Genomic DNA, 72,089 nt, shown 5'->3' with positions numbered 1-72,089 from the left:
TATGAACTAGGTGAACCAATGACTCCAGGAAAATCAAAATTCCTTGCTCCACCATAATCAGCTCTCTTTTACATCAAGAAATTTTGTATTTCAACATCCACAACTATATCCTGAATTATACTTACCCTCTGTAGACCAAACAATTTATTGGAAAAATCATTGCAAATGTATCAAGAAAACATTTTAATGATTAAAAACAAAAATGGCAAGAACAACTCTTCACAAACATGTACACACAATCCACCAATATATACTTCATGGTTTATAGAGTGCTCTATGCTTAAAACCTACCTGTGTAATATAAAAGGTGGTTTAAGTAAGTGCCATGTTTTTCCAAAGACACAGAGCCTTTTTTCAAATCAATTTGCCTTTTTACTCTTTCATCCAACTCTAACCCCCATTCTTCAATATGTGTCTATGTTTCTAGTTATTGAAAGCTTGTGTTTTCTAATATGTAAGACTTTATCTAGCAGAGATCTTCATTAGTAGAAGTCAGTCAATAAATACTTATAGAATGAATAGATGTGGGGCTCCATAAAAGAATGACCCCATTAGCAGGGCGATCTTTTTTTTTTTTAAAAGATTTTGTTTATTTATTTTTATGGAGAAGGGAAGAGAGGAGAGAAACATCAATGTGTGGTTGCTTCTCGCACATCCCTACTGGGGACCTGGCCTGTACCCCAGGCCTATGCTCTGACTGGGAATCAAACTGGAGACCCTTTGGTTCACAAGCCTGCACTCAATCCACTGAGCCACTCCAGCCAGGACTAGCAGTGCCATCATAAATCATTGGAAAGTATGTTGTATGACCTGCACATGAGGAACAAACTGGTGCATATAAAGTTTAATGTATCCATTTAATAGTGTTTTATCTTTTAAGGAAGATTTTATATTAATTAAAAACTGTCATGCACTATCAGCTATATGAATTTTTACTGTCAGTCATCCAATTTTTAAATAAATCATAAAACATTAAAATAAAAATACTATGGAATAAAAGTAACTAAAATAGAAATAATTATTTAATATAGAATACTCCTTTTTTAAAAAAACGTATTTACAAAAATATTGTATTAACCTGAGGCAACACTAAATATTATATTACATGTACTCAATGATACCTGCAATACAGATTTAGAATATATAACTGCACTGTGTATTATAAGAAATGCCATACAACATTAATGCTGTTTACTGTTTTAACTACTGGATTATTAATATGAAACATGTTGCCTCAAACATAACAAAGTCACTTGAAAATACATTACCATTTTCTTATTTTAATTCACACTTAAATTTTATAAAACCTCATGAAGCAAATAAGAGGATGTATCTCACAAAACAATCTTATGCTATGATCATTGTAGATCAAATAAGTAACAGATGATTTTTTGCTTTTTGCTATATGCATAATATAGATGACATGTATATATATACATATACATAAGTATATACATATGCATAATATAAAGTATTTTAAATGACATCAATTACTTTATATTGTTCATGTTCTTGATATTGATAAAATGTAAGTGAAGCAAATATGCATAAATTATATAAATATGAAGTGATAATCCTTGTCATGAAATATCCTACACTAAAATTTGAATAAAAAGAGAAGAGGGATAGCTTTGAAGATTTTAAAAGTCAGCAGAGTATTTGATTAGCAATGATGATCTCATGATTTATTTTATACCTCAAATATAAATAATTTTGGTAATTTATTGAGTATTGGATGTTGACTGATAGAGGCTTCCAGTTTATATGTCAGTAGTAACTGATGTTATTATATTTTAATATACACTAGATTAAAAGTAGGTAGTTGAAATATTATAAAGGTAGAAATTAAAATATAAACAAGTAAATTAAAAATGAGAGAACATCAACTGAGAGAACTAACTCAGCACAGCAAATAATTCACAGAATTTTGCAAATCCAGACAACTGGATCAACTGTGTGTTGATTATTTTTCTGAACACTGATAATAAACCAGCAAAAAACTGAAACACAATCCAGCTTTCAAAAATAAGTCAGTATCAATGAAAACATAACCAAGCTAGAGTTATGTTTCTTTCTTTTACAGTATAAGCTAGAAAATAGAAGACTATTTTTAAAAGATTATATCAGAAGTTATTTTATCTAATAATAGGCTATCCATAGTAGAAAAAACTCCCATATACCAGCCATTATTCTTGAGTCAGCAAGACTAAAACTTGCTGGATGATGAAAATTTCAAAGATATAAAGCATATTTAAGGGAAAAACTTAAGTCATTGATAACTTCCATTTAAATAATATCCGATTGGTATAATAATATAGTCAAATTTTATTATATATTTTTACCAGGCACTGTTCTATATCTTTAACATATTGTTTATATAACTAGAATTATATAAACAAAATATGATTACTAATTTTCAGATGAGGTTAACAGATTAAGAAATGAAATATTTTCTTATGACACAGGACACATAGTTCATACTGAAAGGAATCTAGTTTTTAAACCATTCTCTTTGCCTTTACAGACTGAAATTTTACCACCATCAAATAAGACCTGCCAACATTCAAATCTATGCACTATTATAAAACACACTGAGTAAAAACAAGAATGATCAATGAATCTAAGAGTGTTTTTATTAATAATTTAATAATGACAAAATGTAACATTTTAATATATAAGAGAATAATTATTTTTTATATATCAAAAAGGATTTATATAATAAGGGAAACCAAAGAAAACTAACTATAACCTGACATCAGAATTGTTAAACAAAATTATAATTTTTTTCAAATTAAATTTAGAGTTATTTAACTAAAAATGATGTACAAAGCAAATAATTGCCATTAAAATAAATTATTCATCACAATTAGACCAAATAAATCGAATCATTTCAGTAATAACAATAGCACATTATGTCATTCATTTTTCTCAGAATTTTGCAAACATTAAACCACTAGAGATCCACAATAAATTCATAAGTTGATTTTTTTGATACACTGACTTTGCAGGTTATTCATCTGAGGCCAAAAAAGTTACATATTGTGCTTATCTCCAGAGAAAAATAAGCATAAATCAATCTCCTTCTTTAGTGAGCACTCCTAATTCATTAGTGCATCTCAATTAGGAGAGAGTCTAGCAATGTTTTAAGCAACTGCATGCAAATAAGTATCTGTATGGCTTCACATGAAGAAGCCTCATTGCATCAAGCAAAAGCACTAACTGTAAAAAATTATTAATAATTAGAGTACAGTAAAATTGAAAACTTTCTGATATTAAAAAATATGATTTCTCACCTTGTTTAAAAGAAAGAAAACATAAAAATGAGGAAACTGACTGGTTCATTCCACTGTGTATTCCAGGAGGGCTTTTCCTAAGTGAAGTAATACACAGAAGCTAAATCCAGGACTGCCAAATATATATATATATATATATATTTCCCCCCCTTTGGCACTGACACAATGGTGGTAATAAGAAAAGTAGCTATTACCCTTCTATTGGGTCTGCCTTTGTATCTCAACCTAGTTTTTATAAATAAGATTAATACAATTTGAAATTCCTTTTTTTTAGCGAGATTTTATTTATTTATTTGAGAGGGAAAGGGAGGAAGAGAAGGAGAGAAACATAATGTGTGGTTGCCTCTCACATGCCCCCTACTGGGGACCTGACCTACAACCCAGGCATGTGCCCTGACTGGGAATCAAACCAGCTACCTTTTGGTTAGCAGACTGGCACTCAATCCACTGGACCATGCCAGCCAGGGCTGAAATTCCTTCTTAATCCAAATAAACTTCAATGGTTTGAAAATTCCCAAAACTTTAAGGATGTTTAATTCAAGGGGAAAATTGCTACATATGACTGAACACCAAAGGTGTCAATTTTTCTGCACAGAAAGGAAGAAATACAGATGGACAAAATATTTATAGATTTGCCATTGACAAAACTCAAAAGTTTTTCCTTAGCTTCAAGATTATTTCTGTTCTGCTTTCTATATAAAAAAAATGGAGCCCATCTTGACAAATGGACATTCTCCATTTCTTGCAAATGGAAATGCTGATTACAATATCCAAAAGATATACATTGGGAGATAGAATATCACATTGAAAATATTCCTTGATGATCTTTCATATTCATCTGGAGTGATGACAAAGTCTTGAAACTGCAAGGCTATGATGACTGCATGATGCTGGGAATGCAATACATGCCAATGAATTGCCCACTTAAAGTGGTTCATGGTACGTAATGTGAATTGCACCTCAGTTCAAAACAACCCAAGGAGGCTAAAAAAGAAGTCATCATTTCATTCCCCTTACTATTTCAATGTCAAACTAACAGAAAATCTGAATATGTATGGTTTCATTTAAATAAACATGGTTTATAAAATCTCATTTTTTTTATCAGAGAAAAGCACAATTATTATCGGAGTTCTAGAAGGCAATCCAGTCATTGTGTCCAACCCAGTATCTTTAATAAGATGCATTATTCTTTCCAAGATCTAGTCTATGAGGTCAAAACAAAAAAAGAAAATATCTCTAATGAAAATTGCATTTTTATTTCTGCGTCTCAGACACTTTAATCACTCAGTGTGCATTGTTACTGGACTTAAAAATCATTTGTGGGCAAAATAGCCCTAATTATCTTCACATTAAGCTCTGAACTGGCAGGCAAATATTCTCAAAAGGGTTCTAAATTAGCACTAATTTAAATCACCTCTACTATAAAAGGCTTTCTTTAGCAGATCTGAAAAGTTTATATAAGATTTTCTACTGGACTATTTAAATGACAATCTCCTATCTCAATAGGGTAATGTTCAACCAACAGACAGGAACAAATGGCAAATTAAGGAGCTTGCAAATGCATATTTATACATGAATTTTTATATACACACATGCTTGGACAGACCAAATGAAAGTTCAAAGCTATCTAATCAGGATGGAGATTCCAAACATGATGAAAAAATAAATAAATCAACATGCACATTTTATTGTTCCAAAGTAACTAGAAATTTCTTCAATAGCTCTCTGATTGTACTCCAAGTATCTGAAACATTTTTCTATTATATAGTAAAATCACCTATACAGACAATTAATTATTTAATTACCAGAAACCTTAAACAAACTTTATATTAATGGCATTCATAACTTTAAAAATAGCATTTTATGAAGAAACTGAAAAATAACTGTTATGTATATAGACAGCCATTTTGCATCAACGAACTCATATTATTAGAGTTCAAAAACATTAAACTAGCACTAAAATGATTAACAATTCAACAGTAAAAACAAATGCATCTGGACATTTAATTGATAAGGTTCTCTTTACATATAAACTAATAACAAAGAAGTTAGATGGTGTCATTAATACCACTCCAGCTTTTGGATTGTAAACATATGAAGTACATTTAATTTATCTTCAAGTATTAATTATGTTTAAACTAATAATGATTTCTGTAAAACTTTTAGGAAATAACAACATAACCAAATTAATTAGATATAATTCCTCTTACAATGTTGTTGACAATATGTAATAATTAATGTACAAATTAAGAAGAGGTGGAAAATATCTGAAAATAGATAAACAACACCTATCATTGTCAATACTACCACCCTGCATCAACACTCAATCATTTTTAACCTGTAACTTGGTAATAATCCTCTTAGTGTAATTCTTCTTCTGCATTGCTCCCCTTTTATTTCTTCTTAATGCAGTTGCTATTATAATCCTCTTAAAATCTGAGGCAGGTCATATTGTTCCCATGCTTGTAATTATATATCATCTTCCCATTTCATTTCAGGCTGTCGTTATTAGAGTGAACTACAAACTACACAACAAGTTGGTTCCATGCTATTTTCTTTTCTTTTTTTTTTTTAATTTACTTTTTAAATACATTTGTCTCTGCCTCCCCCGAACCTCTTTCCCTTGCCCCCTCCCACCTTCCCTCCCTCAGCTCTTCCCCCTTGGTTTTGTCCATGAGTCCTTGCTATATGACCAGCAACACTGAAAGGAAAAGAAATCAACAGAGACAAGAGAGAAGGGGGGGGGGCAGGGAAAGGGAAGGGAAGGGGAAAGTCAAGGAACATATAGCATGCTATTTTCTATTTCAATGACTTTATCTTCCTTTTAACTCACCTTAGTGAGTTTACTCCTACCAAAGTAGCCAAGTTGAGTAGAGAGATTTTTGCTGGAACAAGAGAAAGAGTTGATTTGCCAACAGTGTAAAATGGGAGACTACAATGATGTCATTTTCATGAAATATAAGGTACTCAATGTTTCATGTGTTAAATTTAAGAAAATCTAGAATTTTAAATGGGAAGACTGAGTTTTCATATAAATACCAATTAATAAATAGTTTTGGGGTAAGTTTATCACTTAGGAGGATATCTAATGTGCCCTTGGAACACTCAATGTTTATTTTCCAGTCCTCACATTGTACCCTAGTTAGGAAGCCCTAAAAGGAAGCCCCTGAAACTGCTGATCCTTTGGCCAAGACAGTATTTCCAAAGTAAAACCGCGTTCTACAAAGAGTTACATAGAAAACATCAAAATCGAGGAATTTAAAGATGCAGAGAGACATATCCATCACTGCTCCTTTTAATTCACTGTCAGAACCTCTACAGAAAACAGAAGAGTATGATAACATCAATCATCAGAGAGACAAAAATATTGTTGTACCATATGTTATATTTTATCTGTATCAGATCAATACAACCTTTGACATTTTGTAGGTAGCTTTTAGTTTGGCGAATTTTTTTTCCTTCATACTCTTTATCAAGAAAGATTAAGAAAATCATCTTTATAAGGCAAATTCAGTAGTGCATCTTCAATGTCCTGTTGCAGGACTCTGCTTGTTCCCTTGTTCTGGGACATAATATATTCTCTATGGTTGTTACTCATACTGATATTCTGTGTTAATGAAGTTATTATGGTCTTGATCTTATGAGTGCAAAGTGGCAAGAACCCTAAATTCTCCGGTAAGACACCATGTTTACCAGCATGTCAAGATGATTTCTCATATGTTTACAAGGATTAAAATTTAGTAAAGATCTTAATAGGTATAGAATTTTGAATACACTCAAACATCATTTCTATTTTAAAGCTCTTTCTGCTCCTCAGAAGACTGACTTTTCTCACTGAGAAATCAGTATTTTATGTATCTCTTTAGATTTTGGATGCAGTATATCCATTCAGGAAGCTACTATCATAACTTATTTAATAAATGACTGAAAATTCTGCTAGTTCAGAATGTGGCCCAAAGCAAGAAAACTCTCCTTAATAAGAACAGGCTTCAGAACATACTGTTTTGTTTTAAGGCCATGGACCCAGCAGAACCAAGGTGAGATAGATGTGTGATTAGTACTCAAATTGTGTGACAGCACGTTAGGAGAGTAGTGTCTCAGGTTCCTAATGTGCTGCAAGAAGCCCATTTGCTCTTGGCACAAAAGATTTTCCTCTTTAGAAACAGTTCCTAGAGTAACAATGGTGGAGAATGTGTATTTGATCATAGGACACATATTGACTATGTAAACATAGCTTTCCATTTTTGCTCTAGGTTTTACCAAATCCACTGCTTCATAATTTTGGGAAACTGCTGTGAAAGTCCACTATACCACGGAAGTGGTACGTTTGAAACAAGCCATAAACAGATATAGAAAAATAGGATTTGGACTCTAAGATCATTTATTTTTTACCAAAAGTTGTCCTTTTAACTCTCATCTCTGGTTTTAAGACATATTCCATGGACGTTAAGCTGTGACCCCCTAAGGCAAAGGAAAAGACTTGGGACTAGGTTACATATTAATCATCCAATATAATATGGTGATCCAAAGTGCATTGCACCTACATTCTATTCCATTCAGACTGAGCTACTGAAGAAGTGGAGGACAAAAGTTCTTGGCAGGCAGAACAGTTCACTCATTGTTCCCCTCAACCTGGATGGAGAAGTGGATGCTAATGAATGCTTGAACTCTGATATCTCACTGGAGGGGAAATAATGGGTTGGCCTGGATATCATGGAACTGGATAGTATGACCCTGGAATACTGGGGAAAGGGACTTGGGAAAGGTGTGAGTACGCCAATGAGAATGGCAAAAACTCGTGACCTTTGTAGTTCACATTAATGTCCACCAAAGACCATGGCATAGGGATTGCTCTAGTGTGGAGAGTGTCAGTGATGTAGTGAAGTTAGCCAGCCCCCTCTCCATGGCCCCCGCAGCGCAAGAACTAAATGGAAAGACTGGCCATATTAGCTGTGGTGGTTGCAATGCATTTTCTTAACATTGGCTCTGTGTCATCCAGGCTTATTTAACAGTGCCATTCCTAAATACCAAATTTATCAGCAGTGTTATTTCTGAGTGCTAAACTTGACACCTACAGGGTAATAGATAAGAAAACTTTCTTAGGCAACACAATCTGAGAGTTTACAGAATGCCCTACCCAGAACAAAAGACCAGTTTTATCACAATGAGGTCATTAAGTGAACTTACTACAGATCCCATTACTGAAGGGCAGCAGGACTTTTAGACGCAGGCCTGAATAATGGCCCATTAAAGAGAATACACCTTGAAAAAATTCAGATGCTGACCTACAAACACCACTGTATGTCTTGAAGCATCGGTCAACATGCAGTGTTGCTTTGCAAGTGATACAATATATATGAGGTCCAGAAATCAATGAACTGAAGAAAGTTTTGTTCCTTTCACCACTATACCCAGGGACCTACTCATCAAAATTTTGTTCTCCATCCTAAAAACCTAAGGTCTTGGAAGGTTATATTCCTTGGACCTGTGAGGAAGGCAGGACATTTCTCTCCATGGAAAAATAACTTTGCTGAGATGGAAGTTAAGCTGTAATGCTAAACTGGAAACTTTGGATTCCCCATGCAATCAGGCATGTCAGTGTGATGGCACAAAAATTGACTCTGATTTCCACGATAAGCTGGAATAGCTGCTAAATAATGGACAAGGCAAGATTATATATGGACCTGAGGAGTTTCAGTGGGGTGTGTCTTGGTGCTTTTATGTTCTAATTATGAATAATGAATTATAGCATTCACTGCCTGAGAGCACTGTAACTTCAAAGGCTCAGTGCCCACAGGCAAGCAAGTAATAACATTTGAAATGCTACCTAAGTCTGAGGAAGCTCTAAATTTATGGTTGAGTAGAAAGATGACAAGTATCAATTACAAGTTGAGGATTCAGCAGCTGGCTGTAGCTTGGGTTGTCATCTCACCTGAACTATTTTTAAGGTACTGCAATTGACCTCCTCCTTGAAAGACTAAATTTTCACTTACCCAATCATGAAATAGGCAAGGACCTTTTATTCTCATACTATTAGAAGAAAGCCAACGTCTGTAAGAGAGTGTTAATTGATCTGAGTGTTGCCAGGGATAGCCTGGATTTCCATTTTAATTCTCCCCTGGTTAATTTGTCCCCTCCCATCTCTTCATCTTGCTCATTGAAAACCATCCCCTACAGCCATCGTGCTGTAATTTCTGATGATTGGTAGCACTCAGAGCGCCCTCAGGTGAGGGAATGCATCTCTGTTTTGCTTTGCACAACATAGCCAGAACTTCAGCAGTCATGGCTTCCCAGTGCAGCTAGACCCAAGAATCTATATTTCTAGGATCAGAATACACATCACACCTTAGGTTTTCCATAAGGTCACCCAAGGGGATACCTAATAGTTCCATTGGCCTAACCTAGAAGTACAGGGAAGTTAGCACTTCTCAAGCAACCACTGAACAAATAATTCATTTTTAATAATAAAATGGGCAAAAGGAACCAGGGAATGAATTCCTTTCTCTTTCTCCCTTGCTCTTACCATCAGATGGTTCAGAATGGGTGAAGAAGTAGCTGCCACTCAAGTAAGCTGAGAGGGTAATCATCTGATTATCATTGTAGTTTATAATACACAGTGGCTTTGATTTTTCTCTCCATTAGAAAAAGATTACTGAGTCATGTTTTAGTTTTACTAGACCACAGTCAAAGAGTGACCTGGTCTGATGTTGGTGATTTAGGAGACTGACTATGTTTATTCAATAGATCACTATTGCTGAAGTATGACAGCCATGACAGCCCCCCGCAAATTCTAACCATTAGCACCAGGCCAGTTCCCAATGATCTTTTCCTTATAACAGTAAGAGTTAGGTACTAACATCCATTGAGTCTGTGGGTTAGCAGAGAAATTCTTCACACTCAGCTTGATTCGCACTTGTGTCTATCCACACACATATTATAGGGCTATAGAAGTGTGTTGTCATTAAAGTGTGATATCCATATCCACAGCCTTGTTATAAGTCCATGTTCACATCAGAAATTGACTTGGCAAATATTTACTGCTTGCATAACTCAGAGAATTCACTTGACTTCTATGAGCATCAGTGTCTCCGTAGAGAAATTGGAGATCAAAATGGTTATTGCTTTGTAATAGGCCTATTGTGTTAAAGAAACAAGCTCAGAAATGTAAAAGCTGTTAACACAGTGCCTGGCATATATTAACCCTTCAAAATATTAAGTATTATTCTCTTCTATGTAAATAAAATGCTTAGGTCTTCTTGCCCAAGATTCAATTTGATTAGGGTTGCCAGATTTAGCACATAAAATATAAGATACTCAATTAATATAAATTTTAGATAAGTAATGAATATTTAGTATCTGCATGCAATATTCAATATTTGGGACACTCCTATGGAAAAAAAATCATAGTTTGTCAAACTTAACTAGATGTCATGTATCTTTTTTTTTTTTTTTGGCAACCCTATCCTGGATCAAAGCCTTACATCATCATCAATACATATTTGTTTATAAGAATGATCATGGGATAAAACAATGCTGGGCAAAAACTTGAGTACACATTGTGAAAACACATTCAAATTATATTTGACAAATACACCGATGTTTTATTTGTATACAAACACTGAATATTCTCTTCTTTTATCATAAAATTTAACTAGCACAGTTCTGAATTCAGAATATCTTAAATCTTCAATCTAATATCCAGTACATATACATTTGTGGGATATATGTGGGATATTTACTTTGCCTTATTTGGTTCTTTGACAAAATGGTAATAAAAATGGTTTATTATTTTGTAGAGTTGGTATGAATTAAATAATTTGTTACATGAAAGGATTGTTTATGTAATACATGTAACAGAACAAGCACTCAGTGTTAGCTACCATATCAGAGGTTTTAAAACATTAATTCTGTATTTCATAATTCTAGACATGTAATTTTACTTGTTAGTCCTCTATTAATCTCTACTAGGTCTTAAGAACTCATTTCATTTCATATCAGATAAAGAGTCTTAGTGAGGGGCATTTAACCTTTCCATGTCAAGTTAAATCAACATCTTTCAGTATAAAAAGCAGTCCATTTTAGGCCCTGGTTAGGTAGCTCAGTTGGTTAGAATATCATCTCAATATTCTAGGGTGTGGGTTTGAATCCCAATCATGACTCATACATGAATGCATACATGAATGTCCATCCATGAATCAACCAATGAATGCAAGATAACTGGAACAACAAATTAATGTCTCTCTCTCCCTTCTTCAATAAATAAATATAAAAAATTAGTCTATGAAATTTTTCCATTATTTCAGGATTTTAATTCAATTTGAAGTTTATTTCTTTTAAAAGGCTATTATTCTTTTTATCCCTCTCTTCCTTCCTAGTGGGATGTATGAATAGAAGAAATATTATCTACCTCCAGAAGGCAAAATAGTAGTGTTGCCTTAATTGATTCCAGGGAGAGGCTTCACTTTAATTTATTAGTGGGCGTTGTCCTTTGTATATCAGCATCATATGTTGGTTTGATCACTCCCACATACCTTTTGGGTGTGAGCTGGTAAATGTCAGGCATTTACTGCTTTTCTTTATAGTTCTACCACAAAAAAGAAAAACAAAACTTTAAACATTCTGTACCGCCTTTGTTTCCTTCCTAGAGCTGTTCACGTCTGTCAGCTATCAGTGCCTTTCCTAGCCTCTGCTTATCAAGAACAAACTAAAGGCTATAGTAGTAATAATGTAAGGCTTACTTTTGCCTGAGTACATTACACCTTTTTTAATTTCTAAAGTGGCTACCTGATGTTAATGCATGGCGATCTGACAAATGCTTTGTCCCTCAAGTTCCAAATGGGAAGGCCATTGGTTCCTCTTGGCTTGCCCTCAACCCTGCCAGAAGGATTCTTTTTCTATTAAATTAAACTTTCAAACCTTTTAGGTTTCAACAAAAGAATAAGGACCAAAATTCCATTAAATATACTCACTTTTATATTTTTCTTTTTAAAATAACTTTCATTCCCGAAAAAAATCAGTGCACTTCATATTGGAAGAATATGGTCATATGGACAAATCCTGTGTTTTTCCCTATTAACTGTAATATTTTTAGTCAGAAAAAAATCTAAAGACTTCCCTAATTATTTGTCTACGTTCACCCCTCTAATCCTCCCATGATTTGGAATTTACAATATGCCAAGTTCTTGGCTAGTGATTAGGAATACAAAACTAATAACATAATATTATACCAGCAAAGACCTGAAAAATTAGTGAGGTAAGCACAATTTGGCTTCATTTGTAATCAATGATACTTAGGAATAAAATGAACTATGCTTTTCTGTATGCAGAAAATGAAACTGCTTTAAATTACCTTAAGTGACTGCAATATATTTCATAGTTTCCCTCGAAATAAAATGATACATAAATACATCAAAGGCAGAAGTTCTGCTTTGTGTTTATTCAAAATAAAATCACAACCTATTTTACAGGAATGTTAGATGGAACTTTCAAGGAGAAATGTTAACGAATTCAAATATATTCAATTATTTCCTAATAGCAAGGCATCTATCTATATCAACATGCAGATTATTTCAAGTATAGTTTCTCATTTTAGCTAATTTGATTTAATTTGGTATTAGAAAAATTAGTTTAAATTTTATATTCTATTTCTAATATAATGCTCTCCAAATTTTGTATCACACAGAACATAAATAGAGCTTAAAGTTTTATACCCTAAACTTGATATATTTAATAAGTTGGAGAGATAGTCAAAGCATCAAATAAGAGAAGGAAATGGTCACTGTTTTTATCATATAATCTTGTTTGACCTTTTTTTCTCCTCGGTGCTACCAGGATTTCTTACGGTTTGTCATATTTTATTAGATTCTGACATGTAATTATATATTTTTTCTTCTTTATCATCATTCTTATTTATAGCTTTACTTACTACTCTGTAAACCTCACCAGCTTGATACATTTGTGAGCATTCAGTTAAAGCAACTTATTCCACATTTCAAAAAAATTACTTATTTTTAAACTTAGAAAAGCACACAATTTAACAGGTAAATAATTAATGCTAATTTCTGTATTCTAGATTACTTTTAAGTTTTTCCTCTAAAATCCAAAAGAAAAATCCAAGTCATATGTTCATACACATTAATATTAATCTGCTTGTAATTTAGAGTCCAGTGCAGATACCATGATTTTACTTTTTCCCTCAAACTTACATGAAGTTAGACATGCTATATATGTTTTCTTTGAGAAGTCAATCACCCGATTGTTCCCAGCTGGCTGCAAATATTTTAAAAACTAATTTGCCATACATTTTTTGTATTTTACACATTTTAACAGTTCAATACAATGTCTTAATTTCTTAATACAAGATAAAATATATTTAACCCCTTTTAGAGTACAGTGAACAGGATTTAAAATACAGAAATTTGAACTATTTCAAAACTTGGAATATTTAATACCATTTTCAATAGCCTTCAGGAGAAGTAACTTTTCATTCTCGTATTAGAAAAAATATATTGATCACTTGAAATGTATGTGCCTACTGTGCTGGCAATAAAGTCATTTTTGGATTATTTTGACTCCATTTCTTACTCCAAGATATCTAAGATATTTTGAATGTGCCATACTAATTTAATCCTTCCCATTAAATCAAATTATGTAAGTAAAGTTACAGGGAATTGAGGCAAAAGAATAAGATATAACTCTTTATATAAAAAAATATAATGGTTCTATTCACATGAGTGTAACTCTCATTAGAAAAAAACTATTGAATCTCACCATTCAGTACGTCACTTAAAATTAGACAACATATCATAAAAAATGCATGCAGTCTTCTGGTGAAGACAGATGGATGGATGGGTCCATAGATAAATCAATAGACTTGTAGATCCATGATGTCCTTAAAGAGTGTGTAGGCTGGGCATACTAGTAATTGATGAAAATCTTGGTTTAAGTTATTTTTCTGTTTATTTAGGTAGAAGTGTACACTTTTAACAAATAACACATATTTGTAAATAGTCACGCGATACCAAAATTTGCATGAAATAGAATGAGCTGTTTCCAGAAATACCATATTTTGATTCATTACCTGCATTTTCATCCACTTCAGCTATCAAACTAGTTGCCATAAATCATCAATCTGTTTTGCTCCTACACTCTCAAGAATGGATTTTGAAAAATAAAATTATTCTCTGTACACTTTTGAATTATCATAAAATTTTGGTATAAGATTAAATATTTGCAAATAATATAATTTTTGTATATTGTATATTTGGGATTTTTAATACAATTTTATTTACTAATATAAATGTATACAATGGATATCAATTAATTCTCATTACATAATTTTTAACATTAATAACTAAATTTATTTTAATGAGGTAATATTTCACTCCAGAAAATTTTATACTGGCATATCATGTCTTCTATATATTATATTACTTTATAATGTATAGAAATGTATTATAAATACATGATATAGGCATCTGGAAGAAAATCATCAAACATCAAGTATTAAACACAAATCTAAATAAAGTTCTTTTTTCATATATTTGTGTATGTCTTTGTGTATCTATAGCAATATCTATATGAAGTTATGCAGTTATTTCTCCAAGCTGTCATCATCTGTTTCTACGATGATTGTCCTTCCCTTGTACTGCGTGGGCCTCCCTTCAGAAACGCTTTTGCTTTCTGCAGTGAAGATGGTAGGTAGCTAAGAGTCTCCAACTGCAACGCCTTCAGGTTCTGTCCCAGGGTTTGGGCTTAGACCCCACATTTCCTGCACAGGCCCCAGTCAATGACTGAATGCAGCAAGGTTCCTAAGGCTGCTTAGTCTTGTTTAATGCCGACCTCCCGTTATCAGGTAGTATCTATCGCAAACCTCCTCACCACGGTGGTCGACAATTTGTCAACATAATGATCTCAGGTTCTAGCTGTCCATCCTGTTCCCTTTCAGCTTCTGTTCTAACCTGCATTTCGTTTTGAAAATTTCTCTTGTGCCCTCCGGCTTCCTCTCTTTTCTCGTCACAGCATTAACTGCAGTAACCCTTCTGCACGCCTGCGTTCACCTCGGGGTGTGCTGCCCGAGGTTCTGATCGGGCACGGCTCCCCGGGTATCAATGTTTAATTCTGCTCATAATTTAACATCACCTGACAACGTGAAAATCGTGCAATGTTTTGTTTTGGATTTGATGCACATGAAAACATCAGTACAAGCTCATTTTTATTTTGTTATTTTTGTGTTTTTAAATTTATTCTGAATAGTTTTGCAGTTAGATTAGATGTGCAAGGATAGCAGAGTTCCTGTATATCTTTCACTGGGCTCTTCCTAAAGATAACATTTTATATAACATGGTACACTTATCAAAATAAACAAATAATGAGATACTAGTAATGCAGTCTTTATTAAAATTTAAAATGGTTTTTTAATGGTTTTCTGCGTAGCATACTTTTAAAATTATATCATTAATTTAGGGTATCAGGTTGCATTTAGTCATCATGTCTCCTGAGTCTTATAAAATTTGCCACAGGTATTCAGTATTTTTATTTTTTTTTACCAACCTTCACCCATTTGGAAGAGTACTAGACATGAATTTCATAATATGTCCCTGGTTTGGGATATTTCTGGTGATTTCTGGTAAGTACACTAAGCTTATGGATTTTTGTGTAACAGAATTACAAAGTACTCTTCTCATTTCACAATAATAATAAATACATGACATCATCAAGGCATCAGAGTTTCATACTTATTCACGCTGATCACTGGGTTCAGGTTGTGTCTGGCATGTTTATCCACTGTAAGATTTGCTTTGTTGATGTGTTATCCTCTGGTTTTGGTGTAAGAAGACTGCTAATTTCATAAAATGAGCTGGGCACTATTCCCTTCTCTTGTGCTTTTTTAAAAAAGATATTGTGGAATAGGTATTATTTCTTCCTTAAATGTTTAGTAGATGGAGGCTTTTGTCCCCAAGGAGGGAGGAGGATGTGAGGTCTAAGTGGAATATCTCTGTGGCTGCTTTTCAGGCAGCGCCAGAGCAAAGCTTTCTGAGATCTCCCTGTTCTTCCACATGAGTGTTTCATGGAGACTTGGAGGGCAAACCTCTAATAATGTACATCCCTCCTCTCATGACTGCAATCTGAAGATTCTTCACCACTCTCACTCATTTCAATAGTTTACCTTTAACAATATTTAAAATATATATTATCAGTATCTTCTTGCCTGCTTAGGTGGCACTTAGGAGCTTTGGTCCTAAGTAAATACAAGACCCTCTTTCTCTTCACAGACATCTGTCTCTCCACACAGTTTTGAGTAGTTTGCTCTGATACCTCAGTTCTTTGATAGGTTCAGGCAGTCATTAGTTTGGTGTTTTTCCAACTTTGTTTTCATTGAGAGCAGTGACACTCTTTTCAGTTATTTCTACCTCTTGCTCAATCCGCAAGTCCTCTGGCCTTATAGTTTTAATATTATTATTAAAATATACTTCAATATATATTATTTCAATATTATTATTAAAATATTTCAATAATAATAAAATAAATTATATTTTAATAATATATTATTAAAACTATTCTATTTCTTTTCCTCCATTCCTTTTTCTTCATCATCTTCAGTGGAAAGATTGCTGAAACATTATTTATTAGATTTCAAAAAGTAAAGCAATATAAAAATTATACATGTACATAATCAAAGAGTAACAAATGTTTTTGCCCATTATACTTTTTACAATAACACTATACTTTTGTGTAATACTATTAATGAGTATTAATGTAAGGAAATAAAATTTGTATTTAAAATAAAATATCCAATTTGAAAGAAAAATCCAATATGAACAAATCTGTGCTTATATTTATTATTTTTTAAAATTTTATTTTAATTTATTTTTTCAAATACATTTGTCTCTGCCTACCCCCCACCACTTTCCCTTGCCCCCTCCCTCCTTCCCTCCCTCAGCTCTTCCCCTTTGGTTTTGTCCATGAGTCCTTGCTATATGTTCCTTGACTTACCCTTCCCTTCCTTTTCTCCTTCCCCCCTCCCTCCTTCCCTCTTGTCTCTGTTGGTTTCTTTTCCTTTCAGTGTTGCTGGTCTTGTTTTCCTTGCATCTTTGTATTGTTGTTTAGGTTCCACTTATAGGTGAGATCATATGGTATCTGCCCTTTGCCCCCCAGCTTATTTTGCTTAGAATAATGCTCTCCAGTTCCATCCATGCTGTTGTGAAGTGTAGTAGTTCTTTTTTTCTTTCTGCTGTGTAGTATTCCATTGTGTATATGTACCATAACTCTTTGATCCAATCATCTACTGATGGGCATTTAGGTTGTTTCCAACACTTGGCTATTGTAAATTGTGCTGCTATGAACATTGAAGTGCATAGGTTCTTTTGTATTGGCGTTTTGGTGTTCCAGTGGAACACAATAGAAAGCCCAGAAATAAGCCCAAGTCTATATGGGCATCTAATATTTGACAAAGGGGGCAGAAGCATAAAATGGAGCAATAATAGCCTCTTCAACAAATGGTGTTGGGAGAGCTGGACGGCTACATGCAAAAAATTGAAATTGGATCACCAGCTGACACCATACACAAAACTAAATTTAACATGGATAAAAGACTTAAATATAAGTCACAACACCATCAAAGTCCTCGAGGAGAACATTGGCAGGAAACTCTCGGATATCCCACGCAGCAATTTTTTCACTGATGTCTCCTAAAGCAAGGGACATAAAGGAAAGAATAAACAAGTGGGACCTCATCAAAATAAGAAGCTTCTGCACGGCTAAAGAAAACATTAGCCAAATGAAAAGGGAGCCAACCCTATGGGGAAATATATTCACTAATGATACATCAGATAGAGCTTTGATCTCCAAAGTATATAAAGAACTCACTCGACTCCACTCCAAGAAGACAAACGATCCAATCCAAAAATGGGCAAAGGACCTGGGCAGACGCTTTTCCAAGGAGGAGATACAGAGGGCCCAGAGCCATTTGAAAGGATGCTCAGCATCACTAGCCATCAGAGAAATGCAGATCAAAAGCACCATGAGGTACCACCTCACACCGGTCAGAATGGCCATCATAAACAGATCCACAAACAGCAGGTGCTGGTGAGGCTGTGGAGAAAAGGGAAACTTAGTTCACTGTTGGTGGGAATGCAGACTGGTGCAGCCACTGTGGAAAGCAGTGTGGAATTTCCTCAAAAAGCTGAAAATGGAACTGCCTCTTGATCCAGTGATTCCCCTGCTGGGACTATACCCTAAGAACACCAAAACGCCAATACAAAAGAACCTGTGCTTACATTTAAATTTGAATTACTTGCTAAGTGAATGAGACAAACTTCTGCATATAGGAACTTTTTACTTTTTGTTTCATTTAGGAAAAAATAATTTAGGTTAAGCAATATTTCTTTTGCAAGACTTTCACTACATTTTTTTAATATTATGACTTCAGGGAGACATGAAAAACTAATTATGGACTTACTGTGTTCATATAGTAAAGCATTTTCACATAGATCGCATATATGAAAGGTTTTAAGTGTTTATTTTATAACAAGCACTTGATGATTTACTAGTTTGCACATAATTCATTAACTTAAATGATGAGAAGAAGAGAGACCAAGGCACATGTAACGTTTATGTTCTAAAGTTGAATTTAGGTTATACGATAAATGCCGTGTAGGATTCTTAGTACATTTGTTAAACTATTGGTAGACACTTATAATTAATGTTCAGTTATGCCATCACACCAAGAAGAAAATTGTATTTTAACTGGTCGCAGTAAATCATTTCAGAAATTGGCTCATTACGTTACTGTTTTGTTACCGAAATGAATTAAAAATGATGACACTTTTGGGAGTCTCTGTGCTAAGAATCCTTTAGAGCTCCAAGTAACTTGTTTGAGTGGCTTAAGTAGAAAATTCTGTCCTTCCCTCCTTTTGTCCTTCTCTCCTTCTTTTCCTTTCCTCTATGTGCTTAAACTGTAGAGGAATAATTGAATATATCAATGTTTCCTTTTAAATTTGCATTCCAACTAAGATTATTTAAGTGAATTGGTAACTAAGATATATGCCCAGGATATTTTTATATTTCTTTTAACTTATTTATTTCCAGATAAATCCATTATTTAATAGTCTTTAAAATCATCTTTTAATTATATAAGTTACATAGGAATGTGTTTTCTTTAATAGTTAAAGCACTGCATACAAGTATGAACAGTCTTCTATTCTACCCCTGTGCTTCTATACTTAAAAACTGTTGGGTTTTACTCTAAAACTTTAATAATCCTGTGTGACAAATGTGTGTATTTGTCATTTGTGGGTGTGGCTTCATAGGGCTGTATACCTATTGCTGTATTATACTGTAGTTATTTTATTGGATAATTTTACATATCAATATTTTACCATAGTAATTAGCTCTTCAGTTTTGTTTATTATTGAATTATCTTCATTTTCTAAATTTTCATTTTCTTTTCTATTTTTGATCCTTTCCTGAAGACATATTTTCCATTGGGTTTTTTATTTTTTTTTGTTTCTGAGAGACAGGGGAGAAGAAACATTGATGTGAGAAAGAAACATCAATTGGATGTCTCTCATATCCACCTGGACTGGGAATCAAACCCACAACCTAGGCATGTGCCTTGACCGGGAACAGATGCCACCACCTTTCAGCTATGGGACAATGTTCCATCCACTTCAGTTATACCTGCCAGGGCTTATTTCATTTTAATTTAAGCAATTTTAGTTTTAATTTCAAAATCTCTGATACTGTGTGACAATCTGTAATTACTGGACCCACATTGTTCATTTACTTCTCTGAGAAACAAACTAATATAATTATTTCAAAATTATTTCTGCATATACTCTCAATATTCTTTTGCTTTCTGTAATTTTCTGTCTACATTTCTTATATCTCAGTTAAGACAGTTACCTTATTCAAATGTTTGTTGATTATGGAATATGCACTGACTTTCTAACTCAATTCATATCTATGTACACTCTCTGCTGAGGCCAGTGCCTCATGAAAAGCTTTTTGTTTGTTTGTTTCTTCATTTGTTTTAAAAGGTATGAGGTAAGTTCTGTGTGAGAAATCATTTAGCAGTAAAATCTAACTCTTAGCAGTGAATTCCATTTTCATATTGTGAGAAGCAATTTAGCATTAGACAAATACTATCCAATGCAATATTTTGAACTGTATTGCTTTATGATCATTATAAAATATGCTTTATATTTAAAGTTGCACCAGAACCATAACTTTGTTCTTTTTCTTATAACTGAGAATATATCAAAGATATTTTGGTAAAGTCATTTAATACTCAGTTTAATGAACTTTATTTTTGTTTTAAAAGAAACCTATTACTATAGTTTAAGAAACATTGAAGGAAAGGAATTAAGTGATTTTGGTAGATACCTAGCTAAAGTGGAAGAGAGACATCTTGGAAAACTCCCCAGGCATTGTGTAAATGGGGCTGAATATTCCCAGTATTTGTCCTACACTGTGCTTTACTTTCTTTGACACATTAATCAGAAATCATCATAATGGCCTGCCTATTTTTCGGACACCCTAATTAAAATACTAACACATGTACATATCTGTGTTGTTTACTATTTTACCTCCATAGTCTGGCATAAGGTAATTGCTCAGAAAGTGTTGTTAAATAAATTGCAGAGATATTTCATATTGATTTTTTTAACTATACAATAATTGTTAATTATTTTTACATATGCGGACTATTAAACAATAATAATATATCTTTCCTGCATTTAAATAATTCAGGGAGATAACAGGTACATATTAAATGAGTTTTATTATTATTTCCTTTTAAAACAATAAAGGAAGGATACATATTTTGTTTATAGCACCAAATCTAACCTGATGTAAAAACATGGTCTAGCAAGTCAAATAGCCTAATGAATAAACTGAAGTTTCCATAACACTGATTATATGTATAAACCATGTCAGGCTTAATGACAAGCTGCTATTGGCAAAATTTGTTGTTTATAGTTCTGTCTCTTTGCCTTCTAAGACTACTTTGTTCTAACTGAGACACCCCTTCACACTTTGCTGCACAGGAATATAAGTCTGAACTTCACTGATATTGACAACTCTATCATATTGATTCAAATTGTGCTTCAACACGTCCTTGAAAGATTTTTTTATGGCCATCTGTTGTGCAACTGGTTTTCTTCAGTCCTTCGTACACAGGGATATTATTAGCATCAATTTTCCTCACATAAATAAGTTTACAGATCAAGATAAAATGAAAATAATTCAGATGTTCCAAATCTGTGAGTACTCAATGACTGTATTGTTTGAAAACATTTTTTCCCTTAATAGAATGCTCTCTTAATAATGAAGCTGATCCATTCCAGGTCATACAGACATTACAGAATAAAAAGTATGGTCATATCATCATCATCATCATCATCATCATCATCACTACCACCACCACCACCGCCAGAGCTATATTTGTGAAACAGTTTACGAAATTATTATTTTTAATTCATAATAAAACTGCCTCTTAAGTTAAGTTATTCGTTTATTGTCAGTCACCTAAGCAAGAGCTAATCTGGGACTAAAACCCAGAATATTTTAATGATGTTACCCCTAAATGTTGATGACTATGTGGTTTAAAAAAGCCTGATTTATACACTATTATTACTAACTTTTTCAAATTTAAATTTAATTTTAAAATATTTTATGTTATCAAATTAGCTTGAAAATATTTAAAACAACTTCTCTTCCTTTATGATTCATTAATAATTCAGTAAATCTTTGTTGAACAAATAAACAAAGAATGGATGAATAAATAATGAATAAACTTAGTTAATTAAGAATATAACACATTAAAATAATTTGTATATTACCCATTAGAGTAAATATTTTAAAATTTCATAACCTTTAAATTAATATATATTATTTTATTATGAAAAAAGATAAATCTAAACATGGTACTTCCCCAGAATTGCATTACTAATGCAATGTTATATTCCATAGAGTGGAGAATTTTTGCAGTTACCAGAAATGGAAGTTTTATAAAATATATCATGTGAACTGTTTATGAAAGATATTCTTAGTCATTATTCAACCTCAGATGAGATGTAACAGATACAGAAATTTCAGTAGCATTTCGTAATGGAAAAGAAGAGGAAAGAGAAATTTCTATAGAAATTGGTATCCCAGTAGAAGTCCATCCAAATGTAAACAGCCTAATGAACACTGGTAGATGGCAGATGGCATCAGGGTTTTTTCTAGAAAGCATGTTATATATATTATTTCCATATACTACAATTAAGAGAGCATCTGAGAAATGGTGTACATTATAATTTGACTTAACTGATTTTTTTTACCAGATTGTTAAATAGATTAGAATAATGAGCAGCACCATATCCATACTATGTATATAGCACATGAATTAACAGTAAAAAAAAATCAACAGAAATACCCAAAGGTGTAATCTTATTCCTCCACTATTCCCTCTGGAGGAAATTTTGGATTTTCAGGGGCTTTCATCATGGAAAATGAGGAAAAGAAAACTAAATTCTCTCTAGTCATTTATTCATGTTAATGTGTTTTCCAAGAATATGTTATGCTCAAATAAGATATTGTAGACATTAACTCAATGTATTTTCCCATAATTTTGAGCTCTAAGATATATTCTGAATTATTATTCTATCAACGTGAAAATTGGCAGAAAACTCTGAGTATATATTGTATTTTTTCCTCTGTTTGCGGGTATTCAGTCAGACATATATGTTTTTACACATGTGATATATGGCAGACTGTATTCTAAGAGTTTTCCCCAGTGTTTTTATCCTTGCATAACTTTATTCCCTTCAGGTGCAGATGGAGTTTGTGAATATGATATAATCCCCCTTCATGATTTTTCTATTCTATGTGACAAAAAAGGAGAGTATATAAGTGTGGATAATGCAATTACACTAGTTCTTTAAAAGCAGAGTTTTCTGGGGGTTTTTTTTGTTTGTTTTGTTTTTCCCCTGGTAGCAGAAAAGAAAGAGATTTAAAAGCATGGGCATGCCACATCAAGCTTTGAAGACAGAGGGGACCCTGTGCACAGCAGTGCAGCCACCTTCCAAACTATAAAGAGCAAATGAGATCCTCAGTGTTACAATTCCAGTAACAACATTTTGCTAGCAAGTTGAATGTCTTAGAAGTGGACCCTTCCCCAGAGTCCACAGAAAAGAGCGCATTCTGGCTGATATGTGATGGTGGCCTTTTGAAGCTCAATGCAGAGAACTCAATCATGCTCATCAGATTTCTGACCTGCAGAAATGTGAGCTGATAGATGCGTATTGTTTTAAGTTGCTAACTTTGTAGGAATGTATTAAACAGAGTTAGGAAATTAGTACATGGTATTAGACTTTTTATAATTGAATTTCAAAAGAAAGTTCTTGGGTGGATATTTAGGCGGGAGGTATTTAGAATTACAATATTAGAAACATTTTTGAAGTGTTTCATAAGACATTTTATATAGTGAATTTTGTAGAAAGCTGAAGGCATGACATTAAAATGCAATAAAATATATGTAGAACTCTAATATATGACAGTCAAATAAGAAAATTTTAATAAGTCAATGTGTATCAGAATAAAATGTCATTGTATTGTTCATTGTATATGTAATGTGTAACTTTCAATCATGCTACTGAATAAATAGCACAACACCCTGAAAGCATTAGAAAAGACTGGGGAAAACAGTATTGGACACTACGCTCTTTAGGTGGTCCTGTGTGGCCATACTACATTGTTAGAGGAGGGCCAATCTCAATGTGTTAAAAAATAAATAAATAAATGGTGAAACAGAACCAGCTATTCTTAAAAGTTTTTAGAAGTTTAGAAATGGTAACATCGCACCATATTTTAAAGGAAGTTTTAGTTTTCAAAAAAACTGAAAGTATACACCTAATTTTCATTTAGCATTCATAGTATTTTATATATTATTTTACTTATTAGTATTATGACTTCATAAAGCGATATATAAACATGAACTTAGATACACACACGTATATAAATGTGTCCAGTGAGTACTGCATAAATAATAATATATGCATATAATACATGCACATACATATTTGGTGTATATAATAATTATACCACTACCATTTTTCCCAATGTACAACACATAGAAACCATAAATATGTGATTTACTTAAAATACAAGTAGTATTTTAAAATTCACATTAAAACTATCATTGCAGATATATAATAATTTTAAATAAGTAATTAAATGAAAAAAATAACAAAATGAAAAAAGTAAACACATTTTATCTCTCTGGTTACCAGTGTGACTATTTTTATGAATATCAATATATAAATATTGTTTTCTGAAACATGTATAAACACACTTATATAATTATTATGTATTTTCTTAATGATTATATATTAATAAATATAGATATTATAGGTTTGTTTTTATTTTTTAAAATGTAGGAAAATTTAATTTTTAAATTTAAGGTAAAATGTTTAATGTGTTCAAATTTTGTCTGTGTCTATTGTGTATATATGTGTATACGCACATGTACAACTTTTATTTTGAAACCATATTTTTGCATGCTATATAGGATAATTTTTATTTGTAAGGGGATCTGACTTTTGTTGAAAATATAGTGGCTTGTGAGAATGATACACACTCTTTTTCCAACATTTTATTAATGGTCATTAAGAATTATATAACTACTGAATAAATTAGTTCATACTTTGGGTCATCAAACCTGCTAAGATGTATATTCAGTAAGATTATAGTTCTCAGCCCCATTTCTGATAACAAGAAACATTAACTGAAAGTTTTAATTTTTTTCATCTTAATTAATGAGAGGAAATCTCTATAAAATCAATCAAACAGTATGCTATGTTAATGAATGTTTGAACATATATTGAATCTCTTTGTCTCGCAGTCCTGCTTTCTGTTTGCTAATAACCAAGCAAGATAAAAAAATTATGTAAATTATTATACCTAAGTTGAGCTTATTCCTAACAGAAACAACAAACTTCCATGAGAGGAAAAAAATGAAAAAGCAAAACAAAACAAACCTTAGGCCACCTAAATTGTGAAGAACATAAGAAAAATGCATTGCAAACAGCATTCTGTCTCTTTATTCTTTTTTACATTTGGCAAGAATGCATATTTGTGAAAATGTATATAATATATGTGCATTCATATATACAAGTATAAATATATAAGCATCTATGTGTGTTTGTATGTGTGGTGTGTTTAACTAAGTGTCTAGCTTCATCTCTTATTTCAAAGTTTATTTTATGCCATGTTTGCATAAGTAGAAATATTTATAATTATATACAGAAATTAAAATACACTAGATCTTGGTATTTATTTAAAGAATGACATCTCACCAAATAGATAATTACTTAGATGTTAAATAAATATAGATATATATGTAATTGGTATTAATTTGTCAGAAAAACATTATTGACAAAAAATGATGAAGAGATTTTAAAAATATTTTTTGGAATAGGTCACTTTTTGTAATTTTTATTTTCTTCCAATCATAAATTTTGTGGAAATTTTGTACTTTAATATGTAATTTGGAAACAGAAATTTATATCATTTGAAAATACTGTCAGTAGTCAACCAAAAGGAAAAGATTGACTTTGGACACCCATGAGTAGCAGCATAAACATAATTGCTCTAGAAATAACAGCCTTGCATTAGTATAACATAAAAATGAGTCTTTTTTTATTTAAAACTCTCTCTTTGTAGATTCATTATAAGTTTTGTTAAAATATGGTGAGAAAATGGAGACAAATGTATTGGAACAATAAAAATAATAAGCTGGTCATTGAACTAAAAATAAGTTTAGTCAAAATATATGCTGAAATTACATTTTTAAAAAGTGATTGGCTAATAAGCTAAAGGAAATGTTTATGCACTTCCCTGGAGCAGCAGAATATAATCTCAATACAGAAATCTGTTAGACAGCAGTTGGCATCAAATGCTTCCTATCCTTTGGAAGCAGTGAGGAGCAAAACTTTCAGGAGACAAACAACAGATTTGCTAACAGTGCCCCGGGGTATATTGCAAATACATCCAAAATATTGACATTTATAAAATAGGCAAACTTACTTTGTTTGAAGAATACACATTTCCTTTCACAACATAGCTAAGAATCTCTCTAAAGACAAAAGATAATAGAGTTTCCTCTTTGTCTTTGGTACACTGTGAAACATAACAGTGAATTGAAAAACAATGGTCACTTAAAAAAATAAGAAAAGAAAAGTATTATCTTAGATGTCAGAGGGTTACAGAATACTCAAATATGACTTTTAAACTGAATCTGACTTTAAATTTTAATAGAAACATAGATAAATTACTTTTTCAATGACTAAATTAATGAACTTTTTCTTGACTACTTATGTTGCAGACATATCAGAAAGGAAATAGAGAGAGATGCATGCATTCCACTAAAAAAAATTTGTGAGAAATGGTGAGTTTGAATAAAGACTATTCTACTGTGTTTTAAAAATATTTGTATGAGGATGCAAATAAAATATTCACATCCTCTTACTGTAACTATTCCATTCTACTGAAAAAAATGCATCCTAATTCTCCCATTACTTGTGAAAGTATAACATCAGCATGCTTACTTTTTTTACACTTCTTAAATTTATAACGTATAAATGGATCACCCAAACTTTTATTTTTAAAATGCAATTTGGGTGAGCTGGTTGGAATGAGATCTGAATTTCCAAATTTCTAACACATTTCCGGTTGATTTCAAAGCTAGTCTTTATCTAGACCACTCTTAATAGAAAGGCTTTAGAATAGGTTTTCAAAGTATATAAAGGAGCACAATGGATTGTCCCCCGTTGATGGCAGGTATGCCTAAAGTTATTGATTCCATTTGATCTCAGTGTTTCTGGGTGGTGCCTGAGGCAGCCAGAACTAAGGCTGATTTCCCACCCTACAGAGAGTTCTGTGGATACATTGTATTAACACTAAACTTGTTTGTATTCTGGAATGAAAAACTATTAGGTGCACTGCTTTACCTGGTGTATGATGAAGTACAGAAAATTGCATGTAACAATACTGACATATTTTAGGAGAGAGAATCCTTTCCCAATTAGCAATTATTCCATAAGATCATTCTTTGATTAAAATATGTAAAAATACCTTCAATGTTGGCTTGTTTGACATTCTTGAAAAAATAATTTGGAATTATCACTGGCACACTTAAAGTGTTTAAACTGGCATTAGTCTAATGTATAGAATACATCAGCAACTTTTGAGGACAAAATAGACAAAAAATACCATTACTCTTTAAAAAAATACTTAAAACTAAAATACATAGTTTTCTAAAAGGCCAGCTCAATGAATATATTGAAGTCACTAAAAACATATGTAAACACTTTTTATTACAAAATGTATTTATAGACATTGAAACTTTGAAATATATATGGTATTTCTAGCATTCTATATGAATCCAATTATATCTTATAAATAAATCCATTTGCACATATAAAATTTGTATAATTAATTAGTATTTTCAGTATTAAAATAAAGACACCTTTCTTTTATTACACAGTTGTCTTCTGAATCACAAAATTAATATTCCTTAAATTAGATAGTAAAAATAGAGATGAAAAACAGAAACTCCCAAAGCACCAGTGCATAATTAAAACCTTATGAGGAAAATATGAGTACATTTACAGAATGTTACTTGAATAAAAGACAAAAAGAGGAAAATAATTCATCTTATTAGAAGTCAAGAAGTCATTTTCCTTGAGAGAGAGTGAAGGAAAGGCAGCACTAAGAGATTTATGTGTGATTGGCAATGATTTATCGTAATATATGGGTGGTGTGTTCAAGTTGTAAAAAATCAGTATAACATGCTTTTGCATGTACGTTTCCTGTATTAATAACATTTTAAAAATATAAATAATCAAATTTGTTTAAAATTTATTTTTGGTGCTTTCACAGGTAAAATGTGTTTTTTTATTTAAATTCTTTTACTACTGTTTATGTGTATGACTCTGTGTCATGCATGTTTTTTGCTCTTTCATCAGCTACCAGTAATTTATAAGAATTATCTAAATAATATTTCATAGTTAAGTATCACTCAAAAGTTGGACAAATAATTGTGCGTCTGCTTTGGAATATGTATGTGTATGTGGTGTGTGCTCAGTGAGACAGAATATAAACACTCTTATTTAGAAAATTTAAATTGTAACCTTTAAATCCACTGAGAGGGTAGGTTGTAACTGTAGACTTAGTGTTATGTTTCTGAAAAATTTGGAATTCTTTCCTAAATCTTTCTTTCCACAAACAGGTTTAATTCAAGATGGAGAACTACACAACTGAGACCTTTCGGGCTAATGAAAGGGCTGGTTCATCGTGCAGAACATTCTGATAATCAGAATTATAAATCATTGAAAGATAGCTTGGCTTTCAGTCACTGGAACTCTACAGCAAAATATACCTTTTAGTCAAGATAATGAAGTCCATTGCACACTATAGGCTTTTTTGTGAACACACACTTACAATCACTTTTTCCTGACATTTATTACGGTAATCAGACACAGAAATGACGTATATTTCTGGCAACTAGGACTGTTTCACTGAAACTGAGAAAATAGTTTTTGCAAAATGGCCACTTTATGAATATTTGTCAATAATCATGTTCTCTTTTACTCCAAGGGAGAGGGGATATGACAAATAAATGGAATTAGCATTCATTATAGTAAACATGAAACATTTTACTTTAAGTGAATGGGAAATATATGTGACCCTAAATAGCTATTGAATAAAAATACAAAATAAATTAATTTTTGGAGAGTTTGTTAAAACATTCAGCCTAACTCTTTAAGCCACACAGATTGGAATGAAACAAAGAAGTTATTTTCCCCAGAAAGAATCATTCAATGGAGATTTTGTCTGTCATTTGAAATTTTGAGATGTTTTTACTTTGTGGAATGTTTGCCTTGAATAAGAACTTTCAGAAATAGGTAGAAATACATATAAATTTCATAAAACAGCAGAGTATATATAGTAGTAGCTAGATTTTATTCATTCATTATCTGGTAACATCTGAAATTATATTTTTGCTTTGTCTTGACTGCGTTAGCTCAGTTGGTTGGGCATTGTCCCACAAACCAAAGGTCCTGAAACAAGTCCTAATTAAGGCACATTTCTGGGTTACAGACTAGGTCCCCAACTGTGGGCAAACAAGAGGCAATCAACTGATGTTTTTCTCACACATTGATGTTTCTCTCCCTCTCTAAAAGTAAATAAATAAAATATTTCTTTAAATTTTGTTTTTGTTTCAAAATGTATCTGGTGTTACATGGTAAATAATAGCCTCCTCAAAACTTCCACATTTTTATTCCAAGAACTTGTGAATATGTTATTTTATGTGGGAAAAAGGGACTTTACAAATGTGGTTAAATTAATATTCTTAAATTAGAGAGATTATCCTGAATTATCTAGATGGGCCTAATGTGATCATAAAGGTTCTCTATAAGAGAGAAGCAGTAAAATTAAGGTCAGGAAGATAAGATATAAGAATGTAAGCAGAAGCCAGGGAAAAGAAGATGCTACACTGTCTGGCTTTAAAGATGGAGAGGAGAGGGAGGGATGAGGGAAATGAGCTAAGGAATCTAGAAGTTCAAGAAATCAAGGAAAATGATTTTCACCCTTAGCCTCCAGAAGAAATCTTAGCCCAGTGAAACTGATTTCAAACTTCCAGGCCCCATAATGGTAGAATAATAAACGTGTCTTGTTTTAAGTCACTACATTTGTGTTAATTTGTTATATTCACAGTACGAAGCTAAACTACCTGGAAACCAGTAACCAACCAATGACTCCTTGCCAAGCCAACGCAGTTATTTACAGTTATTTTACATTTCATTTATTATTTATTATATAACTTTATTTGATACAATCCACTCTCTTGGCCATTCTTTCTTTAAACACCAGCATTGTCTTCTAGACTTCTCTATAGGTCCCCTAGTCTCCAGCTATTTCGGATCCTTCTGGTGACTGCATTACATCTCTTAAGGAGCTTACAACTGACTTCAGCCAGAGATACTGAAAATTGTGTCTGGCCTCGGACTCACCGTGCATTGTCGATCTCCCCGACGAGGGACTGTTGCTCATCTTTCTGCATGTGCTTCGAGACATTTTCTGATACCTGTAGCAAACCTCCTGCACACTCAAAACCCACTAAATTTAACACCTTTGCAGAAGATATTCTCTCTCGTGGTGGCCTTCCATGGATTAGAGCAGACAGAAAATAAGTATTCCAGCTTCCAATATTTCAAGTGGATACTTGTAGATTTCATTCCGAAATTTTCTCATATCCAAGAAGAAACACTTCTCATAACCAGCACAACAAACTTCATAGAGCATCCTCATTTTGCCTTTTAATCCTGTCCTGACTTATTATCAACTTCTCTGATCACTTCTCAGTGTTCTGTGTGCAGTAGGACCTTATCAGTGTCTCGCAGGGAAACCTAAAGTAACACCCCAGAATAATGTCAACAGTTTGAAACACAGCAGTCAATCAAATTGTTTCGTGGGTGATTTACATTTCAAAAACACCTGATTAATGAGAAGGATTTAAAATAACATTTTATGAATTGTCTTGATTTTGTTTGCTACTTTTAATTTTCTTCCATGATGATGATTTCTTTTCCCTTCCGCATGTAGGTTTTATCATTAACAAAAGTAATGTTGGAATGCTGTTAAAACTCTTAATGATGCCCAGAATGGAAGATATTTCTAAAATCTGGTTATTAAAGGGTTACTATAGAATTGTGGCTTTTTTCTAGATAAACATTACATAATTTTATTTTTTAAATGTTTTAAAAATGAATAATCCATTTTCACTGAACCAAGACATTTGCTTGAAGGTCAGCTTATTTTAAATATTTCTTTTACTGAAATAAAAAAAAAGTACACAACATAAAAAGATTAATTTTTATCTTAGATATAATGCATGCTCTTTATACTTTGAATAACGTGTTAAATGCACACTTTTATAGCAACACTATGTTCAAAAAAAGTATTACTTTTTGTACATTTTTTAAATTTTATTTTTTTAATATTGTTCAAGTACAGTTGTCTCCATTTTCTTGCCACCGTTTTCCCCTGTCCCGCACACCACCCCTCCCACTCTCAATCCTCCCCTCCTTTGGCTTTGTCCCTGGGTCCTTTATACATGTTCCTTGAAGTCCCTTCCCCTTCTTTCCCCCATTGTCTCCCTCCCCTCACCCCTCTGATTACTGTCAGTTTGTTCTTTATTTCAATGTCACTGGTTATATTTTGCTCGCTTGTTTGTTTTGTTGATTAAGCTGCAGATAGTTATAGGTGAGATCATATGGTATTTGTCTTTCACCCCCTGGTTTATTTTACTTAGCATAATGATCTCCTTATTCGTCCATGCTTTTGTGAAGGGTAGTAGCTCTTTCTTTCTGCTGCACAGCATTCCATTGTGTAAATGTACAATAGTTGTTTGACCCATTCATTTACTGTTGGGCACTTAGGTTGCTTCCAACACTTGGTTATTGTAAATTGTGCTGCTATGAATATTGAGGTGCATAGGTTCTTTTGAATTGGCATTTTGGGATTCTTAGCAGTAGAATAGCTGGGTCAAAAGGCATTTCCATATTTAGCTTTTTGAGGAAGTTCCAAACTGTTTTCCACAGTGGCTGCACCAGTCTGCATTCCCACCAAGAGTGTGTTAGGGTTCCCTTTTCTCCACAGCCTCGCTAGCATTTGTTGTATGTTGATTTGGTTTTAATAGCCATTCTGACTGGTGTGAAGAGGTATCTCACTGTGGTTTTAATTTACCTCTCTCTGATGGCTAGTGATGCTGAGCATCCTTTCATATGTTTCTGGGCCCTGTGTATGTCCTCCTTGGAGAAGTGTCTATTCAGGTCCTTTTCCCATTTTTAAACTGGATTGTCTCCCTGGAGTGAAGTCATGTGAGTTCTTTATACATTTTAAAAAGAAATATATATGTGATGATTACATGCAGTCTGTTAGTGCTCTTTAAAAAAAAAAAGCTGAGGGAGGGAAGGAGGGAGGGGGCAAGGGAAAGTGGTGGGGGGTAGGCAAAGACAAATGTATTTGAAAAAATAAATAAAATAATAAAAAGCCAGAAAAACAAAAAGATTGTGAATATATAAATATATACATATGTGTGTATGTGTATATTCACAGCACGTATATACGTATATGAGCATATATATGGTTACATACATATATTCATACTAAGCACACACTAAATACTCTTATTTGTGTGTATATCTCCTTCCTATCTAACAAGATATTTGTGTGGGTCAGAGTAACAACTAGTGTGTTACAGATTCTTATTATGGTTTTCTTACACTTCAATGTGTCTCAGGATGAAATTTAGCTGGTGTATTCATTAACATCTATTGTTTTTTCACTAATATGTTACAGAGACAAATGTTTTTAGATCTTTTTTTTTGGTTGGTGGGTTTTTTAGTGGTTGATTGGTGGTTGGTCAATTGGTTTGGCTTGGTTTGGTTTGATTGCTTGTATGTGAAATACACATTTCCTCATTGAATCTTGCATCATTAGCAATTCCATGTTTTCACCTGAAGATTCTACTATTGATCTTTGCCTTGAAAGGCATGAAAGTATTTCGGATTTCCTTATTGTTTCCTGTTTTACTGTTCATTCACAAGTAACACTTGTCAGAACTAAAGTTTAGAATTATGGATGACTTTCAGTTTCATAAGAACTTCCTTTTTTGTTCATTTCTATGCCTTCTTTTGGATTTTGGTTGTTTTCTGATAAAAGAACTGTGGAGATATATTTTTAATGTTATATCATCATTGTCTTTAATAAATTATTACATACTTCCTATTTATTCTAATATTCTTCTGATTATACAGAAATCTACTTTTGTTTGCATGTAATTATTTTTAAAGATCTAATTTAAAAAGGACAAAAATAGTAGTTCATAGAGTATTAAAAAGTGTTACTAACTTATTTTGTGTTCCTGGATTGAAATATTTCCATCTCTATAAAATGGTAACTACTGATTATCATACTCTGAATTATCTATTAATTAATTACTATAAAGTTTGTGAGGAATACTATTTTAATTTAATAGATCTTGACATTTTAACATTATTCATGACAATTCCTCCAAGTTACAAAGCTCTTAAAAAAACAAACCTATTCTTTTGGTGAAAAGCTACAATACTGTGATTTTATTATTATTAAACTCAGTACAAACTATTATAAATAATTTGTGATTACATGGCATATAAAATAATGTATCTGTGCTCATGGTGAGTCTATATACAACTTCGCATTACATATTTATTGACTATTTTCCCCATCATAGTCAATACCATTTCAAGGATGATCATTTACTTTTATTAAGTACCTATATTAAAAATGTTACACAGCATAAAAGATGCTCCATATTATTGTAGATAGTCTCTAACAAGTACTATATTTATTACTAATGGTGTTTCATAATGCTCTTGACTCCTTAAGAAAAAGTAATTTATTTTGGAACAAGCCTTGCTAGCTGGTAAATTTTTATAATTCCACTTATGTCAAGTTAAATATTTTTCTTATACTGAGATTTTAAAACACAGGAAAATAACTTTTAATACCCTAGATCATCAAAAATAAACTAGAGATAATTAATTATTTAGATTTAATTATATACCTGTGAAATAGATTTAAAAAACACTATCAATCCTTTTTGTTTGGGTTCAGCAAAATATCATTAATATTGTATCCCATTTCAACACAGAACAATAAGAGCTCCAAAGAAACAAAACCATCAATATGTATCTCAAAATGTATAAAACCTTTTCTATTTTATCAGAATGATATCCAGACATTTTATACAATTTTTGATTAAGGAAAACACATATTTCTCAAATTGGGGGACATAAATTTAAGAGTTATATATTAAGTGTAAGATGGTAAATTAAAATTCTGGCACAATTGTTAGCAAACAAGTGACCAATGACACCTTAAACAATTATTCCAAGCCATGCGTCCAACCTCCCTTGCTGATGTTGCCTTACATGCTACCCTATATATTGTGCCTGAAAAATAACAAAATGCATTTTTGGTTCTTGTTTTCCTGAAAAATGTTTGATAAATAAGAGACAGACAATGGAAAGATTGACAGACAGAGGTAGATATACATATTTAGATCCTCTTGGTTTCAATTTTTTAAATGTATAGAATGTTACTCTTCATTTTTTATAGTGAGTAACCTGTCCACTGTCAGACAATGACACTTACGAATTTTGTTTTAATTTGGGGATATCAGTTGTGAAGTGGTAAATTGACCATTGAATTTGGTAAGATCAAGGTGATTGGTGACCTTGACAGAAAAGCTCATGTGGAATCCTCATAATGAAATCCTGATTGGAATCATTACAACAAATATGGGATAAGGTAGAGTGATACCTAATAGAGATAAGCCTCTAAGGTAATTTTAAATTGATTGAGTATGAGAGAATAGACTAATAATCCAAAAGAAAATATAAAGTCATAGGAATATCTGTCACATTTTTAAATGTTTCCTCTATTTTACAAACAATGTATTAGTCAACCTTTTAAAATGAAATAGAAAAGAGGAGATGACTGAGAAAATGAAACACAGAGTAGATAGAAGAATAACTATAAGAATGCCTGCAGAATTTATGTTTTGGTCAAAGTAATTAACACCTGCTGCCACAACAGTCACCTTCAAAAATCTCCATAAGTTAATATGATGATTTCCCCCCCTTAGGCACTGACAGGCTTTCTGCTCCAAACAATTGCCCGGGGACTCAGTTGATGGACACTACATACAACTACACTGTCCAGATTATGTGGCTCTGAAAATCACTACAGAAGGAAAGAAAAAGACAGAGAAGACATACTGACTTTCAACTCCCTTTGTCCAAAAGTGAGACAAATCATTTTCACTCATCATCTATTAATACATTCTATCCCAGATTAAAAGATGTTGGTTAAAGAAAAGAAATGCATGAAACATATGGTAGACACATTATTTCTGTAACAATAGAGAGGCCCAAGACACAGCAAAGTGATTTAAAACTAGATTAAAACAGAACAATTTTATCTCTTGTCAAATGAGAAAAAAGAGAGTGCATGTGAAGCAGAGACAGGTAACTTTCCACGATGGTATGGAAAGTTTAGGAAATTGCCTTCCATTGCATTTATAATATCTGTAAAACAGTGGCAGCAAAGAGTATAATTTTGAGAGAAAAAGAAAATAGAGAAGTTAATTAATTAGTGACATGGGTAAGATCACTGGGTACTAGTGAGTATCCAGTTGAGTTGTAAGATAAATATACATGTGACTAATCATCATAGTGAAATGTGTTAATCCAACTGTGTTAAAGAGAGTCATTGAGTCAGCTTGTGTGGTAGGGAAACAGTAAATACATTTACAAAATACACAAATAAATGAATTTATCAGTAGAACTTAGAAGTTGAATGTGTATGGAAGTACGGATATATAGACAAGATATTTAGCAAAAAAAAATGAGATCACCAAGTTAAAGGACATGCATGTTAAATTATTATTTAATTGAAGAAATAACTGTTGAATTGGAAATGATTTATGTAAAAATATAGGTGGTTTTGGACAGACTTGAAAATTTGGAAATCAATGTTTTAAAGCATGTAGTTATTAGAAAAGACATGATTTAAGTCACAGTTATAAAATTGAATGGACGAACACAGGTATAGAAATTGAGAAGATCAAGAAACTTAAGGGCTAAAGTGTTGCATGGATAATCTGTATAAAAGGTGACATTACTAAGATTTCAGTTTCATCTATTAGAGTTATTGAGACAGGTAGTAAAATATTCAGGAACTGTGGAAAAGCGACCAAATAGTATTGTTCAAGGACATGTGTTTCAAAAGAACTGTTTCATTTTGTTTTCTGAAGAGACTTGATAAAAAGAGAAAAGGAAATACCTAGAGTTATAATGAAAGCAAACAAAACACTTCATTTTCTATAGGCTTCATGTCACATGGGTATGGAATGGAAAAAACACCTCTGGGATACTTTAAAATAAATATGGCCCTTTCAGAAATGTAGCCTTCAGTTAGAAGAGAAAAAAGGCACAGGAGGAGAACTTTAGGATACTTAGAACTTTACTATTTGCAGACCTTAAATTCCACAATGGAAACATGGTAGCAATTCCAGCTAAGGGATGGTGACTGAGAAAATTAGACTTTTATTTGGCAGTTGAACTAAAAAGGAAGGTGATCCTGACAGGATTAATTTCAAAGGTCTCTTACAGTCTTGACAGAATCCTGGAAGTGTATGTGATAGATGTTATTTGGTTAATGATCATCTCTCGTCCCATTCCACCAGGATTTTAGATCTTGTTCAGAAGCAGGAAGCCTGTAAACACTCACCCTGTGGACTGATATTTCTTTCTTCAGTAATTGATTCACTTGAAACTAAAATATAAGCTGATTGGTCAATTACTCACAATCAATAAAAGAGAAACAATCCCCATAGTTAAAGACAGTGATTCTCTTTCCAAAATTCACCTGTCAATATAGCCTTAATACCCACTGGATGCTATTGAGCTGGAAATGTGTAACTGTTTAGATTTTGCCTAAACACTTCACTTAACACTAACTTTTTTTTTTCAGGAGAAACCCATTTTTCCCTTTCCTGTCCCTGCGTTTTTGCTGTGGGAAGAGTATTTAAACTTTTCTCTGTTGTGTTTATATGGGAATTATTGGAGCATTTTGATTTTTTTTTTCTGATATTACAATCAACAGAGGAGCCAAAGTGAAGCCTCTGTGAGTTTTGTGTTTCTGTATTCTGCCTCTACTTATGAAGCTCCTTTCTGACTCATCTGATCTCAGAGTAAAAATAGATGCGCAAGTGACTAAGTAAATAATCAACTCAAATTAGAAATTCTGAACCCATTAACAATACATCTAAAGTAACATTCTCAATCAAATTTAATAGTAGTAAACTTACATATTTCTCTCTTCCAAGATTATGACTATTGTGTCATAGTTTGTTGTTTGTTCCAACCTTGGGGATGTGCTTTTTAATTAAATTTGTTGTGGTGATAGGTGAATGAAATTATGTAAGTTTCAAGTGTACAATTTCTATGATATGTCATCTGTACATTGCATTGCGTGCCCATCACCCAAAGACCAAGCTCCTTCCATGACCACACACTCTACCCCCTCTACGCTTCACCAGCCGCCCACCTCCTTTCCCTCTGGTGTCTATGAGTTTTGGTTTTTTCATTTGTCTTACTTGTTCATTTGTTGCTTTCAGTTTTCTACCCCACATATGAGTGAAATCATAAGGTTATTGACCTTTTCTGGCTGATTTATTTTGCTTAGCATTATGTTCTCAAAATCCATTCATGTTGTCACAAATGGCAGCAAACTTTTCTCATGACTGAAGAGTATTGTATCTACTCACCACATCTTCTTTATCCAATCATCTATCAAAGAACGCTTTTGTCCTGTCCATGTCTTGGCCACCACGAATAATAGTACAATGAACACAGGGGAGTATGTATTTTTGCGAATAAATGTTTTTAAAATTTTTGAATAGATACCCAGAAGAGAGGGATTGATGCCTCATACGGTAACTCTAATTCTTAATATTTTGAGAAAACTCCATACTGTTTTCCATTGTCGGTGTTCCAGGTTACAATTTCCACCAGCAGTGGCTGACGGTTCCCTTTTCTCTGCAACCTCTCCAATACTTGTTATTATTATTTAGCTTGTTAATAACAACCATTTTAACAAGCGTGAGGTGGTATTTCAGTGTAGATTTGTCTTGTAATTCTTTAATAGTGAAGTTAAGCATCTTTTCACATATCCATTGGCAATTTGTATGTCTTCTCAAGATAAGTATCTTTAGAGTTCCTCTGTTCATTTTTTAATAGGACAGGTTGTTTTATTTTGGTGTTGAGTATGCATAAGTTCTTAATATATATTTTGGTATTAACTCCTTCTCAGAGCAGTTGTTTGCAAATATATTCACTCATTTGATTGGTTGCCATTTTGTTCTGTTGATGATTTCTTTTGCTGTGCAGAATCTTTTTAGTTTGATATAGACCTTTCATTGATTTTTGCTTTTAGTTCCCTTGCGTTTGGTTTCACATACCAATTAAACAGAATTGAGCCTGGAAATAAACCCACATGTATATGGGAAAATCATTTTCAACAAAGGAGCCAAAAACATACAATAGAGGAAAGCAAAACTTTTCATGGTATGTGCTGAAAAAAAGAATGGAAAACCACACACAAAAAGAATAAAACTAAACTACCATTTTCCATAAACTATTGAAATGGATCAAAAACATAAATATAAGAGCTGAAACAATAAATTACATTGAAGGAAATATAGTTATTAAACATATGGAATTTGGTCTTTGAAAAATGTTTTGTTGTGTGTGCTCCACTAAAACCTAAAGATTATCTCCGATGAGAATTTCAGAAAACTCTAAATAATAATTGCTATTGTTATGTGTTCTGTGCACATATTTAGACTTATCTACTTACTTTTCACCTCTTAAATTACTTAGAAATTTTGACAAGAGTTATTTGAATGGCTTAATTTGTAATAAAATAAATCTCATATTATTCCTAATATAAAGTATTATGTCTGCATGTGTTTATTTTGACACCTTGAATCATGCCTTTCCCAGAGGATTAACAATCAAGAATGCCTCCCTCTACCCAGATGAAGTTTCATCTTGCCAAAAAGCCGCTAAAACAATCTCAGTAGTGTTGTCTTCAGTTTTATTCCTCAAGATGTGAATTATTCAGCTACATATATTTAATAATTAATATAAGACATCAATAATACTATCTATATGGAATTAAGACATCAGAGCCTTGCCTCTACCTTTCTACATTCTTTTTTTACTTAAAGAGGTAGAGAAAATGGCTGCATGAGAGTTATGAATGTTACAAGTGTGGTTAACGTATATTGTGAACAATTGTTATAATTAAGAAAGTACACAATACCTATAAAAAATAAAATACCATACAGACTCAATGAGATTTAAAGACATACTTAGAAAAGAAGAAATCTTTCAGAGAAACACTATCTTAGGAGACTCAGCACTAACTATATTTTAGGCAACAATTTGCATTATCTTGTCACACAGCTGCTATTTGTGATGGTTACACAAAATCTCCTTTTGTCATCATAGCTGTGGTTTTAAGTTTAAATTAAAAGTGTATGCTTACATAGCTTTCTTAGAATCTAGGGAAATGCTTGCTGTGCACCATACTGAACTGCTTTTAGACATGAAAACTGCTTGTCCTTTTGAAATGCCTAGTTCCTGGCATTTGTTTGTTAGTGATCCACTCTTTCAAATATATTAAGTCAAAGTTTTTGTCTTTCAAAAGATCTAACAGCTCAAATGATCTATTGTTTCCCTTTCCTGTTATCGGGCTTTAAAAAGCAGGGTTTTTCCCCCTAGAGCATAAAAGTGAGAGAGAGGCAGACAGACAGACACAGAGACGGAGACAGAGAGAGAGCTTACAGATTACGACTCCTCACTGTGATGGTGACTGTGACCTCCTGTGGCAGAGTCAAGTATCTCTAAATTTTCCTCATATAAAAATCCATGTTACATAAAGGAAAGAGCTACTGTGAATTCATCATGATGTTTTCAAATAAATATGCATCACATTTAAAATATTATTATAAAAATAGAAGTGATGTGATAATAGTTCAATCTCAAAATGTCTTAAAATTCATATTTTTAATTACTCACTTAATCACATACATCCTATAAAGGCCTAAGAACTGACTTACAAGTAACATTGGCTGTCATTGTTATAATACATGTTAATATATGTTCTATTTAGAATTGTGAGGGGAAAACTCAATTTTTTCCTTATTTTAAGCTAATCCTTATTGCTGTTTTACAGTCAATAATTATATAGTCCCTAGTAGAGTCTTTTAAAAAACAGTTCTGGATAACTAAAATTTCTCAGAATAAAATTAATCTCTAAAAAGAAGGCAGTTAATTGTAATCAAAATCGCACTCCCTTCAAATAAATGTCCACTGTGATTCCAGTGATTATACAGGATATCATATAACTTGTTTGTGTCCACAGATACTTTCTGGTTCTCTTTCATACCTATTAGAAGATTATACTTGTGTATTATATATACATTATTAGAAGTTTTGATGTTCCTTTTCCCTCTGATATATTTTCTTCATAATTATATTTAAGTCTTAGAGTTATTTTCATTGCTCCTAGCTTTCCACATCAAGACCTGCACCTCTGACACAAGGCCCCTTTGACTGATGCTCTGAAACCCAAAGAAAGTGAGTGAAAGGGGTCTTCTAGGACTCAATCTTAGAATTCAAAAACAGTGTTTATATCTTGTATTGATTTGCTACTCTGTACTTTTTATATCTGTAAGACGTGTACACTAGCATGTTCAGAAATAGTCAAATTAATTTTGAACATGAGCTTAAATTCAGAAGTCACTTGAAACACTGAAGGGGAAATTTAAAAAAAAGATCCTGGTTTGACCTAGAATTTCACTTAGGCCAACTAAGGGAGCATACTTTAAATTCTTAGGATTTAGGAAGAAGGGATTAGGTATATCAACATATTCTTGAGGTTATGTTAAATTAAACAGAGAGATTAACATACTGAAAACAACTAGGAAAACCAAATAGAATATATATTAAAAATATATTTGAAGGTAAGAATTAACCAAGACAAGAGAAACTTGTGGGGGCGGGGTCAATACCTTAGCCCAGTCCTGAGCCACTTACTGATTTCAATACCACCAGGAAAAAAGATATTCAAAAAAATTGGGACAGCCATAATAAAATAAACAATAAAGATATAAATTAGAAAAATAAATATAATTTACATTTGCTGAACTCCAAAAAATATGTTGAGACTACATGTTCACAGTCTTACAAATCTTAGAGTAAATTAAAATGGACCTTAAGATGGAAGGAAATGTAATCAACTTGATGATTTTTCTTGGAATTTCCACAAGGATACAGCTGAGGTTCAAGATGAAACAAAAAATATCCTAGTCATTATAAAGAGTGCATCTCAGTTTTGAATCAGCTCAATTTCCGATAAGTTCATTGTGATGTGACCCTACCTTAAATGGAAATTGAATTAGAGTACATGAGAATTTCTCAAATTCATTTAGAGGCAAAAATCAGAGTTTAGGTGTGGACAAGTTAGAGGTCCATGAGAAACTACCAAAACTGTTGTTGGCACCAGTTCTATTTTAATTTCTTGAAGAACTGCATAGTTTTCCAAAATGTAAGTGTCCATTCGTATATAAATGGATAAAAAAGCATGGTGTACACATATGCACACACATGCTGACACATTTACATGCTACCAGTCTTAAGAAGGAGAGAATCCTGCCATCGTGACAAACTTGAGGATGAACCTGGAGGGCACTATTATAAGTGAAAAAAGCCAGAGCAGGGAAAATATTGTATTGTATCACATATATAGAATATTAGAATAGAAGTCTAACTCAAAAACAATGCATACTGATGGCTTCCAGGGCAGGGTGTGGGATGTTAGAAAAGGAACGTGTTGGTAGAAAGTTATAAACTCTTAGTTATAAGAAGAATGAATTCAGAGGATCTAATGGATAGCATAGTGACTGACAATTGTAATTGTAATTACAGTAATTGTAATTGTAATAAGTAATTGTAATAAGTAACTGTAATAAGTAATTGTAATTGTCAACAGAACAGATCTTAAGCTATCTTACCACAAATTAAAAGTAACTGTTTGATATGGTGCTACCTACCTTGATTATAAAAGTCTTTTCATTATGTATATACTCCATTAAGTCTTACACTCTATACTTTAAATATGTTATCATTTTACTTGTCTAGTGTACCTTAACAAAGCTGGATAAAAGATCAAACCAATTCACAATATATCTCAAAATCTAAATATCTAATTTTTTAAACAAAAAAGTAAATAAGGAAATAAATAAAATTAAGATTTTAAAGAAATAGAAAATATGACTTATAGTCCAAGCAAATATACTCTATGGAAACAAGCCAAGATTGCCTATATGTTGCATTGAGCTGACAATCAAGGCAGTTTTACATTATAAATATTCAGAAAAATTAAAAGAAAATAATGATTTAATATATAAAGTATATTAGCAGAGACATAAAATCACATCTACACCACCTCTGGGTTTTAATCTATATCCAGAACATATATAGAGGTTGTCGCAGTAGTCATTTAGATATCTCCAGGCATGAGACATTTTTGGTTTTTTGTTCTCCATTTTTTAAATTAATCTGGTGTAATAGGGTTTGTACACCATCCTTTGAACATTTGAAGATCACATATTTAACTAAATTAAGAATTTCTATGAAGATGTTCAAGGTACTTCTAAGTCATATTTCATGAACACCATTCTCTTTATATATTTTTATATCTTCTTTATATAACTAAGGGAACTTTTTCCCTTAATCTAAGTGTAAATTATTTAACTTCATCATAACTAAAGAATTAACCCCTTGCCTCTAATCTTAGGACCACAAAAATTAAAGGACCCAGTGCCCATTAACTATGTTTTATGTTGAATCATTAGAGGGGAAAATAACCAAGAGGAGAAAGAAAAATAAGAACTGGAATCCTTGACTCTGATTTCTGAAGAATAAGATTGAAAGAACTCACTTTATGTTATCTTCTGTTCTTTAATAGAAATAGATCTGTAATCCTGCGTGATTCACAAGTGACTATATGTAGCAGCAGTGTCCACACTATCTGTGCATGTGTTCCCTTTATTATCAGTAATCATGAATGTGTAGTGCAAGTCATTCACTAGCAATGTTTGATGTTTTTGTTTCTCTGCTTGTTTCTACAAGGAAAAAAACAAAACAAAACACTGGCGTTAAAGATAACACTGACCAAATCAAAAGTAAAAAACGTCTCGTGATGCTTCTAGAAACTTGGCCAGTCCTTCCTGCAGAAGCAAGAAGCGCACACTGCCATTGCAGCGAGAATTGATCTCCTTGAGACCTCCTTTCTCACAGAACCCATTTCTTATACGAGGTATCATTTTAATCAGCCTTTTCCATCACCATGCTGGGTTCGCTTGAAGTTCATAAACAATCTCATTTTGTATTCTATCTTAGCTTAGTCACCAAATTCTAATTTTAGCTGTATGTGCAAATATATAAAAATAAAGAAGCCTTTTGGCAAAATGGTTCCTTTTATATTTCCAATATAGCTGCAGTTCACAAATCACATAAACAACTCACCATGAAGTATTCAAAATTGAAATTAGACTTACCAACACCATCCAACATTTTGTATCCTTTCCTGGCAGACATTTTTACTTCCTATGGCTTTAAAGAGAAATCATGGAACAAATACACAGTGTGTTCTAGAAATTGAAATCAGTGAAACAGATAAAATCCCATTAATGATTTATTACATGATTGTCCATGGTTTGTTATTTGCACTAGGTGATTAAATTAGACCATTAAGACAGTCTGAACATTACTATTTTGAGAATGTCTGTCTATAAGAAATAGCTTTCTATTTATAGTAACAATGTTTTATGTTATTAGTTTTTAGGTAACTCACTAAACAATCATAATTAGCATTTAATAGGCATTTCTAATTAAATATTCTTTTGAAACTAAGGATTGCTTAATCCTTTCTTCTTTCCACAACTACATCAAAATGCAAATAACACAGAGTTTTAAAATCATATGGGGAAAATTAAACTGAATGGGAGTTAACTATAGACAAGGTATGTAACTAATTTCGGAAAGCTGAAAAGTGAATGAAGAATTAGCTAACATAAAACACAGAGTATCAAGCTCCTGCTCAAAGGGAATGACAAGCAGGAGCTTGACAATTTTTACCCTCAAAACCAAGAAAACTCCATGATTTGGAATCACTGAATAACACAAGGCACAGCTGTGGAATAAAGATAAAGATTTGGAGACTATTTCAAACGTCTCTAAAAAGTAGAGTTACATACTGAGGTCTCTGCCTCTATTCCAAAGGCCAGCTGTCCCTCAGGATAATTTATGGATTAAAGCAGCCAGAGAGCCCTCTCTAAGACGATGTCGAAGCTGGCAAGGACCAGGGAGCAGCGGCCTTGACAATACGTCTCCCTAGACAGTATTGTGTTCTATTAACAGTCTCCGTGTTCCCATCCCCTCACCATCTTCCCTCTCACCTGTTACAAGAGATTCTGAACTAAATGTAAATGGATGAAACCAATGATGATTCTTCCCCTAAAGCTGGCTGGGCTGCTGCCTGAGTGAAGTACATGAATACATTAGAAAGAAATTGAATAGGAATGCTGGGAATCCAACATTGTCTTTTATAATAAGTGAAAATCTTGACTGCTCTGGCTACGGGGTCCAAAACTGATGTTTCAATTCTGCCAAATATGATATGATGATAATAAATTTGATTAGCATATAGAGAAAACAGGCTATAAAATTCACATTTGATCATTTTGATTTTCAAAGTAGCCTATGTAAGCCTCATGCAGTTATTTCTGCTTCACATTTCTGAGTTGGTAAGATCTGGTACTTCTAAGACCTACTTCACATAATTATTTTGAAAGAAAAATAAACCTAAGGAAAGCATCGAATTAAAAGGAGTTGGAGAGATGAAGAAGGCAATCATACCAAATAAAATACTCTGTGTAAAAAATGATCATATTTCCTTCCTGAAAGTCCTCACTGTGTCATCACTATGAACGTTTCAAATTAAAAAAAAATTGTAGTAATCACATTTCTCTTGGTACAGGTTTTCAGGGGAATGTGCTTTCCTGACAATTTGTTAATTAACCTTCCAAATAAACACTACAAAACACTAATGTCTAAAACTGAATCTTCGAATACCTCCTGAAATAGCTATTTCTATATTTTTCACCCAAGTAATTAACACCACACTCTACTTTGTTGTGGTGGATGATAAGTAAACTGAAGTCATTCTTGACTCTTTTTTTTTCCATACAAGTCACAAAAGCCATCACAAAATATTTCAACACTCCCTAAAATATACACTACATTCTCATTATTTCTCACCACTCTCATTACTACCTCTCCAGTTCTAATTTGGTACTACTGAAGCAGCATCCACAGGTATCTTTTTGCCTCCATCCCTGCGCAACTAAATACACAATGATTATTCTCTAAGTAGCAGCCCCATTAGTACTTTAAAATCTAAGTCCAATAAGACAATTTACCTCCCTGCACAGAAACCTCCAATGACTTTCCTGCACCTTGCTGACCTTCACACAGGAGGATCTCACCTCAGGTTGTTTTGCACTTGCTGCCTTTACTCTCTACAGATATTTGCATGGCTGAAATGCAGATTCCATTACTTTCTAGTCTTCTATTAATAATATATTAAAACTATTATGTATGTTATATTATGCATATGCTTCTTGGCAATATTTCATACTCTGTGGTGTATGTGTATAACATAAATATATGCATATAAAGTGTATGTGTGTGCATAGCTATAAGTTTTTAATAGTGAATGTTATATCAGGTGAAGATGTGGACACCATTTGGATTTTTCTGCATATGGTAGGCTATGTAAAATAAAAAACTTTCTTTTCATGTATATTGCCATATGACCAGTGACTATGATAATGTCTAAAATATAATCAGTAGAGATTCAATAAATATTATATATTTTTTACATCATATTTTGTTGTTTATGCTCTTACATTTGTCATTACTCTTCCCCTTTCACTATCGGCAGCCAGCCCACAGCTCAGGCGATCACACTGCTCTGTCCCTGGGTTATGTGTATATGTTCTTTGGAAAATCCCTTCATCTTCTTAACCTGGTCCCCCTGGCCCCCTCCACTCCAATGGCTGTCTGTCCGTTCTGTATATCTGTGTTATCTGTTTCTATTTTGTTCATTAGGTTTTTTGTTGACTAGATTCCTCTTGTAAGTGAGACCATATAGTATTTGTCTTTCATTGACAATATTTCACTTAGCATAATAATCTCCAGCCCCATCCAAGTTGTCTCAAAAGGTAAGAGTTCCTTTACTTTTTATTGCTAAGAAGTATTCCATTGTGTAAATGTACCACAGCTCCTTCCTTCTTCTTAATCTGAGCTTTGTTTGTTGCTGTTCTTTTAGTCATTTTAGGTGTAGCGTTAGATAATTTATTTGAGATTTTTCTTGCACCGTGAAGTAGGCCCGCAGTGTTATGAAATTCCCTCTTGGACCTGCTTTCACTCTGACAGATTTTGGTTGATTATGTGTTCATTTTCATTTGTTTCCAAGTAAATTTTTATTTCTTTATTGATCTCATTTATATCCTATTCATAATTTAATAACACATTATTTAGCCTTTATATATTTGAATGTTTTTGAGTTGTTTTATTGTAGTTGATTTCTAGTTTTATGTCATTGTGATCCAAGAAAATGCTTGATATAATTTCAATCACTTTGAATGTGTTAAGACCTACCATATTTTGCTGTGTATAATGCACACTTTTTTTCCCAAATTTTTTAAGAAAATATAACGTTGCACATTATACATAGGCATAATGATTACATATCATGGGTATAATAACCACATGTATAGCGTACACAAAAATGTGGGTGCACATTATATACGGCAGGTATGGTATTTTGTGTCCTGAATGTGGTCTATACTTGAGAACAATTTATGTACACTTGAGAAGAAGGTATATTCTTCTGCTTTGAGATGAAATCTTCTGTAAATATTAATTAAATCCATTGATCTAGTGTGTCATTTAATGTCACTGTTTCCTTGTTAACATTTTGTCTGGAAATCTATCCATTGATCACAGTAGAGTATCAAAATCCACTACTATGACTATATGGTTGTTGATATCTTCCTTAAAGTTCACTAAGATTTTCTTTATATATGTGTACTTAGGTGCTCCTATACTGGGTGCATATATGTTTATAAGGGTGATAGTATCTTATGGATTGATTCCTTTACTGTCATGTGGTGACCTTCTTTGTCTGTTGTTATGAACTTTGTTTTGAAATCTATTTTATTAGATATAAGTATTTTTTACAATTTTTTGGTTGTTTTCATTTGCATGGAATATTTTCTATCCATCCCTTCAATTTCAGCCTGTGTAGGTCCTGAGGTGGGTCTCTTTTAGAAAACATGTATAAGGCTTATGTTTCCTTATCCATTCAGTGACCTTTTGTCTTTTGATTGGAGCATTTACTCCATTTGCATTTTAGGTTATTATAGATAGGTGCTTATTTTTGCCATTTAAAAATATTGTAACTATGTTCTTTCTATTTCTTCTTCTTAAAGCAGGCCCTTTAACAATTCTTGCAATGCTGGCTCGGTGGTAAAGAACTCCTTTAGTGTTTTTGCTGTTGTTTTCCTAGGAAACTCTTCCTTTAACCTTAATTTTTAAATGATAATCTTGCTGAGTAGAGTATTTATGGCCCCATGTCCTTATTTTTTGTCACTTTGCAGACTTCATGCCAATCCCTTCTGACCTAAAGTGCTTCTATTGATAAATCAGCTGACAGACTCATGGGGGGAGGGGAGCTCCCTTGTATGTAACTAGCTGTTTCCCTCTTGCTGCCTTTAAGGTTCACTCTTTGTTTTTACCCTTTGCCTTTTTAATTATGACATGTTTGGTGTGGGAATCTTTGAGTTCATCTTGATTGGGGTTCTCTGCACTCCCTGCACTTGTGTGAATTTTCCTTCTCCAGGTTAGGGGAGTTTTCTGTCATTATTTCTTCAAGCAGATTCTCTATCCCTTACTCACTCTCTTCTCCTAGAACCCTTATGATGCAGATATTGTTACACTTGATGTTGTCAGAGGTCCCTGAGATGTTCCTTGTTTTCTTGTCTCTTTTCATTTCATTTTCTTTTTTGGTGGACACTACTATTTGCCCTCTAATGTTTTTGACTCAGTCATCTGCTACATCTAATCTGTTGTTGATTCTTTTCAGTGTATTCTTCATTTCCAGTATTGAAATCTCCATGTCTGACTGAGTCTTGTTTATGATTTCTATGTCCTTTTTAATGTTTACTATCTCTTTGTTTAAGTTCTCAGGAAGATCATCCAATCTTTCTCTAAGGTCTTTGAGCATCCTTATAACCATTATTTTAAACTCTGTATCTGATATTTGGGTTACTTCCATTTCATCTATCTCTTTTAATTATTTTTATGAGATTTTCTATTGTTCTATTCTTGTGGGGCATTTCTTTTATATCTTTTCATTCATTTTCTATGTGTTAGGTAGATATGTTATATCTCCCAAACTTGATTTGATGATTTTATGATAAGGTGTATTTGTGGGTTTAGTGGTACAATCTTTCCTATCACTTGAGTTCCATGTTCTAGTGTTTCACATGGGTTATGTGCACCCCCTGCTGTACTTGAGCTTTGACTATTGTTGGCTCTTTTGTGGCTAGAGTTAACCCTGCAGGTTGGGAGGCTGTAAGGAGAACCCTGGACCACCTCATGTGAGACGCTGTGCAGGGGCTGCCCCTTGAGGTGGCATTGAACCCAGCAGAGTCTGGTACCTACAAGAATCACCCTTTATGTGCACCAGTTGTGTGTCTAGTTGGGTTGAGCTCTGGTGCGGTCGGAAGCCCACCACCGATTTTGTTGATTCTGGGTCCACTTGGGTGGGGTTCAGATACAGGTCACTATCAGATATTGCATGTAACTGGCCTTGGGCTACCTATCTGTAGATACCACACTGTTCACTATTAGTGTCTGTGTCTACTGGACCTACATGTGTGTGTGAACGGCCAATCTGTGGAAAAGGGTTGGTTTCTCCCTGCTTAGAGCTAGATGCAGCTTGGTAAAAAGACTGAGGCTCCTTTAGGTCCACCTCCACTTTTCAGCTACTCTGCCTCCCCATGAGGTTGCATGATCTTCTGCTTGAGCCTTTTGATAAGAGACTATAGCATGAGCACCAGTTAGTTGAGATAGGGCTAATGGGTTCCCTACTTGAGGGTCACGCAGTCAGGCACTCAGTTAGGGGAATGTAGCCCTTGCATCAAAGTTAAAACTCTCAGCCTCTGCCAGATTCTCCAACTCTATGTCCCCCAGCGGGCTTGTTGCAGATTCAGTTTGGGTACAACCAACCATCCGCTTTGCAAGAGCAAGCTCAGCAGTACTGGACATTGAAAGTCCCTGTCTGAGCTGCTTTTCTTTCCCTAAAGTGGAACTGTGCCCAGTGGTGGTATCAGGACTTGGCAGGGCTAAACAGTTTCCTTTTGGGGTGGTTCCCACAAAACTGTAGGATGGGGAAGGGCATTTCTTCCCTTTCCTGGGGTAGAATGAGTTCAGACTGAGTTTCTTTTGCTGCAATATAGCCAAACAGCCCATCACTCACCCATCTGGCTCCCAGACAGAAGCTTCCCCAAGAAATATATTTCCAAACATTTCAGCCCTGTGCAACACCTGGCTCACCACCAAACCAAGCAGGAGGGGACCCAAATTCCCAGCCCTCTGCCATACTCCAATCGTTCCACTTGGTTAGTCCCAGGAGAGCAGGACAGAAAGTCCCAGCTTGGCACAGCACAACACCAAACACAGCAAGACCAGCCGAAATGCTCAGCCATGCACAGCTATTCCGCACCATTGAACTCAGCAGCACAAGTGGCTCAGAAGGTGGAGAGCAGGACACAGACTGTGCCAGACATGGAGAAGACCTATCTTCTTTCCCAAGCCACTCATTTAAATCCCTGTCCCAGAAAGCAGAAGTCCACTTTGCATCACTGCTGTCTCTAGACAGTAGACCCTTTTACAGGATCCAAGAATGACAGTGTGGCCTTTCCAGTTGTTAGAGCCCAAATCATGAAGTCTCCAGGCTGGTGCTGCAACAATAGCAATTCTGCACAAAGGACGGCTTTGCTCTGAGTCCATGAGGCATGGCGAACACTCACCAATTCTCACCGACAGATGCTGCACAGACTTTTCTTCCCATCTCTGTTGCTGTGGTTTGAAAATCCCCACATGGGATTAAGATCCCTTACTCCTAGGGGGAGAGAGGGAGTTGTGCAGCCATACTACCTAACTCATTTCTCAGCTTCTGCCACCTTCTTGCAAGAGCTTTCCTCTTCCATGTCTCAACCCCTCTTACCAGTGTCTGTGTAGCATCTTCGGTACACCTGGTGATGGTATTTCATATCAGCTAGGTTTCAGATGATTGTTCAGGTTGCTTGCTTGACAATTCAGCTGTATATCCAGTTTGGGAGCAGGAACAAGTAGCATCTACATTGTAGCCATCTTGGAATACCCTCAATAAATTTTTTTAATGTTTAAATGAATGAAAGTCAAAGATATTGATTTTATATTTTAAATATTCTTTAAATTTTGTGGGGTTTTCTGGTTTTAAAGATGAATTTATTAATTTTGTAGATAGCCCAAAATAAAACTTACATAACTTTTATCTGCTTATAGAACAAAAATACTGTAGTAAATTAACTAACTATATTGGATTTTCATATACATTAGTCACATAGATTATTTGTTAAGATTCTGATTTATCCTGCTTGACAATATAATGTCCAGCTATTTAAAATAGTTTCATGATAGCCTAACTTAACTTTGACATTCCAAGTATAGAATTTGACATTCTATAATATTCAGTTTTTACATTATCTTATAACCTTTCTTTTTAATAAGATGTCAATAAAAGTAATACCATTTGGAGGTATATGTCTATATTTTTGCAAGTTAACAGTCCACATACACTGCCTTGAACTTAGCACTGTGTGTATTTTTCTCTTGAAAGACAAAAATATTTTCATACATCGCTGTGAAATATTGGAACCCTAACTTCTTTCAGTGTGCTCTGTTTTGTGACTTCCAAACAGAATGCAAATTATACTGAACAATATAATTTCACTCATTTGTCAAGCTCCTAAAAGTAAGAAAATGAAATTGCCTACTATTAAATCACTTTGATCTTATAATGTATATCTGGTTAATCGATGTTATGCAACATGGCCAGAAGAAATAAAAAATGAAAACAAACTTACATGTTTAACAGTAGTGCATTTTTTTATTTTAAAATATAGTACTAAATCTAAATAAAGTAACTGTTTAAAAATAAAATCACTAAAATAAAGAAATGCAAGGAAGTACAACTTCAGACTGGCTATCAGATTTTTAACCACTTTTGAACAGGTGTTGGATTCCTTTCCAACATTCTTAATAGTGATCTATTGCTGAAAATTTAGAAAAATATATACCAGCTGACCCTATGTTAGCATGACACATGCATACATAAATGACTCTAGGTAATTTTAACACATCATTTTCTTCTTAAACTTACATCAGTGATTTACAGTAATAATTGTCAATAAGTTTTGGACTACTAGTTGATGTTAAAAGGTAAATTCATACTCATTAACTGCTATTTAAAATATATCATTAAAAATGGCATATCTTGTAAGTTTTCTAGGCAAATATTGTAAAGATTACTAAACAAATTATCCATATTCCTCAATAAATAATGTTTTAATCTTTTTCTTGATTTTTCAGGTTAACATATTTGTCAGTGACTTAATCTGATTTTTATACATTCTTGTTTTCTGAGAAATTATAAACCACTAGATATATTATAATTAACTCCCTTAAATATCTTTCTTTCTAAATTAGTTTTTAATGATAATTAATATCATCCACACAGCTTTGTTTCATAAAAATCAAGATTAAGTCAGTCTTTTATGCTTTATTGTATAAGTCTTTTGGGTAATTTTCATTTTGTTATTTTCTAGACATTGTAAAGACACTTAGAAAGACATTTCAATAACATTTCTGTTCACTATTAATTTGTAAGTGTTCATGAGGCAATTTTATAAGTGGCAAATTACCTCTAGTATTTTAAGAAAGTCCTTTTTACTCAAAATACTTCTTTATTTATTGTTCCTCATTTTTTTCTGTATCTATTTGGATATTATGTATTAGTCATTCAAGGACACAGTTAACATAGGTAGTCTCTTTTTAATTTTCAGGACAAACTTTCAATGCTTTTTATAAATGTATCAGAATTCAGCAGATAAGCCAAAAAAAAGAGGATTAAGTGGTTTTTTGGGGAGAGAAAGCCATATAGATATTTTGAATCAAAGCCAATAACTACATTATGTGATATAGATTAACACGATGTAGAATTGGGATAAGACAGTTGTAGAGAAATGGTAGATATTTAAAACTTCTTCTGGATAAATATGATTTTTAAATTACAGTATTTAATATTTATCATAATTTCATCATCTTTATGCACTAATAGTGATTAATTTCAAACAAATCTAAATGACAGAAGAGAAGGCTAAAAAACATTTTAATTATCTTAATCTCATATAAATATATAACTTCCTTTTTAGCCTTACATTAATCACAGTATAATTCACTTACAATTTGAAACCCAAACTTCAAAGCCACATAGGTTCTTCTTTTATGTTTGATGTCATTCCATATAAATTCCCCCCGTCTCATGCAGTATATTTTCTATATCCAATAAATAATTATATTTTCTTTAAATATGGCAAGTATTATTTATAGTGGCTATTGACACAATTTTTATTACATATGCCACGATCAAAATGATCATTTTGAACATCATAAATCATTAGTAAATGTTAGCAAATTTTTTTTCAGATTTTAGATTATGGGAGAAAAGATCTTTGCATCATTATGGCATATCACTCAGGTATTTCCATAGTTAGGAGTCAGAATTGTTCTAATTTTGGCTTAAAATTTTAACAGTTTTTAAATTCTCCTAAATATTACAGAGGCAAAACCAGATAATATATTTCAGTATAATTAAGTTCTTGTTATCCTTCAAAAGGGAATATATAGGTTATTCATATTTAATTTCACTGGATGAGCTAAATGGCACATTAGACGTAACAGAATAATAGGTCAGTACATCTGAGAAAAAAATTTAAAAAAATATTTGAAACAAAGAGAGAATAAAGATTGGGAAAAGAAGCAAACTTGGTTATCTGTGAAGAACAATAAAGCAGTTGCGATGGTTAATTTTATGGGTTAAGTTGGAGGATGCATGTTGACAAATTTAAGATTTAAATTAGTGAACTTCAAGTAAGCAAATTATCTTCCACAGTGTGGGTGGTGGGCCTCATCGATTCAGTAGAAAACCATAAAAAAAAAGAAAAAGACCAGCCTCTGCATTCATGAAGAAACACTCCAGCACATTCCTTTACACTGGACATGTACCATTGTCTGTCCTGCATTTCTAGTCTGAGGCCACCAGCAGCCACCAGTGGCCACCAGACTCCATACTTGTAAGAGCCAATTCCTTATTATAAATCTGTTTCTATATGTGTACATATGATTAATTTTATTTTTCTGGAAATCTCTAATACAGCAAGGTAATAAAGAATTGTAAGACCAGAAAGAAAAAAAAAGCAAGACAGAGATGACAGATGGGAAGACTGGAAGAAAAATTATTGATTATATAATTTCTAAAAGTTTTCAAAGGTAAAAAGTCAGAAACCCAAGTAAGACAATTTAAATCTTTATAGATTAGATGATTCATCAAAATGACATTCATATTCATTAGAGACACAGTGAAATTTAACCTGCTAGAATATAACCTGGCCGATGGCTCAGTTGGTTGGAGCATCTACTAGTACATCAAAAGTTTACAGGTTTGATTCCTGGCCAATACACATATTTGGGTTTCGGTTTTGATCCCTGCTAGGGGCACATATGGGAGGCAACAGATCAGTGTTTCACTCTCACATTGATGTTACTCTCTCTCCCTCTTCTTCTCTCTAAAATCCATAAACATATCCTTGGGTGGAGATACACACACATACACAGAGCACAGCTAACTTTATGATGTACATGAAAATGTAAAGATCTGGGAGGCCAAAAGCAAAGTTGTAAAAACAAATGGTCAAAGTTGAAGAACTTGGCATTTTATTAGTGTCAGATAGAACTATAAAGTTTAGAAATCAAGACTATGTAAAGTGGGCATAAAAGAAGAATAATAATTAATAGGTCAGACTACAGACTCTACACACAGAAACACACTTAAAATATTAATGGATTTTTTTAAGTGCAAAACAATTAACTAGGAAAATAAAATTAAAAAAAAATAATAATGGCACAACTGGATGTTCATGTGAAATAAATGAATCTAACTGCTTCATACTTTATCCAAAATTTAAGATGCATTATAGACCTATATGTAAAGCTTTAAATTGAAATATTCTGGTTGAACACAGGAAAATCTCATTGCAATCTGGAATTTATTAAATATTTCTTATAATAGTTATTCTAAGTAATGTTAGTCAAACTATTTTTGTATTACATTTTAAAAATATATTTTAAAAAGTGCATCTCAAGACAAGTATTTAGAAAATATAGCTTTTAGGGATTTGTACCTAAGATATATAAATAATTTTTATAAACTAACACCTCTTAGCAGCTCTTCTCCAGGCAAGAGCTGGAACAAAACCTTCACAAAGGCAAACATTCAAATGTCCATTAGCCACATGGAAAATTAATTAACATTATTGGTCAGTAGGGGGATGTTGTCAAGCCAATAATTAAAAAATGATGCTGTATTAAGTAGTTATCCACATAGCGAAAACAATAATTTAATTACTATCTAACCCTGTGCAAGAATGGATTTCTAATCTATTTAGAAACCTAGAGGAAGTGTAGGAAAGTTATTGTAATATTATGTGAGGAAATTATTCCCAAAAAAGCTTAGTGTTCACAACAAAATATGAAATTTAACTATATTAACATTAAAAATATTTCTAAAATACAGATAAAGAAAATAAAAAGACAATATACAAATCAATACTTACCAAAAATATGTACATACAATTCACAGAAAAATCAAATAGCAAACAGACATGGAAGAGATGATCAAGTACTTTATAAATGTAGGAAATGAAAATTAGACCAACAAAACACCACTGAGTACCCAAGAAATTGGGCAAACATAATTTATAGTAAATGCATGCGAATGCATGCTAATTAAAATAAATAATTAGCATACATTAATATGTAGGTTTAATATATATTCAAAATAATATGCAAATAGGGAAATTCTTACACCCATAGTGAGGTAAAATGTGACATTTGAGGAACAATGAAGGGAAGACAGACAGAAAAGCGGAGGTCTAAACTCCCCGTTCTCTGATAACTTAAGAGTATGGGTACAGAAACTCACTGCTCTTACATTTTATCTGCTCTAAATTATGCCACACATCCTTTAACTCTGGCCTCTCTACTTCTTCCATATTCTCTTTATCTTTCATCTTTTTCACTTATTTTTTCAGAAAAAAAATAAAAGAGACTCTCATGTAAGTGTATAGTAGGGAATTCCCCAAATAGTATTATATTTCACTTGATCAAATATTCCAGCACAACTTTCTTTTTTACATGGATTAAGGTGATTATAAATTACTGGAGAAATTAATATTAATTTGTACACTAAAAAAATAAATGTATATGAAAGTAAAGTGTTCAAATCCTTTCATATGCGAGCATTAGGTTCCAGGCAAAGAAAGGAAAATCTGTTTAATCAGTCTTAACTTTTCCATAATATAAAGGGTTTTCATACTTAAAATATATTTAAAATCTGGAATACTAGTTGTTCTACCCTCTTAGAAAACATTGTTATATTATTATTTCAACTGACTTGGGGTTTTTTTTTATTATTACTAGAACAATTTTATTTGTCTTACCCATTAAAAACATATCAATATGTACATTGTAAATAATATGGAATATTTTTATCATCAAAAGTTATTAGATAAAACATAAAAGATACTGTGTTCTAACCAATGTTACCAGACATTAAAATAGAAAAAGAACTATAATTCCTCCAATTACGTACTTTGCAAACAAACAAAATATCAAGGATAAATAAGTCTAACACACATTTTTAAATAAGATAATGAATGCAGAGAAATTATTAAAATTTGGACCTTTTCACAGAAGCTCATACTTACAGCCATGATGCTGAGACTAGAAAGCAGAAATATAAATTGTCTTACTGCAAAAAAAAGGCAACAAAAAATAATAGTAATAATAAATACGACTGAAGAGTTTTTTATTTGATCACCTTTTTTTTTTTTTCTTTCTTCTTCAGACTCCAATACTATTTGTAACTTTTCCATTGAGGATTTTGAAAATTTTTTGAATTCTTTATCTGTACTTATACCATTCGAGAATGCTGTAGAAACTCTTTCTTAGAAACAGACATATAAGATTTAAGAAGAGGTTCTTGAAAACACATCTTGTTTTTTTATTTCCTATTGAATTTTGCAAAGATATACAAAAAATAAAAATGGTGCAAAATCAATTATGGAATATGATTAATTACCAATTTTATATTTTCCTGTGGTTAAAGCACTTGGAAATAAGGCATACTTATCAAAGAGACACTACCATCTTACCCACACGTTGGAGGATTAGTAAATCTAATAATTTATGTGTAAAACAGGTCACAAAGGAAAAATCTCCCCACTGCATAAGTAATGAAATCTCTGAGTTGATCTCTCTGTATAAAAACTTGACATTATTAGTTTCAGGGCTTCTTGACAACATTCACTTTGATAACCTTGCATGTACCTGTTTTGCTCCAATAAACCATATTCAGCTCCATGGGCAGTCTCCTGTCAATCATAGAGTAAAGTATTATTGTTGCTTTTATCTCTTGTTTTAGAAAAATCACTTCTATATAGCACCTCAGTGAATAGTTAAAAAATAAAATTTGATGAATGCTGATGCAAAATTAATCTATATTCAATCTTTAAATTAAATTTAATGGGGTATAATTCAGAGAAAATAAAATTCAAACTGCTATATGTGCAGTTATATGAGTTGTGACAAACATACACAGTTTTGTAACCAACAGAATAATAAATATACACTAATGTCATCATCCCACATTTCGTTTTTTCTTCATGCCTCAAACAAGCCCTGGAGACCTTGATGTGGTTATTTTTCTTTATAATGTTGCCATTTTCAAAATGAACTAAATTGATAATATAGTATGTAGCCTTGTTGTCAGGCTACCTAATAATTTTTTTATAAAAACCCTCTGGAGGAAAAGTTTTTTGTCCTGGTTGACTTCCAAATCAGAGGAAATAAAAGCAGGCTTGAAATTGGGATCTTACAGTTAACCACCACACAAGTAAAATATAAATCTCTCTGAATATTGCTTTGAAGTAGATCCCACCCGGTTCAGCTCCCTTTGGTGGTTGCCAAGATGCTGACTTACACTGTCTTTGCAGGCCATGGGTTGTCAAGGCTTGCCCCACACTAGAGGAAGGGGGAACTGAAGCAGAGCAAGTTAAAATGCTCAGAGTTCTTACCAAGATTTGGTGATTTTTTTTCTTGAATTAATACTCTCACACTGGTGAGTCTTTTGTTAATTTCTAGAGTTTCAAAAACATTGATTTTGATTATTTCAACACTTTTCACATTAATTTTATTTATGAGCAATTTTTGAGTTGTTTACCTTACGATTTTCAGTGGTATCACCTCTTGGTCCAATATTCTTAACATATTTAAAATTTTACTGCAGGACACTTGAGCTGCTTCCAAATCTTGGCTGTTACAAACAATGCTACAATGAACATAGGGGTGCATATTCAGATAATGTATTATAGAATTGAACACTTGAAAATTATATATTTTTTAAAAAAAATTTCACCACATTAAATTCAGTAAATTATTTTTTAAATGAGAACCAAAAAAACTACCACATGTTTCAGTCAAATGTAAATTACAATAATACTTTTAAATTCCTGATATTGTCAAAAGTAGAGCTCAGGTCTTATGTTTCAATAAATTGCTCTTTTTACTATAACTTGTAAATCTCAGGCATATAAATTTACACTTTGAGCCCTGGCTGAGTAGCTCAGTTGCTTAAGAGAGTCATCTTAATAGGCCAAGGTTGCAGGTTTGATCCTGTCAGAATACATAAAATAATCAACCAATGAATGGATACATACCTGGAACGACAAATCTATGTGTATGCGTATCTCTTTCTCTCTCTCTCCCTTCCTCTCTCTCTGTAAAATCAATTAAAATTCATACTTTGAATGCCTTTAAGTCATCAATTTATGCTCAGATCCAACAAGAATAATTATTAAGCTATTAACGTTAATGTTTTCTTTTTGTAAGAATTTTAAACAATTTTATATTTTTATTTATAAAATCTAAGTGTTGACATTACTTAAAAATCTTAAGAGAAGTACCTAGATTTTTTTTTTTTTTGTAGTAAATGATTCTGTTAAAAAATAACAAAAATCCCTGGCTGGTATGGCTCAGTGGAGTGCTAGCCTGCAAACCAAAGGGTTGCTGGTTCCATTTCCAGTCAGGGCACATGCCTGGGTTGCTGGCCAGGACCCCAGTAAGGTGCGCATGGGAGGCAACCACACATTGATGTTTCTCTTTCTTTCTTTTTCCCTCCCTTTCCCTCTCTCTAAAAATAAATAAACAAAAACTTTTTAAAAAATGAAACATAAAAATAATAAAAAGACCAGTGTTATCTGAGTTTGGGCCTAAAATAACTACAAGTATATTAAATTTATCATATTTATAAGCAGTGGCAAACAAAATAAATCAAAAGGAACCACAATATTTATGTAATAATAAGGAAGCAAGATAAATATTTCATATAAATGTGTAAAAACTCTGAAAATATTTAAATATACATACTCTTTAAAGGCTAAACCATATGTATGCATGTATATATAATATAGTTGATGATAGAGAAAGAGAAAAAGGGATTGATACATATCCTTATTTTAATAGTTTTTAAAGTTTAAATCAAAGGCATTTGAAAAGATGAAGATAACAAATTTCTACTTTTTCATTTATGAGTTTTAGTAAAGCTATTGATTTTTCATCACTTATTGATCCCTATATTTATGTCCATTCTTTCCTCTGCTCACGTCAATAACATCAAGAAAATTAAGAAAAAAATTAAAAAAAGAAACATCCCAGAGCAAATAAGACTGCTGTCTAAAGTAACTGTGGGGAGAAAGCTATTTTTTTTTTAGTTGTATGTCTACAATCTACCCTCATGACTTGAATATTTTTTATCAAGGCTTTATACTGTTGCGTCCAAGAAACTAACCCAAAGTACCTTGTACATGTATCAAAATAAGATCATCTAATTTTTGTGTGTTTGTATAGAAAAATATTTCCTGTTCAATGTTTATGAGTAAGTTATTCTTTACTGCTGTCATTTTTAATCTCAATTGAAGAGGCCCAGGGACATGTCCCCATATATGTTTAAAGGTATGGTAGCTATGTGCTCTCTGAGTAATATTGTACTCTGTGTGAATCTTCATTTGTTATAAACTCAGGTTTGGGATGAACTTCAGCTGCAACATAGCATGGGTTAAGGAAGAGGGTTTATTTAGAAAGAAAATTCTTAAATGTATGCTTCGAAAAGAGAATTAAGGCATAAGTCCTTCTAGTCTCCTGTCATTTTCCATCTTGGAGCCTTGGGAAAGGTAGACTAGCAGTACGGATCGATATTCTAATGCAGGTCTTACTACCACTGCTCAATTACTCCCCTTTGGAACACTTAATTTTGCTAAGTGAAATAAAAATTGAACTGCTTGACTCCTAGCAGCCTGAGAGGTGACTTGCTTAAGAATTGTCTAGGAATACCAGCTGCTCTGTCCCTGAGGTTTTGGGTAACAATAAGATGTTAAAGGTCCACTGTGGAGTTAACCAAAAATCCCATGGAAATATATCAAATGTGGCCACCCTTGAGATGATGGGGAGGAAGTTTCCTTCAGTACCACATGGCTCATTTTCCAGGGAACTTAGAGTGAGTTCTCAGGGTCATGTTAGACAATTTCCTTTGTATTGAACTACTCTGAACCTGTTTCTTTTGCAAATAAAACTCAATATTTCACTTGACATAAAAAATTGAACAATTTTTGTTTCCATTTTATTTTACTCTCAGAAACTGATCTTGTTATGGTGACTGCTGTTAATGTCACTATAAGATATCAGATTTTTGATGAGGCTGGTAGGTCATGCCATTTTATTTAGAATTTATTCTCATCGGTGTAAGCAATTGTTTTGAATGACATGATAAAGATGGTTTTCAATCCTAAGCATATAGAGATCAAATAAAAAATATGTAGTTGTTAGTGAAAATTCTATATTGGAAAGTATAACTGAAAAATAGCTTGAATGGATTTATGTAACTTTTTAGAATTATAAGATTACAGAAAGCCTAATTCAGGTATATTGAAAAGAACCAAATGATTATAACTTATGCAGTAAAAAATTTAAGTGCTATCAAAATCGTTTTATATTCCTGATCTCCATTGATTTCAAAAAAATATAATTTGAAGTCGAAAAATTTATAAGTATAGTTTAAGCAAAATTAGAGATATTTAGTAATTTAGTCACAGACAGATAATAAAAACAATACAGGACTTTTGGAGTCTATTTTTGTTTCACCCTCAATATTTCCTTATAGCCTTCTAATACTGAATCCCAAGAATACCCCTCCATAATATATTTCTTCCCTTGTTGTTTCATTCTTCAGTCCTATCAACACTGCACTAACTCAAACTTATTTTCCTGGCTATTTAAATCTGAAGTTTAGGTGTAATTATTTCTTTAGTACAAGTTTGTGTGTGCCTTTCTTGTTCAGGTGTGATATCTGCCATTTCTATGGTTGTCTGAATTCACTAATTAATTTGTTTATTTACTTATTTATTATTCTTACTTGAGAATTTCTGGGAAAACAGACCTCTCCCTATATACCAAGATCTCCCCAGAAATACTGTAATAAAAGCCCCACCCTTATGCACTCAATGATTGACAATTAACAGAGGCTAGCCTAACTTAATGCCTGTGAATGTACAAAGATTCATCCACGGTAATGGGACACAGGGAGGAAATGTTCAAATTCCTACTGTGAGGATTGGCATGAAGTAGGGAGAAAGGGAATCCTTTTCTTCGTAAGTTTTAATAAACCTATGGAAAGTTGGGTCTATCGTACGTGCTATACACCAGGTGATTAGGGTCAGCCAAAAAATAAAATCAAGCAAGTATACGGAAATGGAGGTGGGTCTCAAATGAAAATTCTAATTTATTAAAAGCTCTATTAACCTTAAATCATCTTTAACTTAATGAGACAGGGATTCCTGCTTCTTCCAACTAAACTTCATGTTTTGATCATTTTACTATGTGACACTAATATTAATTCATCCCAACAGTGAGACCTTGATTTTAAGATAGCTGAAAATGAGTTACCCTGAGCAGGAAATAACCCAAAATTATTTCTCTATCACAACAAAATTCTTTCAATTTCTTTCAATAGTTGACGAAGTTCCATGGACTGAGTTATTAAATTTTTAGAGCAGAAATATCAATGCCAGTTGTTGGTGAGCATGTACATTTCTCTTTCTTAATAAAATTAAAAGAAATGGTGGGTAAGAAATAGGAGAAACTCTAGGAGATGTGAAGCACAAAAAAAGGCAACCCTGCAACAATCAACTGTTTGAAATCTCAAGATTTCATAAAACACAGAACAGAATATTTGTAACAGAGCATTTAATAACCAGAGACAAGCAAAATATGCAGTTTTTGTAGAGGTATGGTCATTCCTCACCACGGAACCTCAGAAGGGCTTATAGCCTAGACTCTGTGACTATAGAAAGGATAGTTTAGACTTTGGCTAATCCTCAAAGTAATTATTTAAAGTATGCCCTATCATTTATTTGCCCACACACAATCATCCTACATGAGATACGAATGATAGATTATGTTCATTTCTTTGAATTTAAATGAATCATAAACATTCTTTAAACCAAATGTGATCTACCTGAGGGAAATGTACTTGAACAGAACATTCAAATTAAGTAGAACTCAGTGTAAGAGTAACTCTGAAATACAGCAGAGTGATGTAAAAAAATCAGTAAAAGAATGAAAGTTTCAACCAGAAATGAAAAAAAGAAATCTTAAATTTAAAGGTTTAAACTTTTAGGTATGTGCACTGCCTCCCAATCATGCATTTTATTTACTGGAAAGTCAGCCTGTCAAATTTATTGCTAAGTAATTTAATTCTCACATAAAAAATATTATATTTTAGTAAGAAAACCCATGACAGAAATTAATTGTAACTGATACAAAATTTGATTAATAAGAAGGCTAAACAGAATTACTTATCTTTAATTTTGAAGAACAAAAAAATTAAAAAATATTACAAATCTTGGAACTAAAATTAAAACATGAAAAAGTAGTTTTGACTGAGAAAGGGAGGTTGGGATTGAAAACCTCCCACAATATATGTGAAGACATTTTTGAAATACAGAATTTGGATCCTTGAAGATATTTTAAACAAGCAAACAAGAAGAAAACATAAGGGTGAAGAATAATTGCAAACACAGAAAAAATTGTATGTAGAATAGATGAATACCATGAAGGCCTTAGGCAAAATTAATACTCTAAAAGGTGAAATTGGAACAACCTCATAAATGTAATATAACAGGACAGCAAATTCAAAGACCTAGAATTTTTGTAAAATCCTCAAAATAAGAAATCATGAAATATGAAAGTCAAGTCCTGGAAATATAATATTAAAATAACAGAATATTAAAAAAGAACAGAGGAAAGTAAGAATACATGATCATTTTAATTGTAGAAGAAAATTTCAACTCATATTGTGAGCACTGACAAATTATTTGTTAATAAACATGATAAAAAAGGACACACTAAAATTATTGCTATAGACCGAATGTATATGACTCCCCAAAATTCATATGTTGAAACATGGTCTCTAAAGTGATGATATCTAGAGGTAATTAGATCATGACGGTGTAGTCCTGATAAGTGAGATTCGTGGTCTTATCAAAGAGACCCCATAGAGAACCTTATCTATCCCACCTCCTGATAACACAGTAAAAAGGTGGCCATCTATGAACTAGAAAGCAGTCTTCACCAGACATCCAGTCTGCTGGTACCTGAGCCTTGGAATATCCTGCCCCTCAGAACTGTGAGAAATAAATGTTTGCATGATAGTTTAAGCCTCCCAGTCTATGGCATTTTTTGTCATAGCAATCTCAATGTACGAAGTTGCATAATTTTTATATGAAAGAAAATAAAGCTTAAAACCTTTCATAATGAGAGATACCATAACCTTTGAATAAGTGATATTTATATTGGCATAATATTTCAAATTGACAAAGAGTCAATGAGATATGTCTTAAAAATTGACATGGACAATAATCGTGAATGTATAATTTAGTTACCTAGGCAAACTACTAGTCAAATATGTAAATATATTAGTAAAGAGTAGTAGTTATTATGAGGTGAACTATCAAAAATTGAAATCCCAGTGAATGAAGTTTGACTACATTCCCTCTCTAATTACATATTATTGCAAGTCAGCTGTTGTTTATAACCCAAATGTGACCATGTGGTGGTAGAGATCAACAGAGAAGTAACTTTTCAAGCATTAGAAATCATCCAATAAGAAATTAATACTGCACGGATGTTTGTCTACTGGATCTTAAAAATCACACTAAGAACTATATTAAAAGTAGCTTACACTCACGTTTTGTTATACCAAAGCAAGACATGTATTCATGCCCTTTGAGTCACAAACTGGCCAGTTCATCAGGCATGACTTCCAAAGCAAGTCCTCTCCTCTGGCCGAAACATGGATCACATGCAGCTTCTTACAATCCGGGAACCTATAAATGACAAAGACAAGTTATGTCTTTCAGTCATCCAATAAAACAAGAAAAAAGAAAGAAAAATATAACATTGTTAACAATGGGATGTTTGCAGGGGCAGGGGAACTTAAGGGGACTAAGTGGTAATAAAAAATTAAAATAAAACATAAACGAAAAAAGTATTTCATAAGGCGTGATCCAAATACAGGATATTCTGGAAAAGGCAAAACTACAGGGTTAGTAAAAAGATCAGTGGTGGCCAGGGTTTGGAGTGAGAAAGGCAGAGATGAATAAGTGGAACATGGTATTTTAAGGGCAGTGAAATGAGTATAAAATGTCAATGTACCTACATGGTATTATGCATTTGTCAAAACCCTAGAGCTGTGTAATACAAAGAACGAACTCTAATTCTATAGACAGTTAATAATAAAGGACTGCAGTTAAAGACAATATAAGCCTATTAATTTTAACATATTTAAACACAAATGCAAGATGTTAATAATAGGAGAAACTGTATGGTTGGACAGAGGGCCTGTAAGAAATCTCTTTTGACTCAATTTGCCTGCAAACCTAAAACTACTCTTAAAAAACAGTCTATTGATTTAAAGAAACAGTATACACAAAATCTCCCATTGTTAAAATAGAAAAACAAATATTTTGGGAGGGGGAGACACATAAGAAACCCTTGTCTGTTGAAATTCTAATATATTAAGGAGCAGAAATTTTATTGGTCTTCTACTTGCCATGGGAGAAAAAGAAACTGGTCTTCTTGGACTGCCAATGTCAAGGAAGAAGCAGCACTTTTTTTTTTTTTATCTCTGGAGTCTCTGAGAGGCTCTTTTTCTTTGAATACCTTGGCACCTACTTAAGGAACATGGATAAGTGTGCCTTTTGGCAGCTGAGCATCTTCCTCAGGCTCTTTTCTGCCCCGAGGGCCACTTAAATCTGAGAGAAACAGGCATTTTTGTTCTAAATTGGTAAATATTTTGCAAATAAATTACCTCAGACGCATAGTATTGTCTTTTTTCCTATTTTATTTTTATTAACTTTTTGTGCTAATTGCCACACTTGAAGGGTCTATTGTTGTTCGTGTTCATTTGTTTTAGATTTCTGCTTTCTGGCCAACTGCCTCCACGAATATGTTTCTCTCTCTGTTTCTTTCTGTCTCTCTAAGTAATTTAAACCCAGCAAGTCTCTGTGAGTCCACCAAACACTCAACATTTAGCAAATTTGCTTTGAGTAATTTAGTCCAATTAAAAGGGCTTTACTTGGTGATGACATTTTTTGATGAGTTACTAGCTATGGATCTGACAGTGAAATCGCTTCACTTGATGCAAACTGCAAGCTGAGTTTTAATCTGCTCTGTTGCCGATATGACTTCCTAATAAAATGGCTGTTTGGGATTAAGAAGCAATAATTTATTCATGCCCTATAAATTATTGACTTTTTGGACTGCTCTACGCCACATTTTTAATTTAAAATTGGACACCTATTTTACAATCTCATTTTTTTTTCCTCTGGTAACAGCTTTTCAAACAGAGACAAGCCCTGTGTGCACACTGCTCCTTCCTCTGTCCTCCCACCTCACCTCTCCTCTCCTCCCCACCTTGCCTTGCGGCTCAATTGCCTCCACAACCTGCTGATTCCGCTGCTTCTGGAATGTTCTCTCATCTCAGAGACTTTGCAGGCCCTCTTCCGGATGCCTCCCTGCTGCCCATCCAAATATCTACCATTCTACTCCAGCACATTTTCCTGCTTTCCACAATCACCAGTTTTGTTGAAAATACATCTATCTTCTGTGCTTCTGTACAAAATAGCATCTTTTATTTCTATTTTATTGTCCTGAATTATTTTTCCATACAGTACTTATCAACTCCTGACATTTCACACATACATGCATTTGCTTTTTGTTTTCCCTTCATTGCAAGCTAACTTCATTAATCCAATTTTTATATTTTCCCACAGCCAAAACCATACTGCATAGACATGGGCCAGGCAAATACTAAGAGCTCAGATATATTTTATGAGAAGAAGAATTAGTGAATATAGTTTCTTCCCCAGTCTCTCCTTCCTTTGTTCTTTCCCTCCGTCTTTATCAAGTGGCTTCAGACACTATTGTTAATATAATTCTGTTAAATCTATAAGCGAATTGGAATTATTTGATGAATGCTAGTAGTACAATCCCTGTGAAATGAAAAGTGTATTGCCAGAAGGGAGGAAGTCTGTCTATGGATGAAAATGATAAAGCGGAATACAGTCAATAATATTGTGCTGCATTTGCCTGATGACAGATAATTACTAGAATTTGTGGGTTGATCACATTGTAAGGTATAAATATTGGAATAACTATATTGTGCATCTAAACTAATATAACTAATATAATATTGTATACCAACTATACTTAAATAAAAAATGAAAATAAATAAATAAAACCAAGAAGGGGGAGAAGGGAGGAGAGGCGGACACAGAGGGATGGGGGTGGGGGGGTTGTTTATAGAGCCTTACCTTGAAGGCATATGAAATTTTGTAAGAGGAGAAAAGTTATGAGTAAAAAATCTTAAAAATTACCAGGCAGGCATCATTATATCTTTCAGAAGTGACTTGTCTATTATATAAATATTTATATTATATTTGTATTTGTACTAATTCCTATATTTAGCATGTAATCCTAACTTTCAAAGTTATCTTTATGGTATTAAGAAATGTAAGCAAATACCTGAAGTCATATTTTTCAATAACATCTTCAGGGCATATATGTATAAAAATATAAATATATACACACATACATATTTATATATACATACACAGCACTGAGTATATGAATAACAAATGATGCAATCTTTCTGGACATGTAATGAATAAGATGATATCTGTAATGTAACTTTGCAAATATATATTTAAAATAACAATTCCACATGTCCCTCAATTTGAACACACTTTGAAGATGAAGAGCTGAGGCTGCTTGATTTTGTCCTCTTATCATTAAGCTTATTGCAATTTTTCAGACTCTTTGGTATTTCAGATAAAGCTTGATGTATTGTATTGTATCTCTCACACTTAAAACTTATTCTGATTACTGTTTACCTACTATCCATTATCCGCCTTCGCCTTATTCACAAAATCTACAGTTTATGTATACGGACCCATTTCCCAGGTGGAATACTACATTGCACATGTTCATTGAGGCCAGAATTGCTGGGAATGACAGGCAGAATTTGCTTGGTTATGCTTCCAGTAAAACTGCTAAAATGTTAGCAAGCTCTCTGGTGCATGCTGTTTTCCCTTTATTCTTTCCCTTATTTTTGCTTAGAACATGGGCCTAACACTTGAAGATTAGCAGCTGTCTTGTGAAGATAAGGCCATTAGTTACACAAAGGATGAGTGAAAGATCTAAAGACCTTGAGTCTCTAATAGCATCAAAAATGCAATCCTTGCCCTATACTTTCTTCCTACAAATTTCTTCTTAAATGGAAAATCATTTTTGCAAGCCCTATTATTTTTAACCCTCAATTTTGTTTTCCACACACAAACACCATTTCTCTCATACACCTACTTCTTTCAGTTCATTTTTTAAAAGAAAACTGAAAAGCTAAAAACTGTCATATCTGCCCACTATAATTATATTTCATCCTCAATATTTACCTGGATATAAAGGTAGTTAATTATATCCATTAATTATATAACCTTCCCCTTAGAGTATTTTAGGATTATAAAAAAGTATATGCTAGTTTCAGTGCAAAATAAGCCAAAAAATAAAACTTAAATAGTTTATCCCTATACTTATTAATATATGCCAATAAGTTTTTCTATGTAAAGTAGTTTATCCCACAATACGAAGTTAAGATATACTCATTTAACATTAGTTTTAGTAATACATATTAACGATAAAGCACTTTTATTGACAATAATGTTAAATCTCAAGGGCAAAGCTTGAAGGTTCTAGGCAGTCTGTGCAGTACCTAATAGTTGACATGCACTCAAATCAATTTACTTTCCAATGGCACACATTTTTATCTTTCCCAAAGATTAATGCCAAGCCATGATTAAAATAAGGCGTGCCGCCCTGGAAGCTTACAGACCTCGACACACGATTCAGAGACAAGTCAATACTAATAAAGAGATTTACGGGCATCATATAACGCTAGTGCCAAAAGAAACCAAGTTAACACAAGTAAGATATAGACTAATTTGCAGTTATGATTGTGCTTTACAGACTACAGTCAAAAGGCTGAAGCCAATGCTGTGGTCATTCCAATCAAACATGTATTTTTGCCTAACTAAATCTTTTTTTCAGTTATTTTAGAGACTGAAAGTTTCAGACAACCTTGTGAGGAGAAAAAAGAGGGAATAGAATAAAGAAAAAAAATTCTTAAAAACCAACACAATTGCTTTGATATTAGCATGAATAAAATTACTATGGAATTTTAGGCAATGCAATTTGCATCTCATTTTTGCTTTATAATTCAACTTACAATTCAAAGTCTCTGGATGCAAATAAACTATAATGTACACAGGCATATTTGTGACCATTGGCTTTCCTCAAAAATACTTTGATCTATGCAAATGAATAAATTGTTTTCATTAGCTTTAATTTAAGACCATCAAATTAGAGAATTGAAATGCTTTTGTAGAAAAGAAATTTAATATCCAAAACAAATAAAACATTAGAACTGTGTTTTTCTGCTTGGAGTAAATGTGACTGATTTCATTCATCTTAGCATCCTGTATTCTTTATTGATTCATTTCCTACAAGTACCAAAAAATGAAGAAATATAGTACAATTATTGACCTATAGTAAACATTCCAAAGTATACTTTTTTATTGAATTCATGTAAGGTAGATAAAAGATTAAAAATAAAGTGAAAAGGACCGTGAGTTAGACATTGCATCTTATGTAATATGACTACAACAGATAAATTAGTATATAAGAATTGGGTAAGGAAACTGTGGATCACATAATCTTTGCCTTACAGAAGTGGTTTACATATATTAGTTTTTTCTAAGTCTGACTGACAGCATATCATTGATTTCATTTTAGATACTGGAGATTGTGCTACAAGTCAGACAGATCAAATTACCTTTTGACATGCACATATATATAATGATACATGGATTGAAACTACTTATCAATCATCATAAAATGGTGGAAAGAAAAAATATATTTACATTTAATGCTGAAAAAATAAGTAATAATAAATCTCATCCTTATCCAGATTTGGAAAGTAAAAGATCAAAGGTAGTAACAAATTGGATTGTCATCTAATACTGTTTTCAAATTTAACACAGAAAGCAGTGTAGTGTTGCCAGATATTCTGAGGGAACACAATTATGACCTACTAATATTATCTATGCAAATAGTTACCTAAAATATCACAAGTTCATATTATTTAATATTTACTATGTGCCTGGCATCATAACTTATAATTTGTATATTTTAAAATTAATATTCCAAGTAGCCCACTGAAATAAGTATCATTTATTCCTTATTTTAACTGGGAATATAAAGGAGGAAATGATTAAAAAGTATAAAAATTTTCCCCAAAGCATTTTAGTTTGAAGTTGATGAAGGTGATGTTTGAATCCTGTTCTAAGTATATTTAAATAGTCCTAAAACAACCACTGTAATTTGTATAGTATATTCCTTAAGTAGTCCCTTAAAATAAGTATGGGTGATTTTTATATTTGAATATGTTATAAATATACTATTTAAAGCAGATTTAAATGTCTACCACATTAAAATAATATATAAATTAAAATTATAACTTTATAAATGAGAATATTTTACTATTTACCTGATTATGTAGCTACATAATTCATGTAAAATATATATATTAATTTATAAATTTTCTGCAGCAAAGTGAAAACAAAAATTTATAATTTTCCTATATTCTTTCTTAAACACTCAAAATGATTCATGGAGAAAGATGCTATACTGTAACTAAAAGCTAAAATGAGCTTCACACATACATTTTATTAGCTTCACTTTAAGCATAAGAAAAATGAAGCACAGAGAATGTGGGTATCTTTTCTTCACCCAATTATTAAAAGTCCCAAGGCTGTTGTTTGAAGCCAGGTATTCTGACCATAGAGCTCAAACTCCAAACCAAAACAAGAAAAGAGAGAAAAAGTAAAACACAGATACACAAGGTTAAACATTTCTTCTCAAGGAGTCAATAAATATTAGTAAAATAATTATAAAATGTTTGATCCTCTTATTTAAAAAGGTTTTCATATCAAAACAACAGCAAAAAATATCACCAAAAGAACAGCCAACAATAATATCTCTGCATGCATTTATAAAGACATACCTAAAGTGAGTGAAGACAGATGTATTAAATTGAGGGCATGGCATGTTTTCTAGCCTTTTACAGCCAGATTTATATTAACAAGAATGAATTAAAAGAGACAAAGCAGCAAAAATAGAAGTAAGGGCAACAGACACGCAAATTTAATACAGTGATTTTGTGAATCACTGTGCATCCAGGGCTATGTCCCGGTCACACGTCTGTCCCACTGTTTTAGAAGAATATATATGTGATAAACAGCAGCATATAGTTTTTTGTCTAAGAGTTCATTTAAAGAGTACGTAAGTACATAGAAGCAACCGAATGTTCAATGTGTATCAGGGTGCAGCATTTAATCTGCTCAAAAATTGCTGAAGTGATAAATTAACAGAGTATGTGTAGTTGTAACAATGTGTTACTGCACCATTGATACGGTATAGCCATGCATCTGTGTCAACAGCTTTCTTTCAGGAGAGAGAGAGAGAGAGAGAGAGAGAGAGAGAGAAAGAGAGAGAAATTGAGAGACATTGGGAGAGATTACTTATGCCATCTCCCAAGAACCTGTCTATCAGAAACCCATCTATTCCCAATCAGGCATAGCTGAACTTCCAAGCTTGAGAACTGAACCTATAAAAATCCTGGACGTGTCCCTCTGCCCTCTGCAATTATTTCTTGAGATGAGAGTTAAGTAAACCTGTGACTTTTTGCACTTCACTGTTTTGTTTTTGTTTTTTACATATTTTCAGTCTATATATATATGTGTGTTTATTTTAGTGAAGTCAAATATTAATTTACCTATTTTTATAATTGCATTTTTCTACTGCCAAAAGGAAAAAGGACTCATGGACATGGACAGGAGTGTGGTGATTCTGGGGAAGGGAGTATAAGGGGTGAAAGTGAACTTCACTTTCAGTTGCTGATAAATTACATGCCATTGTTGTTCTCCAGGAGGAAAAAAATGTTCCAGTAATAATCACACAATTGCATTTTTCTTATAACTGCCACTTAAAAAAAACAAACTTTTCATATGCCTGAATGGCACACCTATTGATATATTCCTTTCCTCTTGTGTCTTAATATAAAACTGCAACATTGCAACATGCTAGGGACCTTGCATGCTTCACCTACTATCCATGCTAGCCCTCCAGTGTGAGGTTCCATTCCAAAACATCATTCTCTAGAGTTCTTCAGATTACTTCTGACGCCAAGAGTCTTGGTTCAGTATCTCTGTAAATAAGACTCTGAGATAAAGATTTGCATCCAGGAAGTTTATTGGGTGTCCCTTAATATCAATAAATAATTGGGAGCGATGGAAGTCGAACCGGACAGGGTGGGAACACTATAACGTAGTTGTAATAGAGATGTCAGCTAATCTCATGGTAAACTCTGAGCAAATTCAGGGCCATCCTGTCTTGAGGCAACCAGGTTGGGCTTCTATAGCTCCATATTAACGAGTCATTAGATGTGGACAGCCCTAGAGGGTGATGAAATCAAATGAGACAGTTCTCCCTTTGATTGTCAGAAGTGCTCTCTCTGACTCCCAGATTAAGCTGAACATCAACATTAATCGCCACTCCAGAACTTGGAGAAATGAGTGTCTCATACCTGAAAGTGAGGGAGGCCATAATGCACACAAGAGTATATAGAGTAGATTGGTTGCACAAGAGACATTATTTTCCCGTTTTCTGTCTGTGAATACACACACATACACACATATATGTATGTGTGTGTATATATTTTCAAAAGAGCAGACTGCATGCATATCTCAAAGATGAATTTCAGTAGTTTCCCTTATCTAAGGGGCAAAAGTTCCAAGAATTCCAGTGGGTACCTAATATCACAGATAGAGGC

This window comes from Pteronotus mesoamericanus, unplaced genomic scaffold, assembly GCF_021234165.1.
Source record: "Pteronotus mesoamericanus isolate MK-2021 breed Mesoamerican mustached bat unplaced genomic scaffold, CSHL_Meso_final contig_94, whole genome shotgun sequence".
In the NCBI taxonomy this organism is placed as follows: Eukaryota; Metazoa; Chordata; class Mammalia; order Chiroptera; family Mormoopidae; genus Pteronotus; species Pteronotus mesoamericanus.
The sequence above is the reverse complement of the archived record's forward strand: the minus strand, read 5'-3'. Positions refer to the sequence as shown.